Below are 71,645 nucleotides of genomic sequence, written 5' to 3'. Positions count from 1 at the left end.
ATCACCACTAACTACTTACACAGAGTATCAAAAAGAAAATGGTCCCTGACTAACCCCATCCAAACATAACTACTAAACACGGTGGTATGCCCACCACATCATCACTGCCACCAACGCCACCACTACTGCCACCACCCCCCGGAGCCACGCCTCTAACCGCTGAACCATCATTAGGGAGTACGAGCTCTCCTTGGTCAACCGGTCGATTGCATACTGGCAATCCAGTATGCGGTCACCAAGGTACACTCGTCTCTGTACCCCCACGGTCAGGGCGGCTGAGTGCTCATTTACTTGCTCTGTGAGCACTCGTAGCCAGGCCACCGCCTCCCGTTCCTGTCTGGGAAGGCCCCAGACAGGTAGAGCCATCGGCTCGGGCTGGGATGAGGACTCTCCCCGACGAGTAGCAGGTCGGGGTGGGGGAGAGGTCGGTGGGACACGCGGAATGCTGATCCGCGCCGTAAGGCGGGGACCAAATCCCGGAGGGACAGAGGTGGCCTGCGGTGCGAGGGGAGTAGGGGATCTGACGATCCGGGCCGGGGAGGACTGACTCGAGCTCCTGTGACTCGCCTCGCTAGGCTCGGAGTCGGATGACACGTGTAAGCTCCCGGAGTTTCCGGGGCTAACCTCCTCCGGATCCTCCTCTACAGATAAGCTATGCGGGCTTGACATTTTTTTACCTGCACACAAGTTAACAAGCATATAGTTCTTTTCATAGTGTAATTCATAATCAAATTAATACATACTTATTTATACAACTTTACCACATAATATATTATCATATATTTACACATATGTTGCCAATTTTACCTATTTAAGTCCCCCGTGACTTCCCCTGAATTCCCTCGTGCAGACAAGTCTGTTATTATGTTCCGGACCATAATAACCCACTTGTCCATCCAAGTTCATCCCGATCTCGTCACAATATATTATTAGTTGATATTCAGATCCTATAATACTTGAGCTACTGGTTATATTTTAGGTATCTTTTAAAGACATCCTAAATCTTTATAACCAATGGCTCTGATACCAAGTTCTGTAACGCCCCGTAACCGCAGCGGAAACGTACACGGGATGCAACAGACACATCTGATATCAACAGCATTGCTTATAAAGAAAATACCACTACATTAATTTATAACATATTACATTGTTGCGAGTTGCGTTACTGTCTAGGTGTTACACACATATATTACCAATAAGACATTAATATATATTCATTACAAAATACAGAGCAGCAAGCTTCCAACAGGTAGCACAGATAGTTAAGCACATATCAATCATTCCAACCTGGGCATACCTAGAAAGCATGTAAAGAAAACTGGTCAACTACGAATAGTTGGTGAGTTTCACTAATTTAAATAAACCATAGATCAGTATAAAAATCATATGTTAATGATGAAATTATGCTAAGCCCGTTAATGAAAACTCTATTAACCCAAAAACACATTAAATGACCCCTGGGGACACTGTTAACCCAGAACATATCCAATAACCCCTGGGGACACTGTTAACCCAGTACATATCAAATAACCCCTGGGGACACTGTTAACCCAGCGCATATCAAATACCCTCTGGGGAAACTGTTAACCCAGAACCATATCCAATAACCTCTGGGGACACTGTTAACCCAGAACCATATCCAGTAACCTCTGGGGACACTGTTAACCCAGAAACATATCCAATACCCTCTGGGAACACTGTTAACCCAGAAATATATCCAATAACCCTCTGGGAACTAAGTTACCCCAGAACAATTCCACCCGATAAACAAATTATCTATTCTATGCATCATACCATATATATATATAAAAATATACAAGTGTTTCCATACGATCGGTATGTACTTAGATAATTTAACACAATCATGCTTTCCGCCCCGGGAAAATATTTAAAACAGTTCATTAAAAGGGGCTCGTGAAAACTCACCTTTTTGTGAGTCTGTGGGTAATACAATGAACAGCTACGTGCCTGGATCTGTAATATAATATCTAGTCGTTACTATATAATTCCCATAAACTAAATCCGTATTAATCGGTACATCTGGGAACATTGTTAACCCAGTACTGTACTCGATCCGGGGACAATGTTAACCCCGTGACACTCCTAAGGACTCAGATTGTGCCATTACTTAGAGTCGGACGGTCAAAATTATCATTTTTATGTTTTCCTTGATTTGCGTGCCTAGCACGGTCGTCCGTTTTTAGTTTCAAAAATGAGTTTATTCAAACTTAACCCAAAAATGGTGTTTGACTGTTATTTTAGTTAAAGTGATGAATTTAGAGCTCGGTTTGGACACCCCGTTTGGCCGCGGGGCCCGTTTCCGTCATTTTGGTGCCGGAAACAGTAAAATCGGGTAAAATTACCCAAATCATCCGAATTATTTTCGGATGATTTATTTTTACTTATTTTACTTAGTTTTATGAAAATGGTTCATTTTTAGGTTTTTATATACCAGTCAGCTCGCTTATGCGAGATTTGCCGGTTTACACGTTTTAAGCTTTAAATATTTGTTTTTATGTTCATTTTAGCACAAATAATTACCCGTTTAGTCTCGGGTCATGAAATTTTGCACAAAACTTATTTTGACAGTATGACATTTTATAAAAATTTTCCAGATTTATTTTCTTATATTTACATTTATTTATCTATTTTTAAACCTTTTTAAAATGCTAAATATGTCAAAAATACCAAAAGACTTTATAAAAATCCCAAATTTTTCTGGGATGATCCTTGCCATCCTCATAACTCCCTGGAATTTTTCCAGAACTTAAAACTCATTTTTCAAGCCATTTTAACCCAAAACCGAGCTAGAAAGCCCTAGAACTCGTTTCACCGAAAAGACTACTTAGACTTTTCCAACTGAGCTCAAATTTTGTGGGTGACTTTTATATGTTATAAAAAGATTATCTTAAATTTTCCAGAATTTTTCATCAAGTTTAGCTATTTTTCACTATTTTTGGCCAAAACCGAGCATTAAATTCACCAAATATTCATCTTTTATCCAAAAATTACCAAAAATTCACAGATCTCATATTTTCATGTGTAGATCATCTCTGTGCAATTTCGTGACCCGACTCTAAGCGTTCTACAATCTGTCCAAATTTCATAACCACACGAAAACCGAACTATCTTGTGTTTTCTAGCTTTAGATCGCAAGGATCTCGGTTTCTAGCCTTTGCTAGCCGCTAGATACAACACTTACAAGCACAATAACACTATACCAAGCAAACTATACCAACAATCAAACCATTTCTTTCAAAGTGTCGGTTTTTAAGTAAAAACAAAGGTTTTAACCGTAAAAATCCGTTCTCGACTCTTTTTACTCATTTCTTGGACCAAGATCCCTTGTATAACATGTATACATCTCTTGATCATGCAAGAGTCGGTTTCATCTCGGGTTTTCACCCATCTTTCACATGGAAACTCATTTTAACAAGATTTTAACCGTAAAAATTCGTTATAAACTCTTTTAACTCATCACTTGGATCAATATCCTTTGTATAACTTGTATACATCACTTGATCATGCGAGAATCGGTTTCAACTCGGGTTTTCACCCATTTTTACATTTGAAACCTCCTTTTCTCAAGATCATGAAGTTAGAAAACAAAATTCAAGCTTAAAAACATATGTTATACCTTCAAATCTTGGTTAGAACTCAAGAATATTGGATGAATGTTGAAAGAGTTGAGAGCTTTTGAGAGAATTGGTGTGAAAGAAAAGAAAAAATGGAATGTGTGTGTGTATAAACAAGGCCGGCCATATGGTGGTGTGTGGGGGGCAAACATCTCAAACCATGGCCACACATTTGGATTACACAATCCGGATAATGTTGTGGATAGTCTGGTTCAGTTCGTTTCTCGTTTAAACTCGTAATTCGGCTTAAAACGAGCCTAAAATGGTCGTTTTTCGGGTTAAAATAAAATTTACATAAAACTAATTTAAAAACTTTAAAAACTTAAACCATGACATTAAAACATCATATTATTAATAATTACGCATCTTTTTCGGCTTGATCGATCGTCTCTTGCTTGGTTTGGTGTTAAAGGTTTCGTTTTTCGTACCGACGTACTAATAAATCGAAATCCTTTTTCTGTGCTATAATTCACTTATCCCGAAGCATTAATACTTCGTAAACATCACTAAACATTATATACTTCGTCTATGATGAAATTCCCGATTCGTTCGGGTTTCAATAACCGATCATTGATTAATTGTAATTCCAATACGATTCACTATATAATTGAGTATGATTCATACTGTGAACCATATATATTCGTATAAACGTGCTATAACTCATATAATCAATATTAAATAACACGTAAATAGTATATTCCGGCTAGGGTATACCTGGATTTGCCGGAATCGTTACAAAAATGTCGATCACCACTATGTTGGACAGAAGTGGGTGATACTCAAATTTCAAGATCCGATTTAATTCAGGAAACCACCGATAAAATTCACCAGATTAAGCAAAAATTGAAAACTGCCCGTGACCGACAAAAGAGTTATGCCGATGTTCGCAGAAAACCGTTATCTTTTGAAATAGGTGATAAGGTATATTTAAAAGTATCGCCATGGAAGGGTGTTATAAGGTTTGGAAAGACTGGTAAACTAGCCCCGAGATACATCGGACCTTTTGAGATTGTCGCAAAAATTGGTCCCGTAGCTTACCGATTAAAACTACCCTTAGAACTGAGCACTATTCACGACGTGTTTCATGTATCGAATCTGAAAAAGTGTTTGACTGATGAAACGACAATAGTACCACTGGAAGATGTGCAGATCAACGAAAAGCTCAGTTTCGTAGAGGAACCGGTAGAAATTGTAGACGGGAAAACCAAACAGTTACGACATAACAAAATTTCATTGGTAAAAGTTCGATGGAATTCAAAACAGGGACCCGAATATACTTGGGAACGAAAGGACGAATTCCGAAAGAAATACCCACACCTGTTCCCTAGAAAACCGATGACACATTAAATTTCGAGGACGAAATTTCTTAACGGGGGGAGAATGTGACATTCATGATAAAACGAGGTATACTATATTTATTACGTAGCAATTAAACGATAAATCGGTTAATTCGTAGTGCTTAAGCGAGTAACCGACCGATACTAATTATGACCCGTATACATACTGAGGGGTCATATACGAGTTATATATATGTTATAGAGGCTAACATATTGATATTTAGGCCCCAGTACGTTTAAAACTCTTTAGACGAAAAAGGTTTCGTTTATCGATACGCTATAAGCTTAAACGCAATCGTTAATATCAAAACAAGCATTGTAGCATCCGTTAAGCCGAAAAAGATTTATAAAACACTTATATGACATGTTCTAAGCAATCCGTGAAAATATTTTGGAAGTTTACAACGAGTCAGTACGTTTTTCTTATTTTACAAAAATAAGCCGAAAAACACTCGTTTTTGCGCTATTTCTCATACCCGAATTAATTTTCTTGCGAAAAACCGAACCCGAACTAAACTTGAAGTGGGCTTTTCATGCTTGGGCTTGTGTGATTGGAGTAATGGGCCAAAACAGCCCATTAAGGGGCTTCCAAGGATTTCCGATCGGAACATTTACCAAACATCACATTATTGTTATAAACATAACTTCATCCTTAAGTTTTTTTTTCATTCATTCTAATTTACAAAACATTTGCAGTCCAGCAGCTCTAACCTCTGTTCTCTCAACTCCCTTTCAAAAAACCCTAAGGTAAGATCAAAGTTTATAAAGATTTAACCAAGTTTGATTTATATAATTAACATATAAACATGTTTTAGTTAGTTTTAAACATGTTTAACCATCCAAAAACCCTAAAAATCAAGTAAAATTATGTTTTGATGTTAAACATGTTTACAAACCAGGAACATATACTTTTTTGGTCAAAAACGCGGATTAGAATACGAATACAACGTTTTTACGGTTAGAAAGTTCGGTTTGAACCCAAAACCGAAACCCTAATTATCAAGGCTGTTACATGGATGATTTATGCTTGGTTTGATGTTATATGATATGTAGATATACTGAGTTTGCAACCCGAGACCCGGAAAGTCGTTTAAGCTAGCAAAATTCATCGAAAACCGACAAGGTAAACCCGTAATACTCGTTTAGGGGCTGTTAAGTATTAGGTTGTGACGTGCTTGTTGTTAGCTTGTGAAAACTTGCAGGGACATTAGGGATCATATAAATGAGTCCCTGTTCAAATTTGGTAATTTTTCGATAAACGGAGAATATTTGGTGAATTTATTCCCGTTTATGAGCGTTTATTTGGGAAAAATAGCTAAACATATTGAAAAATTATGAAACTTGGTTTTGGAGTTTAATATGTGATGGTAAGATCACTGGTAAAGTTTTGGAATCATTGGAAATGTCTAAGTATGGTTTGTGCGATCATGGCTTAACCGAATTTTAACAGCCGAAAAACGCACAAAAAGGCATTTTGTCAAAAGAGTTAGGTTCTGGAAATTTTGCAGGGGCTATTTAATGACATTGAGGCCATTGGTAAAAATTATCGGATTTTTCGGAGGTCGTTTGATATAAACGGGCCATTTATTACACGATTATAACCTATTAAACGAATTTTTATAAATAAATAAATAATCATAAAATTTCTGAAAATATTTTTATAAAATTCTCCATGTCTTAATGTATTTTTACAAAAATTTACATAATTTATATATAATTACATATTTAGTTATGATTTATCAAAGATTTAAATTATAATTGTTTTAACGAAACCAGCAGTTTTGTGTTTAACGGACTGACTGGTATGTCAAAATGTCAAAAGTGGTCAAATATCATATTTTTGAATGATATTAATAAAAACAAACTTTTTACGAAAATTCCGGACAATTCGGGTGGATTATGCGCGTTTTGTATAATCAAACCCGTGTGAAAACGGAAACGAACCCTGCGATCAAACCAGACACCGAAACCTTAAAATTCTTTCATAAATCGAATCATTTTATCAATCAATATATTTACTTAAGTTTATGTGATCTTACCTAATCCCGAAACGTATAAACGATCAACTGAGCTAGGCTCGGAAAACGGTGAAACTGAGCCAAATCCAGTTTTAAACATTTCATAGTATATAACGTCACAATCTAAGACTATGGTCATGTTCTGGGCCTAACAGCTATACCCAGAGTATCTATACAGCCCGACTTAGCTTGAACACTGTACTAGTATTAACGATACGATACCGTTTATAGGAATCAGGCTATAAACGAGACATCTGACTTATTGATACGTGATTTCTGTGCGAACTACGATAAGGTGAGTTTCACGACCCCCACTTTCTAAACTGTGTTACGAACATTTGGGGTGAAAAGCATGTTTACATAAACTGTTATACTTGAAAACGTGTGATGATGTGGATTATCTAAGTACTAACACTTGACAAGTCCCCACAAACACAAGTGATTAACTTCGTGCCGGTGGCGTGTGGATAGTACTATCGGTTTGACAAACCCAACTGTGACAGAGCCGGTGGGGTAAGCCGGAACATATGTAAAAACCAGTTGCACATTGTCATTATATATTTACATACTGCTATGTGGTGTTAGACATAGTACATACATGGGGCAAATTGGCTGTTAAATGCCAACAGGAGTGCATGGGCAGGAGAGGCCATGCAGTATAGCTCGTTTCGGTTTCACTTGTGGCTTAGTATAATGCATCATACACAGACATATATACATACACACTGTAAACTTTACGAACTCGTGAACTGATTTCATTGATACTCGTGAAACTTGAAACTCACCAACTAGACGTAGTTGACCCGTTTTAACATGCTTTTCAGGTAAAGCAAAAGTGGAATGATTTGCTTACATGCTTGGTGATTAGAAAGAAAGTTGAATAGCTGTGAATAGACGCTGATATAATACTGTATAAGAAGCTCGTAAACCGGTTATGTGTTTTTCACCTAGTTTGTAAACTTAGTACCTACCAATGTAATATGATGTAATCTAGCTGTTGAATTTCTTTATAAACAATGTGGTTGATACCAGTGTTATCTGTTACATTCCCGTATTACGCTTCCGCAACTACCTAGTCGGGGTGTGACAGTTTTTGATCGATTTTTGATTCTATGAACATGTACTTTGAATTTAGTTTTCAGAAAGTCCGAAATCTTAATTTTTGGACACTGTTTGAATACTTTTTATTAATTTACAAAATCAGGATGCAAATCTAAATTAGAGAAAATAATTCTGAGTTGAGTTGTAAATTTCATAACTTGATGATAAAAATAGATATGGATATAATTCTACTTCTAGGATGTTGTAAATTGAATTAGGAATCTAGTCCAATTGGTCTTGTATCAATTGGACAAATATGGAATTTTTGACAAATTTTTGATTACTGCTGTGTTGTTGTAGAAATATAAATCATGTTGTTGTAGTAAATGAATATTCTGGACGAATTGGTAAATCCAAAAATTGTGAGAAAAATATATGTTGAACCTAATACTGATATTTACATGTGTGATTTATTTGGTAATTTAATTGTGAGTTTTGATTGATGAGAAAAATCGGTTTAGGTGGTATAAATTGTTAAAGGTGATAAAGGTGTTAGTTGAATTGAGATAATTGCAAATTGTGATATGTTAGTTGTGGTAAATTAGAACTTTGACTTTTTAAATCAACTTAGAACTAGTTGACTAAATAGTTAGTCTTGCTTGTGATGTTGTGAAAGTGTATTGATCATAGAATTGCAAGGAATATGGCTAAGTGTGTATACTTGATGATTGATTAAGTGTGACTAGAATTATAAGGTAAACATTCTAAGTCCAACCTTTTAGTCAAAGGTCAATATTTTAGTCAAAGGTCAAAACTTATAGTCAAAGGTCAATATTTTAGTCAAATGTCAAAACTTTAGTCAAAGTCAACTTTAGTCAAAGTCAACAAAAGTCAAACTTTGGTCAAAAGTCTTTTTAAAAAAACAATGGGAGATTGTTGGATACTAGTGGTTCTAGGAACCATCCCACAAGTTACTTACATACTTGCATTTTTAGGGTCTTAGCACGTGACGCATTTACTTCGGTCGGATTTGTGTAATACCCGAAGCACCAATAAGATGAGTTTACAGCCCCACTTTTATACCTTTCCTTTGGGGGAGGAAACATGCAAAACTGTTTTACTTTACTTGCTCTAAATCTTTACACAACCGTTTGGTTGCTTATAACGTAGTGTTTCTTTGCCATGGAAAGTCCTCACGAACATCGGACCGTTAACTAAGGTTAACTGGCGTGGTAAATTTAAATAGTACTATTGGGTTTGACAAACCCCACCCTGCATTATTCTCGACTGGAGGTCGAACGGGGTGTAACTTTGACCAAACATTGTTAAGTTTTGGCAATACTTGACTTGAGGCAATAACTAGTGAGTTTCGGTCGTGATGGAAACATAACACTATGCGGCAACGAGTTAACTAAGTGTAGTTAGCCATGGGCCACTTTTATTTATAAATGTTTATGAACTGATAGAGCATAACTTACTTTGAAAACCTGTGAACTCACCAACCGTATGTGTTGACTCTTTTTAGCATGTTTTCCTCAGGTCACTAGCAAGCACTTGGATTAGGAAAACATTGCATGCATGGACTCGCATTGGTTTAAGTTTGAAAACATTTATTTAATATTGGTTTTGCGCTTGTAGCGCCATGAATTATTTAAACTTGTTTGGGAGATGGCTCTCGCACTTTGTTTAGCTTCCGCACTAGCACTTAAGTACTATGAACATTTTATTTTGATTTGTTAAAACTTTTAAGACCATGTAGATGTCGTTTGGTGTGATTAATGTGTTCGGATCCTGGTTTGTCACCCGCCTTACGGTAAAACTCCGTTAGTGGATATTTGGGGGTGTGACAGATTGGTATCAGAGCCATTGGTTATAGCGAACCAGGTTGCATACCATTTCATATAGGTTGCAGTCCGGTTTATAGCTTTTCATGATGCATTAGTTACACTGCACATATATACATGAGATACCACTCACTCATCCCAACCCCAACCCTTGTGTCACAGTATGTCTTCGTCGTCATCTGATCACGCCCGTGAGAAAGCACCTATCATCGCTGAGGAGAGCACACCACCTGCGTCCCCGAGACTGAAGAGGCAGCAGACCATCCCTGATGCTGGCACATCTACTACTGAGGAGTCTTCTCCCGAGCACACGTTCTTGCTTAAGCCCCAGTGCGACTGGGAATGGTACCCAGAGGTGGTGACCATGATGATTGAGAAGGAGGAGGTTCCACCCCTAGCTGTTGTAGGTCCTTCTTGCCCTACTCTACCCGCCCTGCCATGCCCTCCTGAGCGGGTGATAGCTGCACTTGTTTCTGGCCTGGATAAGGCGCAGTGTGGGAAACAGGGTATGAAGTCGGACATTGCTAAGCTAGCGCAGAAACAGAGTGGAGCCAAGCATAAGATGGATTTCTTGAGGGAGCTCTGCGATCGGAGGTCAGAGATGCACTACAAGTTAACCTTTGAAGTTGAGTGGCTAGGTGAGAAGATGCAGATGCTTGCAGACAGGGTGATAGATCTGACTAACGAACTGAACATTGCTCGTAACCGTATTCGGGATCTGGAGGACCGGCTGGCACCTCCAGAGGACCCAGTGGAGGACCCTGAAGAAGACCCAGAGGAGGACCCCGAGGAGGATCCGGAGGAAGACCCCGAGGAGGAGCCCAAGGTGAGCGGGTCATCGGGAGTATCTGACGAGTGATATCGTCAGTTGGTATTTGTTTGGATTTCTTTCTTTTATGAACCTAGGTGGGAGGGTTGTTCCCATCCAACAGAGGATATTTTTGAACTATGATGTTTGGATTGAATGATTGTAATCGGATTACAAGTTATCTTTTCAAGTATTGTTTTCTTAAATTGTGTTGTGATGTTCATAAATTAGTTGTTTGATTGTTATTGATGTACTAGAATTAAGGCATTAATCCGGTCTATGTTCACGACTGCGTAGGATTATGTCGGGACGTGGACGTGGCCATGGCAGGGGCAGCATCAACCTCACTCCAGCAGAACTGGCGGCACTCATCAACGAGCATGTGACCGCAGCGATTGCAGCCGCCCAGATTCCGGGGCAGGCGGTAGGGGGTAAGTATACACTTTGCTGTCATTATGACCTATCGAAACTCAGGCACTAACACTTACTTTGTGAACCAAAAATCTAGGAGCCGCAGGGTGCACCTTTAAGAACTACATGGATTGTAAACCCCATGCGTTTAAAGGCACCGAGGGGGCTGTCGGTTTGCTGCGCTGGATAGAGAAGGCAGAATCAGTGTTTGCTATGTGTAATTGCTCGGCTGCGAGCCAGGTGAAGTTTGCTACAGGAACTCTCGAGGAGTCAGCACTTACTTGGTGGAATACCCAAGTTCAGTTGTTGGGTCTAAATGCGGCCAATGCTATGTCATGGGAGGAATTCAAAAATCTGATCAAGACCGAGTATAGCCCGCGTGGTGAAGTGCAGAAGTTAGAGCATGAGTTTTGGAATTTGCGGATGGAGGGTTCCGACATTGAGGCTTATACGACACGATCCCATGAGTTAGCGATACTGTGCCCTCAAATGATCGATCCTGCTTATAAGAGGGTCGAAATGTATATTGACGGTTTACCTCCGCAGATCCAGAGTATGGTGACATCGGCAAATCCCGCCAACATTCACGATGCCGTCCGGTTAGCTCATAAGTTAACTGATCAAGCCGTCAAACAAGGCACTCTCCCGTCCAAGAAGTCTGCTACTGGCACATCCGATAATAAACGCAAGTGGGAGAGTAGTGGCAACAACAACTCCAACAACAAGAGCACCTCTTCAGGCCACAATCAACAGAGACGGTTTGAGTCTCCTCGCAGGAACAACTACCCGAGCCAGAACCAACAACAGGGAGGATATCAGGGGAAACTCCCAAAGTGTAACAAGTGTAACTTCCATCATGCGGGGAAATGTGATAAGTACCGTTGCAACAAGTGTGGCTGACATGGCCACGAAACCAAGTTTTGCCGAGCAGACAACCCCCAGAAACAAGCCCCACCTCAAGAGGCCCCGAAAGGGTGTTTTGAGTGTGGACAGGAGGGTCACTTTAAGAGAAACTGCCCCAAACTGAAGAATGCTGGTAACGGAGGGGCAAATGGCAACGGGAAGAATGGTAACAATGGGAATGGTAACAACGGAGGTGAAGGCAGGGGAAGAGCCTTCGTTATTGGTGGTGGTTCAGGTGAGACTTCTAACGACTCCGTAACTATTACCGGTAAATATAAAATGAATGGTTGTTATGCGCTAACTTTATTTGATACCGGGGCCGATCGAAGTTTCGTGTCAACTAAATTTTGTGAAATGGTTAATAGCACCCCATCTGCCCTAGAGTCTAAGTACACTATCGAGTTAGCAGATGGTAAAACCATCCAAGTGTCCCATATTTTGAAGGGTTGTACCGTAGAATTGTCTAGTCATTTGTTTCCCATAGATCTTATGCCGATTGAACTTGGTAGCTTCGACTTAGTTATTGGGATGGATTGGTTGTCCGAGCACCGAGCCGAGGTTGTTTGTCACGAGAAGATCGTCCGCATACCTCTCCCTGGGGGAGAAACTCTCATTGTTCATGGTGAGAAAGAGAGTGCGACAGTTGGGATCATTTCCCTTATGAAGGCACAGAAGTTACTGCGTAAAGGCCATACTGCGATCTTAGCCCTAATCACCGACAAAGGTACTGACGAGGCTGTGGAGGAGGAGGTCTCAATCGACCAGATCCCTATTGTTAGAGACTTTCCTGAGGTTTTCCCCGAAGACCTACCTGGCCTTCCGCCTCACAGACAAGTGGAGTTCCAAATCGACCTAACACAAGGAGTTGTTCCTGTAGCTCGTGCACCGTATCGCCTTGCTCCGAAGGAGTTAGAGGAATTGTCTAAGCAGTTGCAAGAACTGCTAGATAAGGGTTTCATACGCCCCAGTTCATCCTCGTGGGGAGCCCCAGTCCTATTCGTGAAGAAGAAGGATGGAACTCTACGCATGTGTATCGACTATCGGGAACTTAATAAGGTGACGACCAAGAACCGGTATCCCTTGCCACGTATTGATGATCTGTTCGATCAGCTGCAAGGATCCAGTTACTACTCGAAGGTCGACCTTAGGTCGGGTTATCACCAACTCCGAGTTCGGGAAGAAGACATTGCGAAAACAGCGTTTCGCACTCGTTATGGACACTATGAGTTTGCCGTTATGCCATTTGGGTTAACAAACGCCCCAGCCGTATTCATGGACCTCATGAATCGTGTTTGTAAGCCTTATTTGGATAAATTCGTCATTGTGTTCATAGACGACATCTTGATATATTCGAAGACAATGGAGGAACATGAAGAGCACTTGCGATTAATGATGGAGCTACTCATGAAGGAACAACTGTATGCCAAATTATCGAAGTGCGAGTTCTGGATGCGTGAAGTAAAATTTTTGGGCCACGTGGTAAGTGGGGAGGGAATCCAAGTGGACCAGTCCAAGATTGAAGCAATCAAGGATTGGCCAAACCCGAAAACTCCCACCGAGATCCGTCAATTTCTGAGATTAGCTGGTTATTATCGCATATTTATTGGAGGATTTTCCAAGATTGCTCAACCACTCACATCCTTAACCCGCAAGGGCATTGTGTATAAGTGGACCTATGCACATCACATAGCATTTCAAACTCTGAAAGACAAGCTGTGTAGTGCGCCAATCCTATCACTGCCCGAAGGAGTAGAAGACTTTGTTGTTTACTGCGATGCTTCACTGCAAGGAATTGGATGTGTGCTTATGCAACGGGAAAAGGTCATCGCATATGCTTCTCGACAACTGAAGACCGCTGAAAAGAACTACACGATCCATGACTTAAAACTTGGAGCCGTCATCTTTGCACTAAAAATCTGGAGGCATTACCTCTATGGAACCCAGTGTACGATATACACTGACCATAAGAGCCTCCAGCATATATTCGAGCAGAAAGAACTGAACATGAGGCAGAGACGATGGGTCGAGTTGCTTAACGATTATGAATATGCTATTAAGTATCATCCGGGTAAAGCCAACGTGGTGGCTGACGCCTTGAGCCGAAAAGAAACTTTGAAGCCCAGGAGGGTTAGGGCTTTACAACTAACGATTCACTCTGGTCTACCCGAAAAGATCAAGGATGCCCAGTTAGAAGCTCTGAAAGCCGAGAATTTTGATGCCGAATCTTTGCGCGGTGTAGACGGGAACTCAGAGGTTAAGTCGGATGGCATTCGGTATTACCATGATCGAATTTGGGTACCGCGTTCTGGGGATCTAAGAACACTGGTCATGGACGAAGCACACAAATCCCGATACTCAGTACATCCGGGATCAGATAAGATGTACCATGACTTAAAAGAGCTATACTGGTGGCCGAGTATGAAAGAGGAAATTGCTGGGTACGTGGCTAAGTGTCTGACATGTGCCAAAGTGAAAGCAGCACATAGGAAACCGCCGGGATTACTTCAACAACCCGAAATTCCTATGGGGAAATAGGAACAGCTATCCATGAATTTCATATTCAAACTACCCAAGACACCCAGCGGTTGCGACATGATTTGGGTCATAGTGTATCGATTGACCAAATCCGCACATTTTCTAGCCATCCGGGAAGCGGACAAGACGGATAGGCTGGCTCGCATTTACATTAAAGAAATCGTTTCCCGTCATGGTGTGCCGATATTGATTATTTCGGACCGTGATGCTAGGTTTACCTCAAACTTTTGGAAATCGTTGCAAAAGTCGTTGGGTACACGACTGGATATGAGCACGGCTTATCATCCACAAACAGACGGTCAGAGCGAGCGAACAATACAAACATTGGAGGATATGTTAAGGGCGTGCATCATCGATTTTGGGAGCAGTTGGGAGACGCACTTGCCTTTGGTTGAGTTCTCTTACAATAACAGTTGCCATACGAGCATACAAGCAGCCCCTTTTGAAGCTCTGTATGGGCGTAAATGCCGATCACCACTCTGCTGGGCGGAAGTGGGTGAGAGCCAACTAACTGGCCCTGAAATAGTTCATGAAACGACAGAGAGGATAGTTCAGATCCGAAACCGTATGGTAGCAGCACGTGATCGTCAGAAAAGTTATGCTGATAAGCGTAGAAGGCCTTTGGAATTTGAAGTCGGGGACAAAGTTTTATTAAAAGTGGCACCGTGGAAGGGTGTCATTCGTTTCGGAAAACGGGGAAAGTTGAGCCCGCGTTACGTAGGGCCATTCGAAATCGTGGAACGAATCGGTCCAGTGGCTTATAGGTTGGACTTACCAGAACAACTCCGCGGGGTACATAACGTCTTCCACGTATCAAATCTTAAAAAGTGTTTGGCTGACGAAAACTTGATAGTTCCTTTGGAGGAACTAGAAGTGGACGAACAGTTACGTTTCATCGAAGAGCCGGAGGAAATCATGGATCAGGACGTAAAGACCCGTAGGCACAGTAAAACTCCTATCGTTCGCGTTCGTTGGAACTCTAAGCGTGGACCAGAGTTCACATGGGAGCGCAAAGACCAGATGAAAGAAAAGTATCCACACCTATTCAAACCTGAAGCCAAACCATAGGTACGATTTAAATTTTCGGGACGAAAATTTTTTTAACAAGGGGATGATGTGACAAACCTAAAATTTTTCTTTTTATCCCCTTCATGTCCCAGTCTAGTGGTGACATCACATTAATTTTCGGGACGAAAATTCTTTTAACAAGGGGATGATGTGACAATTGCAAATTTTAGGTTAACTCTATTAACTAAACCCAGTTAAATCCTGTTGACTATGTCTATAAACTCAGTTAGTTCTGTTAACTATGAGTATGAACTCTCGTACATGTGATGTCATGTATGCGTATATTTAGGTCAACGTGTCATTGGTGACTTAAACAAGAATAAGTGGATAATCATAACTAGAATAACAAACTAGTCATGCATGTTATAATAAATAGGTTATGTAACATGTATGATAAGTATAATGTGCTATGTGATTAATATGTTATATTATGGTTATTACATGATGATGTGATTGTAAGTAAGCTAAATGATTAAATAGGTTATATTGTATGTCATGTAACATGTTTATTATTTAAATGGAACCTTAGGTTATGTTACATAGGAAATGTTTATTAAAATATGTAGCATGTCACACATGAGTTAATAAAAGTTAACCTAAGTAATTTTATTCATTAAATCAATCATAAAGGGTTGTTAATAACAAGGAGGTTACAACTATTGGATGCCAACACCTTTTCTTTTCCCTTTCCCTCTCTCCCTTGGCCGTAGATCCCACACACACACACATACTCTCACTTTTTGTTTTTGTAAACATCATCTTCTAGTATTTTCTCCATAACACAAGAGTTGGTGATTTTGGTAAACAAGGGTTTAAGCATTTGATCAAGCAAAGTGAGTAGATTATTATGTTTATATGTTTCTTTTTCTTTTAATTCATATGAACCTTGTATCCAAATGGTTGGATCATGAAAGGGGATGATCAAAGTTTGACAAATAAAAAGGATTTTTGTATGAGTCTTGATTAATATTTTGAGTCCTTTATAAATACTTGTGTTCTTATTATGAAATCAAATGGATAAAAATAAGACATGCAATTTGATTTGGTAAGAATGTTTCTTGATGATTGTTGAATCAAAGGATAGAAAAGTTGTGATTTGTAGTTGATTGTGGTTAAAACTGTTTATTGGCAGATTAGATGTTACGGATTTGGATTATTGATAACTTGATGATATGTTTGAGTTTTTGATCGATTTTTGATTCTATGAACATGTACTTTGAATTTAGTTTTCAGAAAGTCCGAAATCTTAATTTTTGGACACTGTTTGAATACTTTTTATTAATTTACAAAATCAGGATGCAAATCTAAATTAGAGAAAATAATTCTGAGTTGAGTTGTAAATTTCATAACTTGATGATAAAAATAGATATGGATATAATTCTACTTCTAGGATGTTGTAAATTGAATTAGGAATCTAGTCCAATTGGTCTTGCATCAATTGGACAAATATGGAATTTTTGACAAATTTTTGATTACTGCTGTGTTGTTGTAGAAATATAAATCATGTTGTTGTAGTAAATGAATATTCTGGACGAATTGGTAAATCCAAAAATTGTGAGAAAAATATATGTTGAACCTAATACTGATATGTACATGTGTGATTTATTTGGTAATTTAATTGTGAGTTTTGATTGATGAGAAAAATCGGTTTAGGTGGTATAAATTGTTAAAGGTGATAAAGGTGTTAGTTGAATTGAGATAATTGCAAATTGTGATATGTTAGTTGTGGTAAATTAGAAATTTGACTTTTTAAGTCAACTTAGAACTAGTTGACTAAATAGTTAGTCTTGCTTGTGATGTTGTGAAAGTGTATTGATCATAGAATTGCAAGGAATATGGCTAAGTGTGTATACTTGATGATTGATTAAGTGTGACTAGAATTATAAGGTAAACATTCTAAGTCCAACCTTTTAGTCAAAGGTCAATATTTTAGTCAAATGTCAAAACTTATAGTCAAAGGTCAATATTTTAGTCAAAGGTCAAAACTTTAGTCAAAGTCAACAAAAGTCAAACTTTGGTCAAAAGTCTTTTTAAAAAAACAATGGGAGATTATTGGATACTAGTGGTTCTAGGAACCATCCCACAAGTTACTTACATACTTGCATTTTTAGGGTCTTAGCACGTGACGCATTTACTTCGGTCGGATTTGTGTAATACCCGAAGCACCAACAAGATGAGTTTACGGCCCCACTTTTATACCTTTCCTTTGGGGGAGGAAACATGCAAAACTGTTTTACTTTACTTGCTCTAAATCTTTACACAACCATTTGGTTGCTTCTAACGTAGTGTTTCTTTGCCATGGAAAGTCCTCACGAACATCGGACCGTTAACTAAGGTTAACTGGCGTGGTAAATTTAAATAGTACTATTGGGTTTGACAAACCCCACCCTGCATTATTCTCGACTGGAGGTCGAACGGGGTGTAACTTTGACCAGACATTGTTAAGTTTTGGCAATACTTGACTTGAGGCAATAACTAGTCAGCTTCGGTCGTGATGGAAACATAACACTATGCGGCAACGAGTTAACTAAGTGTAGTTAACCATGGGCCACTTTTATTTATAAATGTTTATGAACTGATAGAGCATAACTTACTTTAAAAACCTGTGAACTCACCAACCATATGTGTTGACTCTTTTTAGCATGTTTTCCTCAGGTCACTAGCAAGCACTTGGATTATGATAACATTGCATGCATGGACTCGCATTGGTTTAAGTTTGAAAACATTTATTTAATATTGGTTTTGCGCTTGTAGCGCCATGAATTATTTAAATTTGTTTGGGAGATGGCTCCCGTACTTTGTTTAGCTTCCGCACTAGCACTTAAGTACTCTTAACATTTTATTTTGATTTGTTAAAACTTTTAAGACCATGTAGATGTCGTTTGGTGTGATTAATGTGTTCGGATCCTGGTTTGTCACCGCCTTACGGTAAAACTCCGTTAGTGGAAATTTGGGGGTGTGACAGCAATCAACACTGCTTGTTATGTTCAGAACAGAGTGCTTGTGAACAAAAGGCATGATAAAACTCCATATGAGATTTTCAACAATAGAAAGCCTTACATCAAGTTCTTCAAGCCCTTTGGCTGCAAATGTTTCTTACTAAACACTAGAGACTATTTGAACAAGTTTCAAACTATGTCACTAGACTGTTTCTTTGTTGGATATTCTACTCACTCAAAGGCTTACAGAGTTTATGTGAAAGATCACATGAGTGTAATAGAGTCATCTGACATTGTTTTTAATGAGAATCAATTCAACACAGTCAGTGGTGCAACATGGCTGTTTGATCATGAAAAATTGATAAAGTCATTCAAGATTTATTCTGAAGACTTTGATGAAACATTCTACAAGACCAGTGTACTTGAAGAAAATAAGAAGAAAGAACTGGACTTGGAAGAATTGTGGAAGAAAGTTGCTAGAACAGAAAAAGAGTACACTTTTGTGAATAGCTCCACAAACAATGACATTGAACAAGATCAGGAAATGACAAGTCAAGATAGTACTGATGTACAAAATGATCATGTTCATAATGGGAGTGACACAGGCAACAAAACAAATGATGAAGAAGCTGCAACAACAGCAAGATTCCAAGACTTGTTTCAAAGTTTGAATCTGGGAAACAATAGTGCATCCACTTCAAGACAAACCAATGATGAAGCACCAGAGTTTCATGATGCAGAAGCTGATTTGATCATTGAAGAACCTGAAATCAATGAAACAAATCTTGACATAAATTTGTCTACAAATATTATAATACAAACTCCTACTGTTGAAAAGAATCATCCTGTTGGAAATATCATTGGTGACCTGCATGAAAGAGTAACTAGGAGTCATTCTGAGATAGCTAACATCTGTCTGTACTCTTGCTTTCTATCCCAATTAGAACCAAAGAATATTGCTCAAGCTTTGAAAGACAATAGTCGGGTAGAGGCAATGCAAGAGGAATTGGCCCAGTTCAGAGATTTACATGTATAGGATCTTGTAGACAAGCCACATGACAGATATGCAATAGGAACCAAATGGGTGTTCAGAAATAAAAGGGATGAAAGGGGTTTGGTGATTAAGAACAAAGCAAGACTTGTAGCACTGGGATGTCTTCAGAAGGAAGGGATAGACTTTGAGGAAGTGTTTGCACCAGTAGCAAGACTGGAAGCCATAAGGATTTTTCTTGCATATGCTGCCTCTAAGAACATTAAAGTATTCCAGCTTGATGTCAAATCTGCATTCCTTAATGGAAAGATTGATGAAGAAGTGTATGTGACTCAACCACCAGGCTTTGAGGATCCCATGTATCCAAACAGGGTGTATAAGCTAAACAAAGCCCTTTATGGTTTACATTAGGCTCCTAGAGCATGGTATGATGAGTTATCAACTCATTTACTTGAAAATGGCTTCACAAGGGGAGCCATAGACAAGACACTCTTCTACAAAAGACAAGGGTCAGATTTGCTGCTTGTACAAGTCTATGTTGATGATATCATCTTTGGATCTACAAATGAAAATATGTGTTTGGAGTTTGAAGAGGTGATGAAGTCCAAGTACAGCATGAGCTCCATGGGTGAAATGAATTTCTTTCTGGGACTACAAGTTCAACAAAAGGATGAAGGAATCTTCATTCACCAAGCTAAGTATGTGCAGGACATTCTAAATAAGTTCAACTGTCATGATTACAAGGCTGCATCAACTCCAATGGACACCAAAGAAAAGATGATAGCTGATGAAAAGGGGGAGCCAGTTGATGAACATGAATACAGAGCCAAGATTGGATCACTGATGTATCTGACTACGACAAGACCAGATATCATGTTTGCTGTGTGTGTATGTGCTAGGTTCCAATCAAATCCAAAAGTCTCCCACATGAATGCTGTGAAAAGAATATTCAGATATTTGAAGGGAAGACCAGACTTAGGGATTTGGTATCCTAAGAACCAATCCTTTGATCTGATTGCATACACAGACAGTGATTATGATGGATGCAATATGAGTAGAAAGTCAACATCAGGGGGATGCCAGTTTTTAGGTGAAAGGCTAGTGTCATGGCAATGCAAGAAACAGACCACTGTGTCAATCTCCACTGCAGAAGCTGAATATGTTGCTGCATCTGCCTGCTGTGCACAAGTTCTCTGGATTCAGAATCAGATGCTGGACTATGGTTTGAACTTTCTAAACACCCCTATTCTGATTGATAATAATGCTGCCTATTTTTCTGTTAAGAATCCTGTGCAACATTCTAAGACTAAGCATATTGAAATCAGACATCACTTCATCAGAGATTGTAGTGAAAAGGGTTTGATTGAAATGCAAAGAGTTGATACAAGTGATAATCTGGCTGACCTATTCACCAAACCACTTGATAAAACTAGGTTCAACTTTCTGTTGAAAGCCCTGGGGATGATCAACTCTGATGAAATCTGATTAAGGATGTGTGCTTAGTTGTGTACCTCTATGAGCTACTTGAATATTTTAAAAGAGGTCACACATGCTGAATATGTTGCTGAATATGTTGCTGAATATGTTGTTTAATATGTTTTGATTATGTCACTGCTTTGATGTTAACTGATAGGTACTTGAGTGACTACTTGTGCAATTTGGTTGATTTTGATGATAATACTTGACTATCTTGTTAACTGATCTGATGTTATGATAAGTAATTAGATCTGTTTAGGTGAGATTAATTGCTTATATAATGTCATGAGTAATCACATGTTTATGATTACTTGAATATGATCCTAATATGATCTTCTGAAGTTGTTAAGGTAGAATAGACATTGAATGAGATTACAGTCTGTTTTTCTTAATGATGATAGAATGATTAAGATTTTGAGTATGAGATGCAACTGTTTGTGTCAAAATGTGTTTTATGTCAAAATTATGTGATTCAATGAAATTTTTAATGAATTTTGCATAAATACTAGATTTTGGTCAAAACATGAGCAAGTTGATTAATGGTGTTGAGATATGATAAGATTATTCAGTTCAAGCTTTTAAGAAGCTTAAAAGAAGGATTTTTAAAGGGAAAGATCTCAAACAGTTGTTCTTGCTGAAAATTATGTCATATGCCTAGTTGAAAGGACATGCACTTGTGTATGTTTGGTCCTTAAATCTCTATAGATTCAAAGGATAGCCATTGACCTGAAAACTAAATGCTTTTGGGGCAATTATGACTTGTTTCTTATTCCTTCACTTAAAACTATATCAATAACTCTGACTTTGACAGGACATATATTCACATGTATGTTTGGTCCTGTTAACCACATTTGGTCAATATAGGATAGCCATTAACCTGACAATGAAGAGGTATTGGGGTGATTGAATATTAAATTGTATATATGGGAAATGATAATACATTGACTGCTTAGCTAATCATATGGAATTAATAGGCTAAAAAGGCCTTAGTATAGTCATTAACATGTATGGTTACTTTCCCATGATGATGTAAAATCAAAGGTGATATAAACATAATGAATATGCTAATCTTTATGTGGAGATGCATAGTTGTTTTGCATGTCTCAAGATAGATCTCTCCGAATGATATGGCAGAAAAGTGATTACCCAGTCATACACAAGCCTGTTGTTATTTGGTCAACCAAAATGAAACATTTTTTTATATGACAAAGAACATGCTTTAAGAAAATTTGAGAAAATATCAAAAACAAGGGGAAGAATGAATAAATCAACCAAAGTTGATAAATGTTTTAAATATTTTATCAAACAAGAGGGTTACAACAAGAACTACAAAGATGTTGACAAAATCTGTCTCATCTTAAATGAAAGGCATGTTGCTAACTGTAAGTCCAACGTTCAACCTCTATATGTTTGAATATCAAAAGTTCAAAAAAAATAATAAGTTCTGTCATAAGAAACTATTTTTGACCAAATACAGGAGGTTGGAGTCAAATTGGGGTGATCTGGGGAAAGCCAAATAAGCTTTGAAAAGAGATATGAGGCATCATAGCACAGTGTTGACCATTATTGCAATATGCTCAAATTGAACCTTAATCATATCACCAAAGAGATGAAAATCATGCTAAGTTTATACCTGCTGTTAACCTATCTAAGTTGTCATAATAATCCTGAGAGTGAAGTAATGAGATAGCTACTTAGTCAATATGATCCCATTCCTGAGATCTTTTCAGTTTATAAAAGAAATTGTTTTGAAGTGAAGTATAACTGAAATTTGATCTCTTAATGCACCATTTGCTCTTAAACTATGTTCTGAAATGATACATAACTTAGAAATGTCTTTGAAAAGTGGTTTAAGTCAAAAAGTGTTGCATTTTGCCTAAAATAGGCTGAATATGTAAGTTCGAGTAAGGTTTGATGATTTCTAATCCTCTCGAGCACAAACTGTTTGAATATGTATTTTCGGGTAAGGTTATTGAATTATAACCTTTCCGAGTACAAAACAGTTGATTATGTCTGAATATGTAAGTTCGAGTAAGGTTGGATGATTTCCAACCTTCTCGAGCACAAACTGTTTGAATATGTACTTTCGGGTAAGGTTATTGAATTATAACCTTTCCGAGTACAGAACAGTTGATTATGTGTGAATATGTTGTTTCGGGTAAGGTTTGACAACTTTCAACCTTTCCGAGTAAGCTTAGTCATTTTTGACTAACATTATGATTTTCGAGCATGCTTTGAAATGTTTGCACTATTGCACTCACTTTTCGAGCAAGCTTGAAGTCTTGAGATGATTATGTGTTGAAATAGCTAACTGTCAACAAGAAATTCTTGTTTCGAGTAAGCTATGCATGTTATATGTTAGCTTCAAGTAAGCTATGCATGTTATATGCTGATTGTGTTGTCAAGCAAACTTTGTGCACTTGAGTGAGTGTACCGAGTAAGCTTTGAGTGAATATGCTGTTAGGAAAGACTTGTTAACCTTTCCGGGCACGCTAAATGTTACTGTTTAAGTTTGTCATTTTCGGGTATGGTTTGATATGATAAGTTACCTCGTGCAAGGGCATACCTGATGTTTGAATGTGTTTATCCTAGCTAGCATTATGCTAACTTAGGATTTTCGAGCAAGCTCTATGAAATTTTAGACTATAGCACACTTAAATGTTTTTGTGTTTAATTTCATGTCGAGCATGCTCTTTGATATGTCTGTATATGATTTCTTTGAAATTACAAGTGTTTTCGGGCAAACTTCGTTTACCGAGCACACTTTATATTTCGGGTACACTTGTGTTCCTTTAATATACTTGGTAATTTTCAAAACCCAACTTTACGAGTACACTGTCTGCTAGAATTTGGTTTCGAGCACACTTTGTATTATATGAAAGTTATTCGAGTATAATTAGCACAAGATTATTGTCCGAGCACACTTTACATTTGAAAGAATGCTCGAGCACAATTTTCATACAAGCATACTTGAATGAATGCATTGATTGAATATGTGAGTTAGTATGATGAAATTGTTTAGACTCATACTTGAATGAATACGTTGTTTGAATATGTTAGTGATTGTGATTTTTAGGGTTCATGCTAGATAAGTTTTAATTTGAATTTGAGAAATTTTTAGGAGGATCTTAATTGATTCTTAGTAAGAATGTTTATTTGATAACTATATTTGATTATTTGTCTTGCGATTTATTTCTCAAGAAATTAAGTATTTCGGGTAAGCTTTCTTCATTATATCTTAACTTTAAATTAATTTACTTGATCGAGCAAGGTTGGAAAAGAGAAGTATTCGGGCAAACTTTATATTCAAAATGAAAATCTTTTCGAGTAAAGTTTGACCGAGTAAGGCTGTTAGTGGAAGAAGATCGAGTAGACTTTGGTTAAATTAAATTTTCGAGTAAGGTCTTATGATTTTAAATGAGATTAAATGTTTTTAATATATCAAGTGGATAATGTTACTGGTTGACAGCTAGTAATTCACAAGAAGACAAAAAGCATTTAAAACCCACTTTCAAAATGTATAAAAAAGGGACTTAGGCAAATTTCTTCTACATTATTTCCCTCTATCTCTCTCCTTCCACTGCAAATCTCTCTTACTAAGAAAATTAACCGACTTATCGAATTCAAGATTAATCCAAACCCTAATTTTTATCAGCCACTTATTTCCGACTCGGTAAGCATAAAATTTTATGTTTTCCGATCACGATTAGATTGTGATTGTGACTTGATTATGTATTCGAGTACTAACACTCTGTTTATGTGTTTAGGTTATTAATTTGTCGAAGAACAGGTTCTTGAAGATTTCTATCTTTCTTCTTCATTTTTATAACTTTAAATTGTCTAAAGTTTTAAACTTTATGTCTAATTTCACTTTGAATATGCTTGTTTATGTGTTACAGATATGGCAGATAACGAGCCAAAGTATGTGTTTGAGCCAAAGCACAACATGTGCGCACTACTACAAGTGACACCAGAGAATGAACCGATGGCTCTAATGATATCATGGATGGCGCGGTCAAGCATCAATTTTGCACTCACTGAAAGCCCGATTATCTACAGAAATCACTCCTTGGATTTTCTGGAGATCAGCAGAATTGATCGAAGACGGTAATGAAAAACGAATCGAGGCGACCGTAGCCAGACAGGAAATACACATCACTAAAATATTGATTAGAAGATGTTTAAGACTGAATGACGATGATCACAATCACATCAGCTTCGATACAAAGCATCTGTTGAAGATTTTCAGAGAAACAATGGGGTATCAAGGAAATGTCCATGAGGGACAGTTTCAGAAGGGTTTATTTCCGATGCTGTACAGATTTCTGATTCACCACATTATTCATGGATTTGCTCCAAGAAAGGGATCATGGACTCTGATGAGCCTTGATCTAGCAAATGCCACCGTTGGTACAATTTTTGATCTGCCATTTAATTTTTCCAAGATGATTTTTGATGGGCTAGTGGGGAATCTGAAGAAACCAGAAAGCAAAAGATTTTTACAGTACCTGAGATTCCTGCAGATCATATTTAATAGCACACTGCATGATTTACCAACAATTGGAACCACCCACAAACTGCAAGATCCCGATGCATACAAGAGAATAAAGAATCCTGGTGTTTCAAACAATTTTGATGCAAGTGTTCCACTGGAAATTCTGCCATGGTTATTGAAACATGATTTGGCTGTTATGCCTGTACCTGAGCTGAGCTCAAAGGAGGAAGAAGGGAGTGATGATGAGAGTGCTGGAGGTGACTCTGATGATGATGTAGATGGAAATGATGGGGGAGATGGTCTGGATATGGAGATTATGGCACAAGTACAGGGGAGCAACATGAAGAACTTGAACAACCTATCCCTACACTACCACAATCACCACCACATACTTCACCACATCAAACACCACCTCAATCTTTCAACTTAGAACAACCAGAAACCTCCACACAACACACACAATCCCCATCCATCACTGAACTACCCACTTATGAACCATTACCTACAACCCCACCCTCAAGCCAACAAGAAAACACACTTCAAAGAAATATTGAACTAATGTTGGAGAATGATGAGTTGAAGAGGAGAGTTGAGGAGGTTAGGGATGAAAATGCTGAGTTGAGTAGAAAGAATGAAGAGCTAACAAATGAAAATGAAATGTTGTTAATAAGGTTAGCTGAAGCTAAACTGATGATTCAAACCCTGAGGCAGGAGCTTAAGAAGAACTCAGCTGCCCCAAAACAGGGGGAGAATATTTATGATGATGTTGTGGGTATGACTGATGCTGAATGTGCTGAAAATATTGATGGTTTGATGAGGATTATAAATGATTATGATGTTAGTGATGAGAATGAAGAAGAGGTGTGTGAAGAGGAAACAAATGATGATGAGAATGTGATTACAGAAGAGTTGACTGATATTGTGGATGAGGAGATGACTGTAGAAAATGTGAATGAGAATGCTACTACTGAGGAACTGATAAACACTGAACCTGAAGATGATCAAGAAGCTAGTTCCAAGAGGGCAGAGCATGATTCGGAATTAGATCAATTGTTCAAAGAAATTGATGATTATGAAACTGGTGATGAGCAAGAAAATGAAGAGCAGTTGAGAAAAAGAAAAGAAAAAGGCAAAGGAATAGCAACAGAGGATGAGCCTGATGTATATGTTGAGAAAGATGTATCCTTTGTTGATACTGCTGTTGCTGTTGCTCTTGCTGAGAGAGAAAGACTGATTAAAGAGTCAATGGAAAGGGAAGCAATTGCCCATTCCTTGAGGGAAGAAGAGTTGGCACAGCAAGACCTATTGATCAATGAAGCCAATGTAGCAAAAGAAATATTTCAAGATGTGGCAGATCAAGAGGTTATTGAAATACTGGTAAATATGAACAAAACTCAAGAGGTTGATGACTCTTTGAGAAAGGTGGTTAACAAGTTTCAAGAGCAACAAGAGCAGAATGCTGAACCATCAACCAATCTTAACACTGACATGATTATACCTGAAGAGATTGGGGAGTCTATTGCATCTGAAGCTGCTAAGAAATGGGTTGATCAAGTAAAAGAAGACATGAAAAAGAACCCTGCTAGTAAATGGGGAGAAAGAAGATATGAAAAGACCTATCAAAGAAGAAAGAAATCTGCTGAACAGACTGATGATGAACCAATCAGAGCAATCCCCTTGAAAACACTGAAACCAGGAGAAAAATTACCAGGGGTTCCTGATGTTGATGTCCCTGAGGTTGAGGTTCATGATATTGATATTGCTGAACCAGAGCATCCTGCCTCTGATGAACCAAAGATAGATGCCATGAATGATCTATCAGATGATGGGGAGGATGACTCTGAGGAGTCTGATGGAAAGGGTGATGATCACCCTGATCAAGGAGGTGAGAAAGTTGACACAAGCTCTAATGCTGAGACCCTTCAAGCTGAAATGACTTATATTCAAAGGGGCATAATTGAAATAAATGCAGAGGAAGTCCTAAAGAAGGTTGAGAAAAGAGAGAAAAACACTGAGCACTATAAAACCTTTTTAAAGGTTAGAGGGTATCCTGAAGCTGCTTTAGAAAGATACACTGCTGAACAAATTCAAGATCTTTATAACAGTGAAAAAGGGATAGTTGCAGAAAAATTTGTGAAACAAGATGATAAGATTGAATTGGAAGAATTAAAGAAAAAGTATGATGGAATGTGTGGTTATCTAATTGAGAAAGGGATAAAGCCTAAGGTTGTGAGAAATTTGAGTAAAGAGGCAGTATTTGACCAGTATTCCAAGATGAAACAGAAAGAGATGAAAAGGGTCTATACTGAGAGCACAATTCAAACTGAACTACCTGATGAGCCTCAAAAGAAGAAAAGAAGAATTCAGACATTAAGAGAAATGGAAAAGGAGCAAGTCAAACCTGTTGAAACTTATATCCCTCAAGACGATGTAAAGCCTGAACAAGAAACTGAACCATTTATGCCTTGGGAGAATGAGGAAATGATCAGCATCCTAAGAAACATAATGATAAACAAAAGAGGGATGACTGAGGCAGATTTTAATGCTTTGGAGAAAGAGGATCTGAAGACTCTTTTCTATCTGCAGAAGAATGAGTGGGAAAAAGCCTTAAGGGAGGGAGAAAATCCCAGATATTACTCTGATGGCAGATTTGTGCCTGCTGGACTGGCTAGAACTCCGGGTATGATTAAAATGTTAAAAGAACTAGAGTCAGCAGGACATGACATTGTAGAGATTGCAAACCTTCTTACTGAGATGGTGGAAGCAATATATGTGAAGACATTCAACTTGGGACCTCAAAAGCCCAAGAAATCAATTCCATTCAGACCACCAATCCATCAAAGAATGCAAAGAGGAAGAGGACAAGCAGGAAGAGGGGAATCAAGTAGCTCAGTGCAACAAAGAACAAGACCACAGTCTGGTGTGGATCTACCAAGAGAGCTTTACTATGATTCAGTTACTGATTCTTTGAAAGTCATATTGGAAAGTAGGCAGTTATGGGAGAATGTTGTAATAAGTGATTTCAGAGAATACAAAGAAGAACAACTAAGAAGAATGGAGTCACTTCACTTATATGATTTCAGGGACAGAGACAGATCAGCAGGAAGACAAATGAATGATTTATCTAAGTATCTGCAAGAACATGCGGCTGATGGCTTCAAATTTTTAAAAGAAAAGAGAAGTTGGAGACTGATCCAACTTCACAAGTCAAGGAGGTCAGAAAAACTGAAGAAAATGGACAGGGCTGAGTTGAACTTCCAGATGAGAGTCCGAGATCAAAATCCTCTGTCCAACATGGAGACTTGTATAAGCTTGGGAAGAAGGTTGAGAAGGCCGAATTACACAGTGCAGAAAAATGGTGTCATTACAGAAGTTGAATACAGAGAAGACACTGGCCACTATGTGCTGAGGAATTCAGATGGGAAGGCCTTGGCAACAATCAAGAAGGATGCAGATCTGACATGCCTACATAATGATGATCTTGCTGATATAAGAGACTTGGTGATACAAGAAGGACACATTCACTACCAAGTGTTCAATATATTCAGAGAAAGGGCAGCATTTGTGATCCAGCTGAGAAGACAAGCAGCCTACAATGAGAGGAAAAGACAAATGAGATAGAATAGGCTTTGCTTTGTAATGTCTTCGGACAAATCTTTGATTATGTAATTTTTACTTATGTAATTCAATTATGAAATTTGATGTGTATTTTGCTAAGTGTAAGTAACCATAGAATGTTTTGGGTCAGCTGAGGTGTTCCAATCTAGGGGGAGATTGTTGGGCCAAGAGTTTGACCCAAATGAGGAGATTTGACCTAATTGAAGAATATTGAAGATTGGAATCTTCTCAACCTCCTCAGAAACTGCTAAGTATTGAACCCGGGTACACCTTGGACCTTCGAGTAAGCTTTTACTTAGCCGAGTACGAGATTTTGCCTTCCGGGCACGGTTTACTTCAAATAATCTTCTTAAGTGGATATCCGAGCAAGGTATACTTTTTGGTGATTTCCGAGTACTGTTGGTGCATAATGTCAGTAGTTCATAGTCTAGTGTCTGTAATCCAGTCTGTAATGTTAATTGTGTTTTGTTTATGTTTAAGCGAAGTTACTGACAAGTTCGCTTATCAGGAGAACTTGTTAGTCAAGCGAAGTTAGCAACAACTTCGCCTGAACATATCAGGCGAAGTTGTCGTGTATTTATGCACTAGGTTACGGCTTGTTTTGAAGTGGTTGAAGGTAATCGTATACGCGTGTGTGAGTCGAGAGACGTGAGAACCAGAGAGTATTGAGTCTGCATTCGGTGATTATATCACGTGTTTCGGTTATAATATAACGTGTGTTTATTCGTATCGTGTGTTTGTTTGATTCGTGTTCTACGCTTGTAACGACCTACGCAGGGATTCCGCACCTGTGTAGATCGAGATATCCCGTGCAGATCCATCCAGGGAACCTACAATTGGTATCAGAGAGTTTGCTCAATTGTGTGGTTCGGGATATTCACGCGGGTGTAGAAATCGTCCCGTTTCGACTATTCGCGGGACGTGTTTTCTGTGTTTTTGTGTCACTCTTACCTCCTACCATCGTATTCAACCCTTTACACCGTCAAAAACCTCAAAAAACCCAGAAATCAGATCTGTAGAAACTTCGTGTTCATCAGGCGAAGTTGCCGTCACTGTTCGTAGGGTTTCGGCGAAGATATAAGGTTAAGCGAAGTTATCCACAACTTCGCCTACCTTCTCAAGTTCGCCTAACTCAAGCGAAGTTCTCTACAACTCCGCCTACCTCCTAAGTTCGCTTACCTCAAGCGAAGTTAAGAATCTGCGAAGTTCTTCAGCGAAGTTAAGACTTAAGTGAAGTTATCCGTAACTTCGCCTACAGTACTTTTCAGAAGAAATTTTTTTTTCAGGTTTCTTAGTTTTTGAGAAAGATGTCGTCAATTAACATCTCAGAGTTAGTTAAGATGGAAGTAGAAGCAGGGTCAGCTACTAAGGCCCCAAAGTTGCTTAAAGGAACTGACTTCGTTGCTTGGAAGGATCGGTTCGAACAATATGTCAAGTACCAGGATGCGAAAATGTGGGTATGCATCCAGGATGGTTATATTCCACCAACTATGGAGTATGAAGGTCGTGATCAGATCAAAAAGTACAGCAAAATGGAAGAAGAAGAGAAAAAGATGTATGAGGCCGAGAGCAAGGCTCATGCTGCTATCACTATGGCTCTTCCACAAGAGATCCTTCATACTTTTAGAAAGTACAAGACAGCAAGAGAGCTTTGGGAAGCTCTTGAGAACCGGTTTAAAGGAAATGTGGGAATCCATGCTTCGAAGATCAAATTGCTCAAAACTCAATTCTCGGTCTTCAAGTATCTGAAAAACGAATCACTTGATGATATCATCACCAGATATTATCATCTGATGACTGAACTCAGCAACTATTCAATTGCATACAAAAAAGATGAGATTGTTGAGAAGCTTCTTGATGCTCTCCCACCAAAATGGGAGATGTATACTGTGTTGATGAGAGAAGATAAAGACTTTGCTGACTATGACCTTGAAACAGCAGTTAACAAGCTCCGAACCTTTGAGCTTAACATGGTTAGAAAGAAGACACCTACGGATCAGATTCAAGATCCAGGTATGTATGGTGCTAAAGTCAACTCTAGTTCAGGTTCGAAGACTGAATCAGCTGCCTACTACTCGAAGGGAGAGTCGGGCGCCAACTCGTCACATGAGGGGCATGTGTCAGTCAACACGAATGGTGATGTTTGCTTTGTAGCAGGTGGATCTAGTGCATCTAAACCGCAAGCAAGCAAGAGTAGTTGCTCTCCAAGTATTCCTAGCAATAACTACTCTAAGATGCCTATGAGTGTCAAATCTGCTGAAGAGCAGTTTGCTCTCTATGCTTCTTTTATTGCTTCCTATGAGAACTACATTCAGGGGAAGATTGTTGATCCAGCTATGTTGGATGAAGACTATGACCAGATTGATGTTGATGATCTGGAAGAAATGGATCTGCAATGGCAAATGGCTATGATCGTGAGAAGAGTGAAATGGTTTATGAAAAAGACCGGAAGAAAGTTTGTCGGTGGAAGGCCAGGGTTTGACAAGACGAAGGTAAGATGCTATAACTGTCAGCAAAACGGCCACTTTGCTAAGGAGTGCAGAAGTGAGCGTGTAGAACGCGGTCAAGGCAAGTCTACCCAGCATAATGGGGGTAGTAAAGATTATAGTGCCATGATTTCCAGAGAAGATGGTGAATATAACTGGAACCTGCATTCTGAAGAAATCTTTGAACAGGCAAATTTGGCGAATGTGAAAAATGAAGAAGGTGAGAAAGCTACTGGAGAAGAAAAAGCTTTCATGGCTGATGCTAAAGACCAGCTCTCCGAGGTATGTTCTAAACCTACCTGTTCTAAATGTGAAAACTTGTCTGAGCAATTAGCAACTATAACTGATCAGTATGTTAGTTTGGATGCTGAGTTTAAAACTCTAAAAGAAAATCATCATTTTACAAAAGCAAGAGAAAATAGCTATAAAGTTAAAATAAAAGCTTGTGAAAAAGATATTAAAAGTCTAAAAGCAAAACTTGCTGAAAAAATTCAAGTGATTGATCTAAGCTATGAAGTTTTGGAAGAAAAAACCAAACTAATAGCTGAAAGAGAAAAACAGATTGCTGATCACCAGGTGAAAGTGGTGGAACTGAATAGAAAACTTGAGCAGTTCAGAAATTCCTCTGCTATTCTTGATCACCTTGTTAGTGATCAAGGTTCCTCAGTTAAGAGGGGAGGAATTGGTTATCATGAGGTTCCACCACCTTATAATCACAATTACACTTTTAATCCTAGTAATCAGAAATCTGTTGACTTTGAGGTTGTTCAGACAGTTCCAATTAAGGTAACTAGTAAAGAACCAGATGTTAGTAGAGGCGAAACAAGTCCGCCTGTGTCAAGTGTTAAAATTTCTGTTCCGACTCCGGTCTCATCAGATTCGGATAAGTCATTCGAGTCGGGTAAGACAAAGGAGGAGGTTGTATTACCAAATAGTGGAGAGAAAGATAAAACAACTAAAAAGAGTTCTCCGCTAAACCCTTATGTCCCACCATATGTGAGACGAAAGGGCGGTAGTACAGCCTCGACATCCAAAACAACTGTTGAAAAGAAAGTTGAGCATAGGTGTTGTTTTATGTGTAATCAATTAGGGCACCTAGTTACAGATTGCCCTCTGAAGCAGCGATTCAGAGGTGTGAGGCATACCAAAACTGAGACTAAGCCTAATGGTAATTATAATACTGGTAAAAGTGAAAACCATTCAAAATTCAGAAATCAGACTAATTCAGGTTTTCAAAGAAACCAATCTCAGTTTCACACTGCTGATAACCAAACAGTAAGTTATAATTCTTTCAATTCACAAAGGTTTGGAAGGCCTCACAATCAATCTACAAGGAGGTATACTAATAGGACTTACAGGAATTATACAGAGACTAACTTTGGAAAGCCAAAGTTCGGGATGTATAGATCCAAGACCAATTGGTCTTGGGTCCCTAGATACTAATCTTTTGCTTTAATCGTGCAGGAACAGTTGAACAGGGCTGCCAATAATCTTTGGGTTGTGGATAGCGGCTGTTCCCGGCACATGACGGGTAACAAAATCTTGTTACACGATTTGAAACCTGTTCAAGGAGGGAGAGTGAGCTTTGCTGGAGAAAGTGGAGGCAAGATTACAGGAATGGGAACGGTGTCTAATGGAAAGATGACTCTAGAGAAAGTAAACTTTGTCGAAGAATTGAAGCACAATCTGCTGAGTGTGTCGCAGATCTGTGATAAGGAGTACACCGTACATTTTACAAAGAATGAGGCGATTGTGTTGCATCCTGGTTTTCAGATACCAGAGGAGTGGATTGTGATGAAGGCTCCACGTGAGAGGAATACGTATATTATGGATATGAGGTCGACTGAAATGGCCACGGAAGAATCATGCCTTATGACAAAAGCGAGCGAATCGGAGTCCGAATTGTGGCATAGGAGAATGGGGCACATTCATCTTTGGAAGATGAACCACATTGTCAAGAATGGACTTGTGCTGGGCGTTCCCTTGAAAAGTTTCAACTTTGAGGACAAATGTCTAGCGTGCAAGAAGGGAAAGCAGCACAAGAAATCCCATCACACCAAGAAGGTCAATTCTATTGTCAGTACTCTAGAATTGCTTCACATGGATCTCTTCGGTCCCGTGAATGCAAAAAGTCTAGGAGGTACTTCTTATTGCTTGGTGATCACTGATGATTACTCACGATATTCGTGGGTATATTTCCTGAAATCAAAAGATGAAACGGCTCAGATGGTGAAGAATTTGATTACCAAAGTTGAGAACGTCATGGATAAAAGGGTTAAGTTCATCAGGAGTGACAATGGAACGGAGTTCAAGAATTTTGAAATGGAGATCTTCTGCCTTCAGAAAGGGATTGAGCACCAGTACAGCGCTCCGTATACTCCGCAACAGAATGGAGTGGCTGAGAGGAAGAATAGAACGTTAATTGAAGGAGCCAGAACTATGCTGGCTGATTCGAAGCTTCCCGTGGTGTTCTGGGCTGAAGCTGTTGCTACAGCCTGTTATATCCTGAATAGAGTCTTGACTGTTAAAAGACTTAATAAAACGTGTTATGAGCTTATGCATGGGAGGAAGCCCAACTTGAGTGGTCTTGAACCATTCGGGTCCCCTTGTTCGATTTTAAAGACAAATTCTAAATTTGGTGAAGTAGCCGATGAAGGAATCTTAGTCGGTTATGTTGTTGGGACTCCCAACAGACGTGTCTTTAATACATCAACCGGAAAGGTTGAGGTGGTGTGTAACACCGATATCACAAGTTATAAACCGCCAAAACCAAGCAACGGACCTGCTGAGTTTTTCGACTATGATAGACTTTTTAAGTCTTTTAACATACCTTATTTGGATAGTGCAGAAGTAGAAGAAAGAGTTGCTACGAAGATGATCCTTGATGAGGAAGAAAATCTAGTGCAAAGACAGCTGTTTGATAAATGTCAACCTTCCTCATCAAATGCTATCGATACCCCTGCTGCCTCTCCTGAAGAAGAATTTTTCAATCCGTTTCACTCTCAGCAAGGAACAACCATTGACGAGCTCTCTTCTAACTTGGAAGACAATTTGCATGTCGGTTCGGTTCCGACCACGAGAATTCATAAAGATCACCCTTTGGAGAATGTGATTGGTGATGTGTCCTCCGGTGTACAAACAAGACGTAGCTTGAATGAGCACACCTGTGTTTACACAAGCATTAAGGAGACAGGCATAATCAACGAATGCTTGTACACCTGCTTTATCAGCCAGATTGAACCAAAGAATTATCAAATGGCTCTAAAAGACAGCTCGTGGGTCGAAGCCATGCAAGAAGAGCTGGCTCAATTCAAAAAAATGGAAGTTTGGACTTTGGTTGAAAAACCAAAGCATGTGCATGCGATAGGCACAAAATGGGTTTTTAAGTGCAAGAGAGATGAGAAAGGGATTATTATAAGAAACAAGGCGAGGCTAGTCGTTAAAGGTTTTAATTAACAAGAGGGGATTGATTATAATGAAGTGTTCGCTCCTGTGGCAAGATTGGAAGCCATTAGATTGTTTTTGGCATTTGCTGCTTATAAGAAGATGAAGGTATTTCAGTTAGACGTGAAAAGTGCGTTCCTAAATGGGAAAGTTGATGAGGTTGTGTACGTTGAGCAACCTCCGGGTTTTCCTGACCCAGACTTTCCAGACCACGTGTACAAGTTAAGCAAGGCGTTGTATGGACTACATCAGGCACCTCGTGCCTGGTACTTAACCTTATCAGATTACTTGCTTGAAAATGGGTTTGAAAGAGGGAAGATAGACAGCTGTTTGATAAATGTCAACCTTCCTCATCAAATGCTATCGATACCCCTGCTGCCTCTCCTGAAGAAGAATTTTTCAATCCGTTTCACTCTCAGCAAGGAACAACCATTGACGAGCTCTCTTCTAACTTGGAAGACAATTTGCATGTCGGTTCGGTTCCGACCACGAGAATTCATAAAGATCACCCTTTGGAGAATGTGATTGGTGATGTGTCCTCCGGTGTACAAACAAGACGTAGCTTGAATAAGCACACCTGTGTTTACACAAGCATTAAGGAGACAGGCATAATCAACGAATGCTTGTACACCTACTTTATCAGCCAGATTGAACCAAAGAATTATCAAATGGCTCTAAAAGACAGCTCGTGGGTCGAAGCCATGCAAGAAGAGCTGGCTCAATTCAAAAAAATGGAAGTTTGGACTTTGGTTGAAAAACCAAAGCATGTGCATGCGATAGGCACAAAATGGGTTTTTAAGTGCAAGAGAGATGAGAAAGGGATTATTATAAGAAACAAGGCGAGGCTAGTCGTTAAAGGTTTTAATCAACAAGAAGGGATTGATTATAATGAAGTGTTCGCTCCTGTGCAAGATTGGAAGCCATTAGATTGTTTTTGGCATTTGCTGCTTATAAGAAGATGAAGGTATTTCAGTTAGACGTGAAAAGTGCGTTCCTAAATGGGAAAGTTGATGAGGTTGTGTACGTTGAGCAACCTCCGGGTTTTCCTGACCCAGACTTTCCAGACCACGTGTACAAGTTAAGCAAGGCGTTGTATGGACTACATCAGGCACCTCGTGCCTGGTACTCAACCTTATCAGATTACTTGCTTGAAAATGGGTTTGAAAGAGGGAAGATAGATAGCACGTTGTTCTTCAAGAGAGAAGAAAGCGACTTCCTGCTGGTCCAAGTCTACGTGGATGACATTATCTTTGCTGCATCAAAAGTCTCCATGTGTCAGGAGTTTGAGGCTGTCATGAAGAAAAGGTTTGAAATGAGTGCTATGGGTGAACTAACTTTCTTTTTAGGATTGCAGGTTGATCAGAAAAAGGATGGGATGTTCATTCATCAGACCAAGTATGTCCATGATGTGCTCAAACGCTTCAAGATGGAGGACAGCACTCCATTCGATACTCCAATCTGCGTCAACCATAAATTGGGTGCTGAGACAGACAATGACGCAGATGTGGACCCAACTCAGTATCGGGCTATTATAGGTTCTTTAATGTACTTAACTGCTTCTAGGCCTGATATTATGTTTGCAGTTTGTCTTTGTGCTCGTTTTCAGGCAAACCCAAAAGAATCTCATTTGAAGGGTGCGAAGAAGATACTGCGATATCTCAAAGGCAAACCTAAGCTGGGGTTGTGGTACGCGAAGGGAGGAGACTTGGAGTTGGTAGCTTACACAGATTCTGATTATGGAGGATGCAATCAGAGTCGGAAGTCAACTACTGGAGGATGTCAGTTTCTAGGAGGCAGATTAGTGTCCTGGCAATGCAAGAAGCAGACATCAGTCGCCATTTCAACATGTGAGGCAGAATACATGGCAGCATCCAACTGCTGCTCCCAGGTTCTGTGGATTCAACAACAGTTACGCGACTATGGTCTGAATTTCTCACTTACTCCAATTTGTATTGATAACACAGCTGTTATCTCAGTAACTAATAATCCCGTAAAGCATAGTAAAACTAAACATATTGACATACGTCATCATTTTATACGGGATTGTGCTGAGAAGAAACTGATTGTGCTTGAAAAGGTGGATACGCTTGATAATTTCGCTGATTTATATACTAAAGCGTTTGACAAATCAAGATTTCAAAACCTTGTTGAGTTGAATGGGATGATCAATCCCGAGTAACCATGCTTTTTGTGCATATATATATATAAAAAAAAATGTCACTATCGCTTAAAATTATGTCGGTTACCTCAGTTTGAAGGACATATCCTCGGATATGTTTGGTCCTCATTTTCTACTTGTAGAGTTTGAGGGTTGCCATTAACCAGATGACTGAATGTGACCGGGGCGGTTTATGATGTGTTTTTATTCTTTCGCTGAAAATTAGTCGTTCATACTTAGTTAGAAGGACACATACTTGTATGTGGTCGGTCCAGCGGATCCATTGGACCCTCAGGATAACCGTTTACCTGAAGACTTTGAACTGATCGGGGCGATTGAAGTCAAAAAATTTTTTTGGGAAATGAAATTATTTTTCAAGTCTTCTACTTCGTAAGAAGTTCTGTTACTATGTTTTAACAGAAAATTGATCCAACCTTGGAAAATGATAGATTTACTGATTCTGTGTGCTTAACTAGTGAAATTATTAGGCTTAAAAGGCTTTAGAACGGTCATTGTATGTCATGGTAGCTTTTTATGGTGCGTAAAAGTAGATGTGATACAAACTAAATCTACTCGATTTTACGTGGAAACTCCTTAAGAGTTTTGCATGTCTTCATATATATCTTTTCGAATGATAGGCAGAAAAGCGATTACCCAGTCATACACGAGCCCGTAAGTGTTCTGATTCCCGTAAAGATAGTGTGTGAAGAAACTGCAGCGAGCCAGATTCGGGACTTGCAGTTGTTTACTACTCTGAAGTCTATGTAAATGTTTATCGTAAAAAAAAAAAAAAAAAAACCTTATGAGTTATTGAAACATTCTAGAGCTGAAAATGTCAAGACTTCTCAATCATGGAGTAAGAAAGAGAACGGGAAGCAGATGAAGAGTACTTACAAACTTAATCAGACACTATGGGTTGAAGTCAATTCGGGGTGACTTGGGGAAAGCCAAATACGCTTTGAGAATAGATAGGAGGCATCATAATCTCTGAGTTGTTGCCCACTTAAGTTTGAGCTTAATTGAACTTAACTTGTATCACAGAAACGATGAAAACCATCTTAAGTTATTTACCTGCTTACAACCTGTTTCTTTATGTCATAATACAGCTGAACACGGATCTGTGTGACAGTCACGAAATTAGTATGATTCCTGTTCGGATCTTTTCTAAAACATGGTAGTCCCTGTCGAGACTGAAATTTGATCCCGTGTACTTTAATTTTTCAAATTTTTGTTACTTTTGTAATTGTTTGATTTTATACCTGGTTACTTGGTCTTGATCGTATCATTTAACGCTTTAAAGGAGGTTTTGAAACTTAATTGCAAATTATTCAAATTATAGGGGTTTGTTTTGAAAAGTTTAATATACCGGCGAACTTATTCTTAACTTCGCCTGCAATAGGCGAAGTTATCCATAACTTCGCCTGTAAATTTTTGTCCCTATATAAAGAAGTTTTAAAGGTCAGACTGTTCATTATTTTTCAATCCAGCGAACTTATTCTCTCCGTAAACCTTAGCGAACTTATCGATCAAATTCATCTGTGTTCTTATTTCGATTTCATTCCGTGATTAAAGGTGTGTAAGGTTTCTAGTTTCGTATAATCAATGTTTTTGAGGTTGATCATCGGTCGTTTCGACTCGATTATCGACCTCGTCTTTCGAAACCTTAAACACCCGATTTCAAACTTGTATTTACGTGATAGTATACCACTTGAACGTATAAAACTTCATAAAATCATGTATTTCGGAGTCCTTGATCTCCGAAATCATCATCTACACGTCGTTCTAAATTCCTAACTGTTGCCGATTCAAATTCGGCGAAGTTACAGTTTAGGCGAAGTTATCCGTAACTTCGCCTGAGGTTTAACTTCGCCTGATAATTACTTTTTAAACAGTTTAGGAGGCGATGTTGTGGTTTGGCGAAGTTCTCATTAACGTCGCCTGGATCTTTTACTTAAATTTAATAGACAAAGTTACAGTTGAAGCGAAGTTGTTTACCAACTTCGCCCCACCTTTAACTTCGCCTATATAGAATTTTTCACAACTTCGCTCATGGTAAAAGGCGAACTTGTGATTCGCTTTGACGTTTATCTAACTTAACCTGTTTGTTGCAGATATGGCTGCTATTGCTGGAGCAGGTGGTGCAGGCGGTGATGACGGAGGTGATCAACAAAGACAGTTATTCCCGGGTCACAACATGTATATCACCTTAGACCCGGAAGCGAGCGGAGTTGATGATTTCCGCGAAATCATCACCTTCCTTTTATGCTCGATGATATTCCACGCCATTACGACAACTCTACCGATTTCCTTGCCCAACATTGAGGATTTCTGGCAGACGGTGGAATATGACTGCCGCGTCGACCCCCCGGTGATGCGTGCAACGGTAAATGGTCAGGATGTTCAGTTCTCGTCTGAACAAATCCGGGTGGCTTTGCAATTCGGAGAGGAGACGAGGGACGACCCGACAGAGTTTGTTGCTCCGTTCCGTGATGGAGCATTTCTACGAATGGGATATTCTGGTCCCTTGGGGATACACAAAGAAGGAAAGGTTTCTTGCTCGATCAGTGGCGCTTCCTCATGCACGTAATGATTGTCTGCATGTCCGGGAGGAAGGCGGGCACTGACGGGATGGGCGCGACCTTGCAGTCGGCGATGACTGCTCTGACTTATAACAAGCGTTACAGCTTGAGTCAGATGGTCTTCTATGAGATTGATCGACAGCGAAGGGCAATGGGGCGTGAGAGATTCATCATATATCCAAGATTTCTCCAAATGATCTTGAATCATTTTGCTCCCACGTTGCCTCAACGTCGCCCTATCAGATACGTGGAGAGTGTGAACAAGCGTATCTTTGCTCAATGTAGAACTTCGAGTGCTAGAAGCAAGCCTGAACTGTGTCCTAGGCATACTCCACTCTTTGGGAACTTAATCAACCCGGAGTATGTGCCTGCTCGTGGGGATGAGTTTAGGGACCCGGCACCACAACAGGCAGGAGCACCTCAAGCTATACCTGCTGCTCCTGTTGTGTCACTGGAGGAGGAAGTGGACCTTGATGCTGAATTTGGTGGTCAAGGCTTCTTTGATATGGATCGGGTGGATCCAGATGAGAACGTTCAGGTCCCTGTTGAACGTGCCTCGACTGTGCATGTTACTAGGACAGCTACAACGGTGGCTGACTCAGATTTTGATGATGTAATGGATGAGGCAAGACGTATGATGGTGACTCAAGAGAGGACGTATGGGAAGAGAAAGAGGACAGATGACGACAGTGAGTCAGAAGAAGAAGAAGACATTCATAAGTTGATCAGACGTTCAAGAAGGGACAGGACAGGTGCAGGTAGGGGAGCTGGTGAGAGCTCTAGAGTCATACGTTTCGCTCCGTCCGCACTGTCCGGTATGTCAATTGTCCCTACACCATTACAGGTCACAAGGCCAAGCGCCACGGACGTTCCCGTGGTGGCTACAACATCATCTGTTGGCCTCCCATTCATCACACTCCAGCTGACGACTCCAGATATTGTATCGTTGCCCGCCTCCAACGCTTACTCCGTCGGAGGTTGTTGCACAGGTTATTGAGTCGACAGTGGTTCACACTGCAGGGTTGTCGGTCACGATACCACCTGCGGTTACGTCCACAGCTACTTCTGATGTCCCGGTTTCATTCGAAATCCCTCCTCAGTATACTCAAGACATATCTCACATGAGGTTCGATTTCGATGCAACCCTATCAGACTCGGAAAGAATAGCCGCACTTGAACGGGTCGTGGCAGAACAATCAAGGGTGAATCTTATCCAGACCCAGGCTATTCAACGCCTTGTAGCAGAAAATCAACTACAGTCGTCCCTCCTGGTTGAACATGGAAAAATTATAGATGCTATGAAGGAGTTCTTGGCATCTCAAGGGGAGACGAGCTGTAAAGGCGACGAGCTCAGGACAAAGAAGAAGAATGACAGAGACGATGATCCCAATGCATCGAAAGGTGCAGGTGGTGAGTTGCCAAGAACTACTCAAGCTCTTGGGACAACCACAGCTCAGGGGGAGTCTGCAGGTGTAGCTGGCGGTTCTGGTGGTGATGAGGTGGTGATGGTAGATGACGAGGAGATGGGAGATGATGTGATCGATGCCTTGAAGGAGTTGGATGATGATATGTTAGATGTTGATGATGTGTGTGATGATGATGTGCTGCCATTAGAAGAAATTGAGAAGATTGGTGCACAGATAGTGATAGAAGATGATGTTGAAGAAGGTGAAATTGTAGAGGAGAATGTTGAACACGAGCTTCCAACCGTTGAGAAGTCGAATGTATGTGAAGATACAGTAGTTGATGATACAGAATGGGAGGAGCAGCCTAGATGGAAGGAAGGCTATGCTCATTGGTTTATCAAAACGAAGAAGCCAGTGGTACCTACAATGTTCAAGAAAAGTTATAATATTAAAGGGTACGCTGAGTCAAAGAAAGACATTATCTGTTGGTTATATGATGAACAGCTAAAAGTGTTCGTGTTGAAAAGATATGATGGGATCCAATACTTTAAGAGGACGTTGAGATCTCTAAATACCTTACCTGAGTGTGAGGTAAAGGATTTGGCCAGACTGGGGTTGATTAATAGAAGTGATGATAATATGGCAAGAGTTATTGGGAAGATAGTATGGAAAGAAAGTACTAAAGAGAAAAAGTTTGAGTTGTTAAAACCACAGAAAGGGAAATTAGTTGAAGATACTGAAAGAGGAATGAGAGCAGATGGCAAACCTTGGATGGTGATGAAATATAAGCCAATTCGGTGTTTGAAAGAGGTTCCAATGAAGACTATGCCTCAAGATGTGCTGAAAGATCTGAAATGGTGGTATGTGGATTGCCAGACTGCTGAAGCCGTGATGGAAGACGAAGACGAACAAGAAGTGCTAAGAGTGTATGATCTGATGCATCTTGTTAATTTATCTAAAGCTGATCTGCAGGTGTTAAACGAGAAGAAGATATTCTATATTCCTGCTTGGAAAGACGAAGCAAGGAAATATCAGCGAGTAGTCACGGTCTGTGTAAGAGAGGGAGTGCATGCATGAAGATTACAAGACAAGTGCTTAAAGATAAAGATATGAAGCTACTGCCAAGGGGGAGTCTGTTGGTGCATAATGTCAGTAGTTCATAGTCTAGTGTCTGTAAAAGGTCAAAACTTATAGTCAAAGGTCAATATTTTAGTCAAAGGTCAAAACTTTAGTCAAAGTCAACTTTAGTCAAAGTCAACAAAAGTCAAACTTTGGTCAAAAGTCTTTTTAAAAAAACAATGGGAGATTGTTGGATACTAGTGGTTCTAGGAACCATCCCGCAAGTTACTTACATACTTGCATTTTTAGGGTCTTAGCACGTGACGCATTTACTTCGGTCGGATTTGTGTAATACCCGAAGCACCAACAAGATGAGTTTACGGCCCCACTTTTATACCTTTCCTTTGGGGGAGGAAACACGCAAAACTGTTTTACTTTACTTGCTCTAAATCTTTACACAACCGTTTGGTTGCTTATAACGTAGTGTTTCTTTGCCATGGAAAGTCCTCATGAACATCGGACCGTTAACTAAGGTTAACTGGCGTGGTAAATTTAAATAGTACTATTGGGTTTGACAAACCCCACCCTGCATTATTCTCGACTGGAGGTCGAACGGGGTGTAACTTTGACCAGACATTGTTAAGTTTTGGCAATACTTGACTTGAGGCAATAACTAGTCAGCTTCGGTCGTGATGGAAACATAACACTATGCGGCAACGAGTTAACTAAGTGTAGTTAACCATGGGCCACTTTTATTTATAAATGTTTATGAACTGATAGAGCATAACTTACCTTAAAAACCTGTGAACTCACCAACCATATGTGTTGACTCTTTTTAGCATGTTTTCCTCAGGTCACTAGCAAGCACTTGGATTAGGATAACATTGCATGCATGGACTCGCATTGGTTTAAGTTTGAAAACATTTATTTAATATTGGTTTTGCGCTTGTAGCGCCATGAATTATTTAAACTTGTTTGGGAGATGGCTCTTGCACTTTGTTTAGCTTCCGCACTAGCACTTAAGTACTCTGAACATTTTATTTTGATTTGTTAAAACTTTTAAGACCATGTAGATGTCATTTGGTGTGATTAATGTGTTCGGATCCTGGTTTGTCACCCGCCTTACGGTAAAACTCCGTTAGTGGAAATTTGGGGGTGTGACAGCAATCAACACTGCTTGTTATGTTCAGAACAGAGTGCTTGTGAACAAAAGGCATGATAAAACTCCATATGAGATTTTCAACAATAGAAAGCCTTACATCAAGTTCTTCAAGCCCTTTGGCTGCAAATGTTTCTTACTAAACACTAGAGACTATTTGAACAAGTTTCAAACTATGTCACTAGACTGTTTCTTTGTTGGATATTCTACTCACTCAAAGGCTTACAGAGTTTATGTGAAAGATCACATGAGTGTAATAGAGTCATCTGACATTGTTTTTAATGAGAATCAATTCAACACAGTCAGTGGTGCAACATGGCTGTTTGAACATGAAAAATTGATAAAGTCATTCAAGATTTATTCTGAAGACTTTGATGAAACATTCTACAAGACCAGTGTACTTGAAGAAAATAAGAAGAAAGAACTGGACTTGGAAGAATTGTGGAAGAAAGTTGCTAGAACAGAAAAAGAATACACTTTTGTGAATAGCTCAACAAACAATGACATTGAACAAGATCAGGAAATGACAAGTCAAGATAGTACTGATGTACAAAATGATCATGTTCATAATAGGAGTGACACAGGCAACAAAACAAATGATGAAGAAGCTGCAACAACAGCAAGATTCCAAGACTTGTTTCAAAGTTTGAATCTGGGAAACAATAGTGCATCCACTTCAAGACAAACCAATGATGAAGCACCAGAGTTTCATGATGCAGAAGCTGATTTGATCATTGAAGAACCTGAAATCAATTAAACAAATCTTGACATAAATTTGTCTACAAATATTATAATACAAACTCCTACTGTTGAAAAGAATCATCCTGCTGGAAATATCATTGGTGACCTGCATGAAAGAGTAACAAGGAGTCATTCTGAGATAGCTAACATCTGTCTGTACTCTTGCTTTCTATCCCAATTAGAACCAAAGAATAATGCTCAAGCTTTGAAAGACAATAGTCGGGTAGAGGCAATGCAAGAGGAATTGGCCCAGTTCAGAGATTTACATGTATGGGATCTTGTAGACAAGCCACATGACAGATATGCAATAGGAACCAAATGGGTGTTCAGAAATAAAAGGGATGAAAGGGGTTTGGTGATTAAGAACAAAGCAAGACTTGTAGCACTGGGATGTCTTCAGAAGGAAGGGATAGACTTTGAGGAAGTGTTTGCACCAGTTGCAAGAATGGAAGCCATAAGGATTTTTCTTGCATATGCTGCCTCTAAGAACATTAAAGTATTCCAGCTTGATGTCAAATCTGCATTCCTTAATGGAAAGATTGATGAAGAAGTGTATGTGACTCAACCACCAGGCTTTGAGGATCCCATGTATCCAAACAGGGTGTATAAGCTAAACAAAGCCCTTTATGGTTTACATTAGGCTCCTAGAGCATGGTATGATGAGTTATCAACTCATTTACTTGAAAATGGCTTCACAAGGGGAGCCATAGACAAGACACTCTTCTACAAAAGACAAGGGTCAGATTTGCTGCTTGTACAAGTCTATGTTGATGATATCATCTTTGGATCTACAAATGAAAATATGTGTTTGGAGTTTGAAGAGGTGATGAAGTCCAAGTACAGCATGAGCTCCATGGGTGAAATGAATTTCTTTCTGGGACTACAAGTTCAACAAAAGGATGAAGGAATCTTCATTCATCAAGCTAAGTATGTGCAGGACATTCTAAATAAGTTCAACTGTCATGATTACAAGGCTGCATCAACTCCAATGGACACCAAAGAAAAGATGATAGCTGATGAAAAGGGGGAGCCAGTTGATGAACATGAATACAGAGCCAAGATTGGATCACTGATGTATCTGACTGCGACAAGACCAGATATCATGTTTGCTGTGTGTGTATGTGCTAGGTTCCAATCAAATCCAAAAGTCTCCCACATGAATGCTGTGAAAAGAATATTCAGATATTTGAAGGGAAGACCAGACTTAGGGATTTGGTATCCTAAGAACCAATCCTTTGATCTGATTGCATACACAGACAGTGATTATGATGGATGCAATATGAGTAGAAAGTCAACATCAGGGGGATGCCAGTTTTTAGGTGAAAGGCTAGTGTCATGGCAATGCAAGAAACAGACCACTGTGTCAATCTCCACTGCAGAAGCTGAATATGTTGCTGCATCTGCCTGCTGTGCACAAGTTCTCTGGATTCAGAATCAGATGCTGGACTATGGTTTGAACTTTCTAAACACCCCTATTCTGATTGATAATAATGCTGCCTATTTTTCTGTTAAGAATCCTGTGCAACATTCTAAGACTAAGCATATTGAAATCAGACATCACTTCATCAGAGATTGTAGTGAAAAGGGTTTGATTGAAATGCAAAGAGTTGATACAAGTGATAATCTGGCTGACCTATTCACCAAACCACTTGATAAAACTAGGTTCAACTTTCTGTTGAAAGCCCTGGGGATGATCAACTCTGATGAAATCTGATTAAGGATGTGTGCTTAGTTGTGTACCTCTATGAGCTACTTGAATATTTTAAAAGAGGTCACACATGCTGAATATGTTGCTGAATATGTTGCTGAATATGTTGTTTAATATGTTTTGATTATGTCACTGCTTTGATGTTAACTGATAGGTACTTGAGTGACTACTTGTGCAATTTGGTTGATTTTGATGATAATACTTGACTATCTTGTTAACTGATCTGATGTTATGATAAGTAATTAGATCTGTTTAGGTGAGATTAATTGCTTATATAATGTCATGAGTAATCACATGTTTATGATTACTTGAATATGATCCTAATATGATCTTCTGAAGTTGTTAAGGTAGAATAGACATTGAATGAGATTACAGTCTGTTTTTCTTAATGATGATAGAATGATTAAGATTTTGAGTATGAGATGCAACTGTTTGTGTCAAAATGTGTTTTATGTCAAAATTATGTGATTCAATGAAATTTTTAATGAATTTTGCATAAATACTAGATTTTGGTCAAAACATGAGCAAGTTGATTAATGGTGTTGAGATATGATAAGATTATTCAGTTCAAGCTTTTAAGAAGCTTAAAAGAAGGATTTTTAAAGGGAAAGATCTCAAACAGTTGTTCTTGCTGAAAATTATGTCATATGCCTAGTTGAAAGGACATGCACTTGTGTATGTTTGGTCCTTAAATCTCTATAGATTCAAAGGCCATTGACCTGAAAACTAAATGCTTTTGGGGCAATTATGACTTGTTTCTTATTCCTTCACTTAAAACTATATCAATAACTCTGACTTTGACAGGACATATATTCACATGTATGTTTGGTCCTGTTGACCACATTTGGTCAATACAGGATAGCCATTAACCTGAGAATGAAGAGGTATTGGGGTGATTGAATATTAAACTGTATATATGGGAAATGATAATACATTGACTGCTTAGATAATCATATGGAATTCCTATGCTAAAAAGGCCTTAGTATAGTCATTAACATGTATGGTTACTTTCCCATGATTATGTAAAATCTAAGGTGATATAAACATAATGAATATGCTAATCTTTATGTGGAGATGCATAGTTGTTTTGCATGTCTCAAGATAGATCTCTCCGAATGATATGGCAGAAAAGTGATTACCCAGTCATACACAAGCCTGTTGTTATTTGGTCAACCAAAATGAAACATTTTTTATATGACAAAGAACATGCTTTAAGAAAATTTGAGAAAATATCAAAAACAAGGGGAAGAATGAATAAATCAACCAAAGTTGATAAATGTTTTAAATATTTTATCAAACAAGAGGGTTACAACAAGAACTACAAAGATGTTGACAAAATCTGTCTCATCTTAAATGAAAGGCATGTTGCTAACTGTAAGTCCAACGTTCAACCTCTATATGTTTGAATATCAAAAGTTCAAAAAAAATAATAAGTTCTGTCATAAGAAACTATTTTTGACCAAATACAGGAGGTTGGAGTCAAATTGGGGTGATCTGGGGAAAGCCAAATAAGCTTTGAGAAGAGATATGAGGCATCATAGCACAGTGTTGACCATTATTGCAATATGCTCAAATTGAACCTTAATCATATCACCAAAGAGATGAAAATCATGCTAAGTTTATACCTGCTGTTAACCTATCTAAGTTGTCATAATAATGCTGAGAGTGAAGTAATGAGATAGCTACTTAGTCAATATGATCCCATTCCTGAGATCTTTTCAGTTTATAAAAGAAATTGTTTTGAAGTGAAGTATAACTGAAATTTGATCTCTTAATGCACCATTTGCTCTTAAACTATGTTCTGAAATGATACATAACTTAGAAATGTCTTTGAAAAGTGGTTTAAGTCAAAAAGTGTTGCATTTTGCCTAAAATAGGCTGAATATGTAAGTTCGAGTAAGGTTTGATGATTTCTAATCCTCTCGAGCACAAACTGTTTGAATAAGTATTTTCGGGTAAGGTTATTGAATTATAACCTTTCCGAGTACAAAACAGTTGATTATGTCTGAATATGTAAGTTCGAGTAAGGTTGGATGATTTCCAACCTTCTCGAGCACAAACTGTTTGAATATGTACTTTCGAGTAAGGTTATTGAATTATAACCTTTCCGAGTACAGAACAGTTGATTATGTGTGAATATGTTGTTTCGGGTAAGGTTTGATAACTTTCAACCTTTCCGAGTAAGCTTAGTCATTTTTGACTAACATTATGATTTTCGGGCATGCTTTGAAATGTTTGCACTTTGCACTCACTTTTCGAGCAAGCTTGAAGTCTTGAGATGATTATGTGTTGAAATAGCTAACTGTCAACAAGAAATTCTTGTTTCGAGTAAGCTATGCATGTTATATGTTAGCTTCAAGTAAGCTATGCATGTTATATGCTGATTGTGTTGTCAAGCAAACTTTGTGCACTTGAGTGAGTGTACCGAGTAAGCTTTGAGTGAATATGCTGTTAGGAAAGACTTGTTAACCTTTCCGAGCACGCTTAAATGTTACTGTTTAAGTTTGTCATTTTCGGGTATGGTTTGATATGATAAGTTACCTCGTGCAAGGGCATACCTGATGTTTGAATGTGTTTATCCTAGCTAGCATTATGCTAACTTAGGATTTTCGAGCAAGCTCTATGAAATTTTAGACTATAGCACACTTAAATGTTTTTGTGTTTAATTTCATGTCGAGCATGCTCTTTGATATGTTTGTATATGATTTCTTTGAAATTACAAGTGTTTTCGGGCAAACTTCGTTTACCGAGCACACTTTATATTTCAGGTACACTTGTGTTCCTTTAATATACTTGGTAATTTTCAAAACCCAACTTTACGAGTACACTGTCTGCTAGAATTTGGTTTCGAGCACACTTTGTACTATATGAAAGTTATTCGAGTATAATTAGCACAAGATTATTGTCCGAGCACACTTTACATTTGAAAGAATGCTCGAGCACAATTTTCATACAAGCATACTTGAATGAATGCATTGATTGAATATGTGAGTTAGTATGATGAAATTGTTTAGACTCATACTTGAATGAATACGTTGTTTGAATATGTTAGTGATTGTGATTTTTAGGGTTCATGCTAGATAAGTTTTAATTTGAATTTGAGAAATTTTTAGGAGGATCTTAATTGATTCTTAGTAAGAATGTTTATTTGATAACTATATTTGATTATTTGTCTTGCGATTTATTTCTCAAGAAATTAAGTATTTCGGGTAAGCTTTCTTCATTATATCTTAACTTTAAATTAATTTACTTGATCGAGCAAGGTTGGAAAAGAGAAGTATTCGGGCAAACTTTATATTCAAAATGAAAATCTTTTCGAGTAAAGTTTGACCGAGTAAGGCTGTTAGTGGAAGAAGATCGAGTAGACTTTGGTTAAATTAAATTTTCGAGAAAGGTCTTATGATTTTAAATGAGATTAAATGTTTTTAATATATCAAGTGGATAATGTTACTGGTTGACAGCTAGTAATTCACAAGAAGACAAAAAGCATTTAAAACCCACTTTCAAAATGTATAAAAAAGGGACTTAGGCAAATTTCTTCTACATTATTTCCCTCTATCTCTCTCCTTCCACTGCAAATCTCTCTTACTAAGAAAATTAACCGACTTATCGAATTCAAGATTAATCCAAACCCTAATTTTTATCAGCCACTTATTTCCGACTCGGTAAGCATAAAATTTTATGTTTTCCGATCACGATTAGATTAAGATTGTGACTTGATTATGTATTCGAGTACTAACACTCTGTTTATGTGTTTAGGTTATTAATTTGTCGAAGAACAGGTTCTTGAAGATTTCTATCTTTCTTCTTCATTTTTATAACTTGAAATTGTCTAAAGTTTTAAACTTTATGTCTAATTTCACTTTGAATATGCTTGTTTATGTGTTACAGATATGGCAGATAACGAGCCAAAGTATGTGTTTGAGCCAAAGCACAACATGTGCGCACTACTACAAGTGACACCAGAGAATGAACCGATGGCTCTAATGATATCATGGATGGCGCGGTCAAGCATCAATTTTGCACTCGAAAGCCCGATTATCTACAGAAATCACTCCTTGGATTTCTAGAGATCAGCAGAATTGATCGAAGACGGTAATGAAAAACGAATCGAGGCGACCGTGGCCAGACAGGAAATACACATCACTAAAATATTGATTAGAAGATGTTTAAGACTGAATGACGATGATCACAATCACATCAGCTTCGATACAAAGCATCTGTTGAAGATTTTCAGAGAAACAATGGGGTATCAAGGAAATGTCCATGAGGGACAGTTTCAGAAGGGTTTATTTCCGATACTGTACAGATTTCTGATTCACCACATTATTCATGGATTTGCTCCAAGAAAGGGATCATGGACTCTGATGAGCCTTGATCTAGCAAATGCCACCGTTGGTACAATTTTTGATCTGCCATTTAATTTTTCCAAGATGATTTTTGATGGGCTAGTGGGGAATCTGAAGAAACCAGAAAGCAAAAGATTTTTACAGTACCCGAGATTCCTGCAGATCATATTTAATAGCACACTGCATGATTTACCGACAATTGGAACCACCCACAAACTGCAAGATCCCGATGCATACAAGAGAATAAAGAATCCTGGTGTTTCAAACAATTTTGATGCAAGTGTTTCACTGGAAATTCTGCCATGGTTATTAAACCATGATTTGGCTGTTATCCCTGTACCTGAGCTGAGCTCAGATGAGGAAGAAGGGAGTGATGATGAGAGTGCTGGAGGTGACTCTGATGATGATGTAGATGGAAATGATGGGGGAGATGGTCTGGATATGGAGATTATGGCACAAGTACAGGGGGAGCAACATGAAGAACTTGAACAACCTATCCCTACACTACCACAATCACCACCACATACTTCACCACATCAAACACCACCTCAATCTTTCAACTTAGAACAACCAGAAACCTCCACACAACACACACAATCCCCATCCATCACTGAACTACCCACTTATGAACCATTACCTACAACCCCACCCTCAAGCCAACAAGAAAACACACTTCAAAGAAATATTGAACTAATGTTGGAGAATGATGAGTTGAAGAGGAGAGTTGAGGAGATTAGGGATGAAAATGCTGAGTTGAGTAGAAAGAATGAAGAGCTAACAAATGAAAATGAAATGTTGTTAATAAGGTTAGCTGAAGCTGAACTGATGATTCAAACCCTGAGGCAGGAGCTTGAGAAGAACTCAGCTGCCCCAAAACAGGGGGAGAATATTTATGATAATGTTGTGGGTATGACTGATGCTGAATGTGCTGAAAATATTGATGGTTTGATGAGGATTATGAATGATTATGATGTTAGTGATGAGAATGAAGAAGAGGTGTGTGAAGAGGAAACAAATGATGATGAGAATGTGATTACAGAAGAGTTGACTGATATTGTGGATGAGGAGATGATTGTAGAAAATGTGAATGAGAATGCTACTACTGAGGAACTGATAAACACTGAACCTGAAGATGATCAAGAAGCTAGTTCCAAGAGGGCAGAGCATGATTCGGAATTAGATCAATTGTTCAAAGAAATTGATGATTATGAAACTGGTGATGAGCAAGAAAATGAAGAGCAGTTGAGAAAAAGAAAAGAAAAAGGCAAAGGAATAGCAACAGAGGATGAGCCTGATGTATATGTTGAGAAAGATGTATCCTTTGTTGATACTGCTGTTGCTGCTGCTCTTGCTGAGAGAGAAAGACTGATTAAAGAGTCAATGGAAAGGGAAGCAATTGCCCATTCCTTGAGGGAAGAAGAGTTGGCACAGCAAGACCTATTGATCAATGAAGCCAATGTAGCAAAAGAAATATTTCAAGATGTGGCAGATCAAGAGGTTATTGAAATACTGGTAAATATGAACAAAACTCAAGAGGTTGATGACTCTTTAAGAAAGGTGGTTAACAAGTTTCAAGAGCAACAAGAGCAGAATGCTGAACCATCAACCAATCTTAACACTGACATGATTATACCTGAAGAGATTGGGGAGTCTATTGCATCTGAAGCTGCTAAGAAATGGGTTGATCAAGTAAAAGAAGACATGAAAAAGAACCCTGCTAGTAAATGGGGAGAAAGAAGATATGAAAAGACCTATCAAAGAAGAAAGAAATCAGCTGAACAGACTGATGATGAACCAATCAGAGCAATCCCCTTGAAAACACTGAAACCAGGAGAAAAATTACCAGGGGTTCCTGATGTTGATGTCCCTGAGGTTGAGGTTCATGATATTGGTATTGCTGAACCAGAGCATCCTGCCTCTGATGAACCAAAGATAGATGCCATGAATGATCTATCAGATGATGGGGAGGATGACTCTGAGGAGTCTGATGGAAAGGGTGATGATCACCCTGATCAAGGAGGTGAGAAAGTTGACACAAGCTCTAATGCTGAGACCCCTCAAGCTGAAATGACTTATATTCAAAGGGGAATAATTGAAATAAATGCAGAGGAAGTCCTAAAGAAGGTTGAGAAAAGAGAGAAAAACACTGAGCACTATAAAACCTTTTTGAAGGTTAGAGGGTATCCTGAAGCTGCTTTAGAAAGATACACTGCTGAACAAATTCAAGATCTTTTAACAGTGAAAAAGGGATAGTTGCAGAAAAATTTGTGAAACAAGATGATAAGATTGAATTGGAAGAATTAAAGTAAAAGTATGATGGAATGTGTGGTTATCTAATTGAGAAAGGGATAAAGCCTAAGGTTGTGAGAAATTTGAGTTAAGAGGCAGTATTTGACCAGTATTCCAAGATGAAACAGAAAGAGATGAAAAGGGTCTATACTGAGAGCACAATTCAAACTGAACTACCTGATGAGCCTCAAAAGAAGAAAAGAAGAATTCAGACATTAAGAGAAATGGAAAAGGAGCAAGTCAAACCTGTTGAAACTTATATCCCTCAAGATGATGTAAAGCCTGAACAAGAAACTGAACCATTTATGCCTTGGGAGAATGAGGAAATGATCAGCATCCTAAGAAACATAATGATAAACAAAAGAGGGATGATTGAGGCAGATTTTAATGCTTTGGAGAAAGAGGATCTGAAGACTCTTTTCTATCTGCAGAAGAATGAGTGGGAAAAAGCCTTAAGGGAGGGAGAAAATCCCAGATATTACTCTGATGGCAGATTTGTGCCTGCTGGACTGGCTAGAACTCCGGGAATGATTAAAATGTTAAAAGAACTAGAGTCAGCAGGACATGACATTGTAGAGATTGCAAACCTTCTTACTGAGATGGTGGAAGCAATATATGTGAAGACATTCAACTTTGGACCTCAAAAGCCCAAGAAATCAATTCCATTCAGACCACCAATCCATCAAAGAATGCAAAGAGGAAGAGGACAAGCAGGAAGAGGGGAATCAAGTAGCTCAGTGCAACAAAGAACAAGACCACAGTCTGGTGTGGATCTACCAAGAGAGCTTTACTATGATTCAGTTCCTGATTCTTTGAAAGTCATAATGGAAAGTAGGCAGTTACGGGAGAATGTTGTAAGAGTGATTTCAGAGAATACAAAGAAGAACAACTAAGAAGAATGGAGTCACTTCACTTATATGATTTCAGGGACAGAGACAGATCAGCAGGAAGACAAATGAATGATTTATCTAAGTATCTGCAAGAACATGCGGCTGATGGCTTCAAATTTTTAAAAGAAAAGAGAAGTTGGAGACTGATCCAACTTCACAAGTCAAGGAGGTCAGAAAAACTGAAGAAAATGGACAGGGCTGAGCTGAACTTCCAGATGAGAGTCCGAGATCAAAATCGTCTGTCCAACATGGAGACTTGTATAAGCTTGGGAAGAAGGATGAGAAGGCCGAATTACACAGTGCAGAAAAATGGTGTCATTACAGAAGTTGAATACAGAGAAGACACTGGCCACTATGTGCTGAGGAATTCAGATGGGAAGGCCTTGGCAACAATCAAGAAGGATGCAGATCTGACATGCCTACATAATGATGATCTTGCTGATATAAGAGACTTGGTGATACAAGAAGGACACATTCACTACCAAGTGCTCAATATATTCAGAGAAAGGGCAGCATCTGTGATCCAGCTGAGAAGACAAGCAGCCTACAATGAGAGGAAAAGACAAATGAGATAGAATAGGCTTTGCTTTGTAATGTCTTCGGACAAATCTTTGATTATGTAATTTTTACTTATGTAATTCAATTATGAAATTTGATGTGTATTTTGCTAAGTGTAAGTAACCATAAAATGTTTTGGGTCAGCTGAGGTGTTCCAATCTAGGGGGAGATTGTTGGGTCGAGAGTTTGACCCAAATGAGGAGATTTGACCTAATTGAAGAATATTGAAGATTGGAATCTTCTCAACCTCCTCAGAAACTGCTAAGTATTGAACCCGGGTACACCTTGGACCTTCGAGTAAGCTTTTACTTAGCCGAGTACGAGATTTTGCCTTCCGGGCACGGTTTACTTCAAATAATCTTCTTAAGTGGATATCCGAGCAAGGTATACTTTTTGGTGATTTCCGAGTAATGTTGGTGCATAATGTCAGTAGTTCATAGTCTAGTGTCTGTAATCCAGTCTGTAATGTTAATTGTGTTTTGTTTATGTTTAAGCGAAGTTACTGACAAGTTCGCTTATCAGGCGAACTTGTTAGTCAAGCGAAGTTAGCAACAACTTCGCCTGAACATATCAGGCGAAGTTGTCGTGTATTTATACACTAGGTTACGGCTTGTTTTGAAGTGGTTGAAGGTAATCGTATACGCGTGTGTGAGTCGAGAGACGTGAGAACCAGAGAGTATTGAGTCTGTATTCAGTGATTATATCACGTGTTTCGGTTATAATATAACGTGTGTTTATTCGTATCGTGTGTTTGTTTGATTCGTGTTCTACGCTCGTAACGACCTACGCAGGGATTCCGCACCTGTGTAGATCGAGATATCCCGTGCAGATCCATCCAGGGAACCTACAAGTAAGGTTCATCTATTTGGCATATCCGAGTAAGGTTCACTTTGTCAAGCAGGGTTGTTCTTCAAGACCAAGTATTTTACTCTTCCGAGTAAGGTATGGTCAACCAAGTCCAAGAAGCCAAGTAATTGGAAGACCGGGCAAGGTATTATTTAATAATTATGGTCCGAGTATACTTGATGAGTTGATGGAATATCTCTAAGTTATATCGAGTAAGGTTCTGCTCGAGTAAGGTATGTACTCCCAAGTACGCCTTATCAATAAGTTATTCAACTAACAAAGAGCCGAACAGGATCATAGAAGAACAAGGTTGCTCGTGAGGATTTGTCGAGCAAAGTTTGATAAGTCCAAGAAGATTGAAGTCTACTCGGTGAATATTTTACTTGGTAAAATATTCTCTAAGTAAAGTCTACCCGGAAACTGATTCCGAGTACACTTCTATGTTTACCAAGTCTAAAGGAAGGCCGAGTACACTGCGTACTCGGAGACTGAAGTTTAATGAAAAGCTTACCCGGAAGACTTGTTTTACACTTAGTATATTTTTGAATATGTAAATTGAGTATGTACTATCGGATAGGGTTTTTAGAAGGAATGACAGCCTGTCTTAGGTTGGCAGGCCTATAAATAGAATAATTAGGGCACGCCGCCAATGACACACGGAAGAGAGGAGAATATACGAGAGATAGAGTGGATAAGACCGACACATTAATTAAGAGAATATTTTGTGTGTGACGACTGTCCTAGGATTCCTCCTAAACCCTAATCGATTATCCTTTTATATGATTAACGTTATATAAATGGAAATCTTTTGAGTGAATCCTTCGTGTGTCTTCGTATATTGAATATTCATTGCAACCATATGTTTGTTATTGATTCCGCCTTTAACAAACGGTCATCTTTCTAAATATAGTAACCCGTCATTAACTCTCTTGTCAACACGATTAATTTTGTGTGAGTTATGACATGATTGATTAAGATCTGATTCGAAACGACCATCATATTTTGGGACCTGACATAAGTGGCTAGAACCTATATAGTAGATTCGGTTCGTTTTGGGCCCGCTAGCACCTTTTGATTCGGTTTTAAAAATGACTGCAAGTTCTTAACAGTTTTTGGACAACTTGTTTATTTACACTAACCCCGCTATTAATAATATAATTTTATATAAAAGAGATGCCATGTAAGATGGTTAAAGCTTATGGTCGGTTTCTTGTCTTTACAGGTTATTAAAGAAACGGCTTTTAAGTAAAGTAGCAAGGGTGTTCACTCTATTAATATCCGACACTCAGGCTTAGACATTTAGAGCTCCAAACAGATGTGTTTAACTTCTGGGTATTGTGAAAAATGTTCAGATGTTACATGGTCTCGGTTTGGTTAGTTTGTTTTTTTATAGGTTGTTACACATGAATTTTGCAGCCATCACAGCTACAGTTTGGTTATGGTTTTACTATAGGTTCTGGGTAGATTTTAAGTTCCAAAAACATGTTATATTCTTGCAATATCCTGGTAAGTTTAATCAAATTTAATGGTTCAGTTTCTTCAAGAGAGTGAGAGAGCATTGAGTTTGAATGTTTACAAAGGTGAAGAATACAATTAAAAGATGAAGGAGATGATTTCTTGTAGCAGAGGATTTTTGCATGAAGATGGATTGGTGAAGAGCTTTCATTGATGGGGATTGGAGCATAGGGGCGGTCGACACATCTATTGGGGCAGGGAGATTGAATTTGATTTGGGAATTTTGATAAATAATAAATTTCTATTATAACTAATCTACATAAATTACATAGGAGCTGGTTTTATATATAATAAACGTAGGTTTAGAAAATTAAATTAATATTCGGTGTGTCACAATCTTGTTTATCGGTTTTCGTTTCGTTTGGTTGAGTGGCCGGATGGTAGTATAACAGGTCGTTTAATATTTGGATTATATATTTTGGATACCCAATACTTTTAAGTATCTACGAAAAGATTCATGTAATTTTTGGAGTTACCGGTTCGGGTTCGTTTCGGTTAAACGAGTCTCGGTTTCTTTTGGTTACTTTGTGTCGAGCCCATGTTATAGATTAAGGTATTGTTATTAGACCTAACCGTATCTCTATCGAGGTTTACATAATCACCGGTTAGAGCCCATTAGTTATTATCTCAACGGTTCGGGCCAAGCCCATTAATGTACAGTTCGCTTCTACTATTTGACGAACATCACACTCGGCCTCTAACAATAAGTTTTATTTTATAAAAAAAAAATTCTAGCCCATTTTTTGGGGTTGTTACAGTATAGTATTTAAACCAATATGTATTGAGCATGTTTATTTTTTTTACACAAATATTGATCCACATGCTACAACACTCATTCATCCCGTCTAATGCATGCTTGTATGATAAATGTTTTGCTAAACAATATACGTTATTGTTGAATTTGGTTGTATATTATGGTTTCATAACGACTTGGAATATGGTTTTTTAATTTATGCTATTGTTAAAGGTGGATAATTTCTTTTAATTGGTTAAACCCAATACCCGACCCGAATTTACTTGACCCGTTCAACCCGAAACCCGAACAAACTGAACTTATTTGGGTCGGTTCTTGGGTCAATTTTTTAAAGCTCAAACCCGAACAACCCGAAACTCGAATAAACAACCCAAAAAACACCCCTACTTAAAAATCCTATTGTATAGTGGCATACGTAAGAAGCAAATCTTGGGTAATGTTGCGTAGTACTCCTACAATCCTCCTTCCTACTAATATGGGTCCGTATCTTACAAAAGGCCCAGACTAGAGTCATGGGCCCAAAATCCAATCATTTACTTTCCCTTTTCCTTTTTCCTATTTCCTATTTTGGTTTTCACACTATATCATAGGGAAATTTGGGTTTTTTTCAAAAAAACCTCTCAATAGACCACCTATTACATTATATGCAGCCTATTTAGACTTTTTTTAGAAAAAACCCACCATTTTTGTCTTATTATGTTTTTTAATTTAATTTTTTTATGTTTTTTCCTTTTCTTTTTATGTTTTAATTTTTTTTTTCTTTTTTATTTTTATTTTTATAATATATGCTTTTAAACAAAAGATGTGTTTTTATAACAAACTAGTACTTCGAACGCGCGGGTAAGTGTCTAGACATTTGGAAGCAGACTTTGTATATACAATAGAACTCTAGTGCCAAAACTACAAATGAGTTTTAGTTTATATATATCATATGTTAGTATGGCAATGCCATAATTGGTAGTTGCCATTTATCCATTTAGAAAAGCACACCTGCAAGACCAAATTGTAAAACTTAGATGTTGCCAAATATATACATGCAATTTGTGTCATTATTAACTAAACATACATATATATGATGGTGGCCGAATTGACAATGTCAATTGCTATATATAAACTGATCATGAGTGGTTTTCTAAACCAATTGCCACATAACAGTTGAAGCATAAAACAGTTAAAAGTCATGTTGGAAAAAAAAAAGAAAAAAACTTTAATTGCCTTCCCCTGTACCTAAGGGTATTAGAATTTGCTCAATAGATTTCATAACATAGGAAAATTAAGGTTCATCAAACTCTATTAACAGTTTAATATAGTCATTACATCACAAAGGTTTTGCCTTGAGATTTGGTTACAAAAGTGATGTAAGCCCATAACTAACAAAGTATGGCTCATTGTCGCTACGGCTTCAACCGAAGTTGCCATGCCAAGAAGCGGGCCACGCCATCATCATCGCTGGGTAATACAAAACATCGCAAAATGAACGGATAGTGATAACTAAACCGATGATGTACTTTACCACAAAGAAGACAAGTGTGTTGCACTTTACCACCAAGAATGCGAACAGATGTATGAACTCGTGATGTAGAAGCTCAAGAGACCATCATCTTCATAGAAAACAATCACATAATAAGCAAAACTATCAAACACCGAATAGAGAATAGAGAAACGGACTCGTGTCAAACAGGTACTTAAATCCACATTGAATGCTTAAACATAACCATGAATATCCAAGAAACTTCCCAGATACAAAACAAATTCGCAAAGGAGGCTCAGATAAATCAAGTATCATCACAGCCTTAAGCCCCTGAAATGGCCGGTGGTTGATAGGAGTGGTTCTCGCCACCGGTGCCGCCTATAGTTCCTATACAAAACCCGGTGACATTACAAACCACTGGTGGTCGAAAGTTGTGCCACCGCCACCGCCGCCGCCGCCTAGGGTTCCTAAATTGAACCCGACAACGGTTTCAATTAAATAACTGAAACTCTTTCAATCATCTTCAACGGTATTCAACCGCAGGGATGTTGGATCCAATGAAATATCAATAACCATTCACAACTAAATGTCAGTAACTCTCAAATGGGTTGCTTTCTTAAACAATAAAATATCAGAGGCCAGAAAACACCACCGCCACCATTAGGGTTTCTCAAAACACCACCGGACCACCACCACCACCTAGGGTTTACATATAGAACCTAGTAACAGTTGGTTAGCCGTCTACACCCAACCCACCGGCACCATTAAAAGACCAGACGCCGGAAAACACAACCGTACCACCGCCGCCACCTAGAGTTTCCAAATAGAACTCGGCAACGACAGGTGGGGTTGAAGATGGTGGTACCGGAGAGAGGGAGTGGCGGTGGAACCGGTAGATCAGAGAGAGGCGTGTGATATTTCCAGAGAGAGAATGAAAAGCAAATGTAATTGAAAAAGGTGAACGTGGGGTGAAGCTGTAAAGTGGAATGGGAGACATGTACCAAGTACCAACACGTGGAAGGCTAAAAATACCATGATAACACGTACAATATAAGCAGACAACTATGCAACATGTAAAGCATAGTTTACAACAAAATAAGCTGGAAGTACATTTTTTTTTTAGTTAAGAAAGTTCTTTTTTTTTAATATATGTATATATATAATTTTATTTCAAAACAAAACAATATACGTGTATACACCAAAACAATAAATGTGTATATACACCAAAACAAAAACATTATTATATACAAAACATCGAGTTTATACAAAATAAAATAAAATATATACAAACTATAAAAACTGGGTTTCATTGATGTCGGGGTCGTAAACGTCGCATCGTGAACATCGACGTGGTTGTCAGCCCAGCGTCTGACGGCCGATCCCTGACCGGTGTCGTCCACGCCGTCGCCTCGTCCGCTTCTAACGCCCGACGTGCTTGCCTCGTGGTCAAAAGTAGGTGTTGATGGTAAGGGGCGTTGCTGCTATCAGGGCAGGCTCGACAAAAGGCACAGGGACGTAAGGGGCACGTGCCGATCTCCATCCCCATCTCGTCATCCATCTTTAATAAATAAATAAATATTATTATTAAATACTAATAAAAAATAAAAAATTATTATTGTAATTAAATAATAATTATTACTATTATAAATTATATATAAATAATAATAATTAAAAAAAGAAGTAATAGAAAACAATGGGTATGTATCTGTTTGAATGTTTGTTTGTTTGTGTGTAGATGAGATTCCATTTGGTGACATGGAGGGTTATAAGTGGCCTGATAGGCCACGTATAGCACTATACACTGCCTATAGGGGCCCTTTTAACCCTCCATTTCACCAATAGGGGCTGGTCTATTATTATTATTATTTAATCATTATTATTTATTATTATTATTTATACTTGCTATTATTTATTATTATTATTATTATTATTATTATTATTATTTCTATTTATTATTATTTATAATAATTATTATTATTTAATAATATGTGTTTTTATAACAAAAAAAATTTCAAAACAAAACAATATACTCGTATGCACCAAAACATTAAACGCGCATATATAACAAACCAAAAACATTATTATATATAAAATAATAATAATGTTAGGCGTTAGACGCAGGCGAGGCTACGTTGACTGATCTCGCTAACATTGAACTTGGTAAAATGAAATAATTCAATAAAAGAAAAATGAGATTATTCAGGAATACACATTGAATGTTGTGATTACGCATTGAATTTAGATAGAAAATAACTTAAATCAAAATACTTAATAGCATGACGATACATTTATACAAAACTTCTACCCAATACAAACTATAAAAACGTGGTTTCGTCGATGGAGAGTAGATTCTATTTACTATAAAGGCTCCCAGAGAAGTCATTAGAGGGATCTTCCCTATCAAAATTTTTTGTTCTTGGATATACTTACGCCTATCGTTTTTCCAAATGAGTCTCGCGAATACATATAATTCAGATTAATATGTGAGTGATTCATACACAACATCTCTTTCCTTTATCAGGGGTTCTACCAATTGATATCTTTCCAAAAATAATTCAAAGTCATTTTCTTGATTTGTATCTTCAATTTTTGGAAACTTAGAAAGCTCCTCTGCCAAACCTGATCAATGAACCTACAAAATCCTTCAAGTTACGCTTATGAACTCCCCCTCTATGCCCTGCGGTAATGATTCCTCTAGCAGTACGACCTTTACCACAATGATGCTGTCCATAGATCAAATTATTATTTATTTATTGGATTTTAGTTATAAGATTGTACAAAATCAACCCTTAGCCACTTTTGATTAACTTCTGTACCCACCACCATAGAACAGGGACCAGTTATGCCAACTTACCAACTCTCTTTCTTCTTCCTGTTACACATCGTCACCCCCTCCCCCCTCACGATTTTAACCAAGTCAACACACTCTAAATTAGCCGGATAATCAGGGATTTGAAAAAATTGATTACGCAAAATCATTCCTTGATCCATAAATGCGTTAACCGACAGTCTAATTGTAGTAAACCATAACGATTTGACAGCTAATTACAACCTAATCAACCCGCTGCCCAGTTGACCCCGAAACCATATAAATACTTGTCTATAGTACAATTAAATTGACACACACCATCCATTTACCATCGCCATCATAACCCCTCTAATCAATTGAATTAAACTCGTTGTTTCCTTGTCTGTTCGTCACCAAACCCGCTGGCCAGGTCCAGCTTCTGTTCACCCACATCTAGACTTCGTTAGAGGTAATTGAACACATGTGTAGGTTCGCAATTTGATGCTTATTAGAAGCCCTAACATCTATTAAAATAACATCAATCGGATTAACCGATTGATGTTGTTAGGGTTTGATTATGAACCTGGTATGATCTGTCTGTGTTCTTTTATTTACAGAAACTGTTTTCTTAAACATATGTCGCTGTAGGGCAACTGGTTAAGACACTTGAATCCCGGGGTGGAGGTCACAGATTCGACCCCTGTCACCCCGTTTTGCCTTCTTTTTTTTTGGTATTTTGCTAAAATTAGAAATTACAATGATTTAAAACCTTAATAATTGATAAATAATTTATGTTTTATTAAAACCATCTTATTAACTCGTTGTTTTCCGAATCTCGGTTAAAACTATATATATATATATATATACATATATATATATACATATACTATGTAAATTAATTATTAAAAGTTTATAAGAGCTTTTGTAATATATATTATGTTGTTTATTTAGAATACATAAATTAAGGTGTATAATATTATTTTATATTTTGGCTAAGTAATTTATAATCAAATGGTATTTTTATAAATATTGTTATCGCGGTAATACTAGAAGTACGAATATTTTATAAACAATTATATTTTATGCAATATTAATTTATAAGTAATCTTTATTAATTATAAACTTTAAATAAAATATGCTATACTCTCGATACCAGTTCATCTCTCATTTCTCTCTTAGTCCCTTTGTTAATTTGTAGTATTTCCGTTATTACACTTGTTAGGATTTGACCTTGCTACCTCTTGAGCGCGACGCCTATTCTCCTACCAATCTTAACGTATATTATTCGGTTGCTTATTCTCTAAGGTGAGTTTACATATCCCCCTTTTTCATCCTTTATAGTTTTGGGGGTGGCATGTATACCCTATTTAAATTACTCGTTTTTATTTCTACTTCAAAACACAATTCAATATATGTTTATGTGTTATTCTTGCATGTTCTATGATTATGCTCTATATGCTTAAATGTTTATTTTATGTTTGATGGTTGGTATCACATCCTCATCTAGTATGATCATACATTTAACCAACAACTTTGATTTCGTATCAATAAGAACGGGTCCACATCTATTTAGTTGTTTACATTTTCATAAGAATTGTAATACTCATCATTTACATATGAATTGTGATTTATCTATATATATAAATCTCAACTAAAACTTATGTATTCTCACCAAAATTCGTGTTGACAAACTTTATTTTTATACATGCTACATGTACAAGTAATTTACAATGTTCAAGATCGAAGAATTTAGTTTTACCTTAGGATATTTATCCAAACAATAAATATGATGTAATTGTTTCGATTATTATAATTGTGTACTTGTTTTGATATTAATAAATTAAATAATTATTGTCACTTTAATTAGTGTCTTCTGAGCTACTGTCCAATCAATACGTTACGCCCCGGCATGTTCCGCCTTTGGTCGGGGTGTGACAGTTGTAACATCCCGAAATTTCTAAAGTAATATTTAATATATTATTTTGTCGGGTGAAATAAACGAGTTAGTGGATCGATAATAATAATAGCAAAATATGAAGACTTAGTAGGATAATTAGATGGGATTAGATATGGAGCAAAAGGAAATATGGGCCTTAGGTCCATGGGCTTTAAGGGATATAAATATTCCCTAAACCCTAAACTATCATTCATTCCATCTTATTCTCTAACACTCCAAAACACACACACACCACACACACCGCCGGCGGCCGAGGAAAGGAACGAACAAGATCCGAGAGAGGGTGAGCGATTAGTTGTGATTAAACAAGTTAAACGAGATCCCAACAAGCTCAAAAAGGTATGATTCTTGATCTTTGAAGTTTAAAGATCCAAGCTTTATAGTGTATAAACGACCGAAAACGGTTGGGGAACGTAGTGGGTGATGTTGAACCATAACAAGGGTGTTAAAATCGCCAAAATGCTTGATAGAAACCAAACAGCGGCTGGACTGGGCAACTTCGCCGCGAACTGGGCAACTTCGCCTTCAAAGCGATAACTTCGCCTTCAAAACGACAACTTCGCCTAATTGATAACTTCGCTTACGGCCAAGTTCGCCTAACTGGTAACTTCGCCTGAGGCCAAGTTCGCCTAATTGATAACTTCGCTTACGGCCAGGTTCGCCTAACTGGTAACTTCGCCTGAGGCCAAGTTCGCCTAATTGATAACTTTGCTTACAGCCAAGTTCGCCTAACTGATAACTTCGCCTAAAGTCAAGTTCGATTAGAAAATAAATTAAAAACCTAATGAAAAATGTGTTAAGACAGTTAATGGAAATAAAATTTTTCCAAGCTGACCTGGCAGCTCGACCCCAGCCAGGGGCTCTGCCCCTTGGACCCTGCTAGGAGCTGCCGCCCCTAGACCCCGCTGCCAGGGGCGCTGCCCCCGGACCCCCGTTCGTTGTGGGTCATATAAAGATAGAATTACAACATGAGTAGTAGTAGTTAATTGATACGTGTAACTTATACAGTCAGCCGAGCTCAGTTAAAGAAGGGATTTACAACTATCGGAGGAAGAAGCAGAGTTCAGGTGAGTTTCTAGCCCCATTCCTTGTTATGTTTTCGGGGCTGTGTGCATACTCGATGTGAAGTGTGAATACACTTACCTTAAGTGGTAAGTGTATGCTATAGATGTTATACGAGGTATATATTTTATAATGCTTGTCGGTACGTGAACGATCTTTGGATATTGCACGTATCGCTAAGGATAGTAAATTCCAAGTGGTTGATAGTGTGTATGAATGTTATGATGTGACTTGTTTATTACGTAAATACCGAACTGATATGAAGTGTGATATAGGCAGGTAGAGGTAGAGTGTGTTAAAAGTGGCAAGAGTCTAGTAAGGGTGTTAGTGGCATAACGTGAGCGCGTGATAGGGAAAGCCTGTACGTGCCATCGTTATTATGTATGTATGATTGTTGATGTGACTTGCTTATTATGTAAATGATATGAAGCGTGTTGTAGACAAGTAGAGGTAGAGCGTGTTAAAAGTGGCAAGAGTCTAGTAAGAGTGTTAGTGGCATAACGATAGTACGTGGTAGGGTAAGCCTATACGTGCCTTTGTTATTAAAGTGGCAAAGTGGCATAACGTTTTAGTTATTAAAGTGGCAAAGTGGCATAACGTTTTACGTTATTAAAGTGGCAAAGTGGCATAACGTTATATGTTATTAAAGTGGCAAAGTGGCATAACGTATGCGTTATTAAAGTGGCAAAGTGGCATAACGCTATACGTTATTAAAGTGGCAAAGTGTCAAGGTGGTAGGTGTAAATAAGAGGCTAAGTGGTAAGGTAAGCAGGTTAGATGTGAAAGTGTGAATACACTTACCTTAAGTGGTAAGTGTATAGATGTTATACAAGTACCTATTATGTAATGCTTGTCGGTACGTGAACGATCTTCGGATATTGCACGTATCGCCAAGGATAGTGATTGTCAAGTGGTTGTTAGTATGTATGTATTCTATGATGTGACTTGCTTATTATGTAAATATTGTATTGATATAAAGTTTGCTGTAGACAAGTAGAGGTAGAGTGTGATAGAAGTGGCAGAGTCTAGTAAGAGTGTTAGTAGCACAACGATAGTACGTGGTAGGGTAAGCCTATACGTGACTTCGTTATTAAAGTGGTAAAGTGGCATAACGTTATCCGTTATTAAAGTGGCAAAGTGGCATAACGATATTCGTTATTAAAGTGGCATCAAGTGGCATAAAGTGGCATAAGTGGCTAAGCTGTAGGGGTAATTAAGAGGCTAAGCTATAGGGGTAATTAAGTGGTTAAGCAGTGGCATGTTAGACTGTGGACTATGTGTCTTCGAATACGTATATATTGTATGTAGTGGTTGTATGATAAGTTGCTTGATTAACTAGAACTCACTCAGCGTAGCTGACTTTTAGTATGCACGCAGGTGAGTAGAATGAGACAGCTAGCTTGAGCGGGCACATGGTGGGCGAATAGGAGACTGGCATCTGAAGACTCAAGATGTTTTAATGTAATTGACGTTTATTTTGAAAGACAAGAATGTTTAATTAAGGCAAGTTTTGGATTGCTGTAACGTTTCATGAAAGTTTTTATATTCCGCGAAAGTTTTAATGAACTCTGATTTGTAAGAACTGTGTTTATGAGTAAATCCGACGCTAAAGTAGGGCTACAGGGTTCGGGGCCTTACAACAGTGTGTGCTCGGGGTAGAAGTTTTGTATAAATGTATCGCCATGCTATTAAGTATTTTGATTTAAGTTCTTTTCTATCTAAATTCAATACGTAATCGCAACATTCAATGTGTATTCCTGAATAATCTCATTTTTCAATTATTGAATCATTTCATTTTACCAAGTTCAATGTTAGGAGATTAGTCAACATTTTTATGTTTCGATGCAACAACAAGATTTTTTTTGTAACAAGTAGTTTTGTTGGTTGGATAATTGGTCACATTTTATTCATGAAATGGATTGGATTGCTATTAGTTTGGATACGGGAAAATCGATATATTCGTAAGTACATTCGGCCTAATAAATACCCTGTGTTAGAATTTAAAATGTCAGAATTAAAAAAAAAGATGGTTGGTATCTTTAGTATTTTGTTATTAGTTGCACGTGTCTACTATTTAGGTAGAATACTATCACCTATTTTTAGTGATAAACTGAACAAGCTCGACAAACTGAAAGAATAAGAAGTTGATTATATGTACGGGAATCAAGAAAATTTGAAACTTGAAAAAAAGAAAAAAAAATGAGGAAAAATACTTTTTTAATATGAAAAACCTATTCTTACTTTTTTTTCGATTATAACCAATGGACTCGTCCATTACGATACATAAGAAAGATAAATAAAAAATTAAAAGGCTCTATAAGAAAACAACCCTCACAATATTTATTTATACATGCCAAAGCGATGGAAAACAAAGAATATCTTTTACATATCATCCGAGTTTGTCAACTTTTGGGGAAATAGTAGCAAGAAGAATATCGTTGTTTACATTAGAAAAAATCTCCCCTGATGACCTATACGGCCGTAAACGTCGCATCATGAACATCGACGTGGTCGTCGTCCCTACGTCTAACGGTTGATCCCTGCCCGGCGTCGTCCACGTCGTAGCCTCGCCTGCGTCTAACGCCTAACAAGCTCGCCTCGTGGTCAAAAGTGAGTGGCGGTGGTAAGGGGCACCGCTGCTATCGAGGCAGGCTCGAAAAAAAACACAGGGACACAAGGGGCGCGTGTCATTATCCATCTCCACCTCGTCCTCCATCCTTAATAAATAAATAATAATAAATATTATATTTAAATAATAATAATAATAATTAATAATCATAATTAATAATAATAATTATTAAATAACAATAATAATTATAATAAATAAGACTAATTCAAAAAAAAAGATGTAATGGACAGTGATGAAGGTGTGTTTGTTTAAATGTTTGTTTGTTTTTGTGTAGATGGTATCCCTTTTGGTGGTGAAAGAGAGTGTTATATGTGGCCCTATAGACTGCGTATGGCACTATACGTGGACTATTGGGGTCCCTTTAACCCACCCTTTCACTAAAAGGGCTTGCCTATTATTATTATTATTATTATTATTATTATTTATAGTATGTATTATTTTTTATTATTATTATTTAATATTTATTATTAATAGGTGGCGTATAGAACTATACGCGCCCAATCAAATACATGATATAAAACAAACACTTTTTAATAGGTCGTATATAGTATTATAGGCCGTCTATTAAGGGGGTTTTGAGAGTGTCCAAACAAAACCCTATATTTTTTCTTTTCAATCATTTACCTGCACACAGTGACAAGAAGATACAAAACTAGAGAAACGTACAAAGTGATGTGAAATGGAGATCTCATTAAAAGACAAAATCATTACATGTAAAAGTTACTTTTTTTTATAGGACCTACTATTTAAACAATCACAGACGTTTTAAAAAGGGTGTGTAAAAAGAGTCTGTTAATAGCAAAACGAGTGTTTAAATACACAATGCATATTTTAAACTGCATTTAAAACTACCTTAATAACCAAGTGAGTTTTTTTGAGACTGGTGCAAGCTATCTATGTTTATTTTGACACTTTAGTTCCGAATCACCCATGAACACCATCAACGAGAAAACCATTGTTGTAGAAAAACCCTCTTTATTTAGATTTTGAACTTTAGAACATAAAGATTTCAAGCTTTAACCATAATTTTATGCTATTAGACTAGATGATAAATGACTAGCTAAAAATTACTAAATTTTCTAAAGTTGAATACATCATATATCTCATTTTAGTAAAAAGATATTAATAAAATAAAATACTTCAGGTATTGATGTATTTTTATACAATTAAATTTTATGTTTTAGTTGATAGTACAATATCGATTATTATAATCCAACCATTCCAGGTAAGTAAATCACCTTCGATTCTTGGAATCTTTTTATCAAATAGTCGGTTTATAATGTCTCGTTTATTATGATGGCTACAAACCCGATATAAACGCAACCTTTAAGGGATTTGAAACAACGAGATCCAAGTTAATCTTGTATCCATAAAACATAATGAAAATCTACTTTCGTTTTAAGGTAAGGATACCTTGGAAATACTATGAAAGTGTGTGTATGTGAACATTTAGGATATTGGTGAATTTTAAGCAAGTTTATAAATAAGTATGCGAAATAAACAATCAAATAGAGTAAACATGTATAAGCACACATATAGGACCCTAAGCATAACAATACTAGGTCGCTATGTCTAACCACATATCCTATTGTCATGGCTCTGATACCAATCTGTCACACCTGGACCAAAGGCGGCGGAACATGCCGAGGTGTAATGATTGCCCATAAGCACATGACACTAATTTAAGCGACAATATTTAACAAACTCATTTCATTTCACAATACCGAAAATGTCACATAACAAATATTCATAAAATAGTCATAACAAGATATCACAAAATATAGCAAATTAAATATTGTTCATTTTACTAATATCCTAATGGTCTTGACAATGTTTCCTCCACAAGCTCGAGTCAACCAAGATGTAAACATGTAACATTTCATAAAATAAAGTTTATCAACACAAAGGTTGGTGAGCAATTCATAAGTTTGAGCATATAAGTATATAATAAGAAAAAGCCACAATCTTGTATACGAAACAACAAAACAACTAGCAATAATTTGGATAATATGAGCTCGCTAATAAGAATAAATTAGCGGCACCGTCTATAAGAGAATACCAAATAGATTCGGATTTCATGAGGTCGTTAATAAGAATACATTAACGGCGCCGTGCTATAAGAGAATACTAGATAGATTTTATAAGTTGTATGTTATTTAACATTTTGAGATGAGATTAATGTTACCTAAGAAAATAACCAAATTTGAGATTAATGTTACCTAAGAAAAGAATCAAATTTTGAGATGACATTGTTAAGTTTGATACATGAGATTAATGTTACCTAAGAAAAAAATCAAATTTGTTTAAGAAGTTGTATGTTATTTAACATTTTTATTTATAAAAAATAATATGATTTTATCAGAGAATGTAAACTATTCTTAATTTAAAAAAAAATACTCTCCAAAAAGATTAAAACAAGTATAAAAAAAAGATTTTTTACAAAACAAGATTTGGGTTTAATACATTAAATACGGTCAATCTGACAGATAATAGCAAATAGAAATGCATAGTTTAGCTAGGGGCCAGGCTAATCGTATCCCTCTCATTTGCTAATAATACCCCCCTCCACGAACTTTCATTTCGCTTTAACATTTTTAATTGACATATTAGTCCCTCTTATTTTATTTTATAATTCTCTTAAAATATCAATTAAAAAACTATTAAGTTTTTATTTTTTGTTTTACATTTTTTTATATTTTTGTTATTGATTTTATTATTTTATTAATTTTAAGATCTTATTAAAAGTTTATTTATTTCTTTGCATGTATTAAAAAGTTTTATATGTTTTCTCTAGCTAGTTTTTTATTTTATTTTATTATTATTTTTTTGTAAAATGTATTAAAAAGAATTTGATTTTTTTTGTTAGGTTTGTTTCATGAGATTAATGTTATTTGAGAATAAAACCAAATTTGTTTAACAAGTTGTATGCTATTTAACTATTTTATTTATAAAAAATAATATGATTTTTATAAAAGAATGTAAACTATTCTTAATTTAAAAAAAAACCGTTCTTGAAAAAGATTAAAACAAGTATATAGAAAAAAAAACATTTGTTTATAAAACAAGAAAAACAATTTTTTTTAGATAAGAAAAAAAATACGGTTTTCTAAGTAAGAAAAAATATGTTTTTATTAAAGGCTTTTAAATATACATAAAAAGATATATAAAAAAAATTAGTTAAATAAAAATAGAAAAAAATGCTATTATAAAAATAATAATGATAATAAAAGATAACAAAATGACAAAATAAAAACAAAAAGGTCTCAATCGCATTAATGTAAAATTTGAGGGATGTGGTATGTTTAGTAAAAATGGATGGAATGAGGTACGTTTAGCAGCATCCGCTATAGCATTCATAGATACGTTGACTAATTAATAGACTATCATACCCGCTTTGGTCTCTTACGATCAGCACCAGATAGCAGAAGCAATAATACAACATGTTCAAAATACCAACACATAACATGATAAACAAATGAAATTAATAAAAGTATCAAGTAGTTAACAACGTAAAAGGAAAACATGCCAAATATAAGCACAAATGCAACCAAACAGGACTAGTATATTCTTACGATTCTCGTGTTATAATTAACACTACTCTTAGTATCTACTATTATAATAAATAAAAATGATGGTTCAACTACATATCCTTTAATTGGTTGTTTATTTTTGCCAAGTGGCATATCTATCTTTTCATCTTAAACTTTTAATTAGTTGTTTATTAAAATAAATCATTTAAAACATTCCATAACTTAATAACTTATAAACGTATCACATTAAAACACTAGAATTCTAACATGTTTTTTTTCTATAATATTTAATTTTAACAAAAAAAAAGTGTTTCTTAATGATGTCCTTCTACAACATTTGTTTTAAAATTTTAATATAACATTCCATTGTTTTTTTACCATTTAATGACTTATACGAAATATTAGTCTTAATAATTTTAGATTAAAAAGTGAATGTTTTAAATTTTATACTTAATCTTTTTTTAAAATTTAAACTATAAGCTACATTTAACACTTTAGTTCTTGAAATCTTTAATGATTTTTAATATCTTTCACTTTCGACTATTTTTTTAAAGGTAAACTTCTCATTAAACAAAAAGGAATACAAGAACCTAACCAGAGGCTGAAACAAACACAAACAAAACAAAGGAGAGCATCATCAAAAGCCTACACCTAAAGACCCAACACCAAGCATGGTGCAAAAGATCTAGACCACCCATCAACCTAGAACAAAAGATATAGGTCTACACCATTTAGAGACTATTTGTGTAAAGGCTTCAAATGAAAAGCCCCCACTTAGAAGCCAAAGCTCTACCCAACTTAAACGATTAAAGCCACTTAGAGTACCACCTCTTCACTTGAAGAAAACGAGACCTTCTTTGTAAATATTTTGACCAGACCCCTTTATCCCCCCCCCCTCACTTTTCGACTATAACTATAACTTCTTTTATATTCCAAAAAAAATATAGATATAATAATAACATACTCAATAATCCTAGAAACTAATTTTTATATAATTTTACTATCCTATGTTTTTTTTATTAAAATTGGTTTATTTCACATAAAAAACAAATGTTTAAATGGTATAAGTTTTGGAAAAGCATCTAACAACGGTAATTTTCTTGTCAGACATGTGGTGTTACATGTTCATGTGCATCTAATTTTGATAA

General features: G+C 37.5%; 1 protein-coding gene across 1 annotated transcript; it reads left to right on the top strand.

The window, feature by feature from the left end:
* Positions 1 to 12,351: 12,351 nt before the first annotated feature.
* Positions 12,352 to 60,373, top strand: LOC143612995 (uncharacterized). The gene is made up of 2 exons (XM_077086834.1): positions 12,352 to 12,949; positions 60,267 to 60,373. The coding sequence occupies exons 1-2, from the start codon at positions 12,352 to 12,354 to the stop codon at positions 60,371 to 60,373; spliced, it is 705 nt and encodes a 234-aa protein (XP_076942949.1).
* Positions 60,374 to 71,645: the final 11,272 nt, after the last annotated feature.

The sequence above is a fragment of the Bidens hawaiensis genome, unplaced genomic scaffold, assembly GCF_021521415.1.
Source record: "Bidens hawaiensis isolate Kalapana, Puna unplaced genomic scaffold, B.hawaiensis_p1.1 tig00036363_1, whole genome shotgun sequence".
Classification (NCBI taxonomy): domain Eukaryota; kingdom Viridiplantae; phylum Streptophyta; class Magnoliopsida; order Asterales; family Asteraceae; genus Bidens; species Bidens hawaiensis.
Note: the sequence above shows the minus strand (reverse complement) of the source record. Positions and strands in the feature narration are given on the sequence as shown.

Bases quoted from the DNA above. Each gene is read 5' to 3' on its own strand.
- LOC143612995 (XM_077086834.1), top strand. From the start codon at position 12,352: ATGGTTAATAGCACCCCATCTGCCCTAGAGTCTAAGTACACTATCGAG. The intron at 12,950-60,266 runs GTTTCATACGCC...GTTTGTGTGTAG, and splicing joins GCAAGAACTGCTAGATAAGG to ATGAGATTCCATTTGGTGAC.